General features: G+C 41.0%; 1 protein-coding gene across 3 annotated transcripts; it reads right to left on the bottom strand.

Annotated features, from left to right (window-relative positions):
- Positions 1–44439: 44439 nt before the first annotated feature.
- On the bottom strand, positions 44440–65170 carry HERPUD2 (HERPUD family member 2). Of its 3 annotated transcripts, XM_074900806.1 has the most exons (8): positions 64783–65170; positions 59071–59148; positions 55678–55791; positions 53441–53598; positions 47561–47683; positions 46920–47243; positions 45797–45911; positions 44440–45462 (listed from the first exon to the last, which is right to left on the bottom strand). In XM_074900806.1, exons 1-8 carry the CDS (start codon positions 64927–64929, stop codon positions 45301–45303), a joined length of 1221 nt encoding a protein of 406 aa, XP_074756907.1. In that variant the 5' UTR covers positions 64930–65170; the 3' UTR covers positions 44440–45300. The 3 variants fall into 3 exon arrangements, with proteins under 3 accessions (XP_074756907.1, XP_074756908.1, XP_074756910.1); XM_074900807.1 differs by lacking the exon at positions 59071–59148; XM_074900809.1 differs by lacking the exons at positions 55678–55791; positions 59071–59148.
- Positions 65171–72089: the final 6919 nt, after the last annotated feature.

Raw genomic sequence — 72089 nt, 5'->3', positions numbered from 1 at the left:
CAGATTCATCTCTCTTACTGAGGTCACTGGAAGTATGTTTGTGCATTAAGGTCACCTACATATGTTTTTGTGTGTCCCCTTGTATACCTAAGACCATGTAAATGGATAGGTGTGTGCATGTAGCAGACATTTAATAAAATGAAAGTTTTCATATACCCATTAATGCAGCCTCACTGTGTAGTAAGGAAGATTTTTTTTTTCAAGATTTTCCAAACAAAACATTAGTTCTAGATATCTTTCTATTCTGTTTTTTGAGGTAGGAAATGCTAATCAGTCACATCATCTACCTGACATCTCCAAACCTACTCACAAAGCAGTGTTCTGCTGAAACTGAACAAGAATGGGATGCTTAACCAAATCATATTTTTCAGTAGCTTTTTTAACATAGGCCTGAATCAAAGTTTGTTTTCTTATTTCCCCAATATCCTTAGGCTTTTCCCTCATAGAAACCTCTAAAATATATATGCAGGGACATGTGAGGCACAGATCTGTATTTTCAGACCCATGCCACCAAAACCTCAAATGCAGCAATGCTTTTGTTTAGGTGGAAAATCAGCTCGCTGTCATCATGCCGCTTGCTTTATACCCGGATATACATGACCAAAAATCATGTCAGATAACCCTACAGGCCCCACATCCCTGAGAGATGGGAATTTACCCCATCCACCTGTGTGCAACAGAGCTACAACTCCAGCTGAATCTTCAGCATCTTCCAACATGACCAGGATAGAACTGGGGTCAGAAAGCACTGAGGAAACCTGGACTCTGTGTACCTTGAAAATCTTTAGGTATTGCTTTCTACTTATCTTTATCTGTCCGGGCACTCCCATTTTCTTCTTTTCTCTCAGACAGAGCTAATTAAAACTCTCTCCTTTCCATAGGTCTTCTTTTTTTCATAACCTTCTTTTCTTCTGGTCCCTCTAAGTCAGCAGACTCCTGCAATCAGCAAATCCTTCATTATCCTTAACCCTCCAATCACAGCAGTCATTCCTCACCTGCCCTCTCCTGCCACCGCTCCCTCTTCCACCTCCACCCTGTGTAGCACTGTGCTGCTACAGAATCAACTTTGCTCCCAAACCAAAACCTTGGCATCAGATATTTTTGGAATATGAAGGGATGAAAAGGCATTTCTCCAGATTCTGCAACTCCTACTCCTCTTTTTTCCAATGATCCCAAGCCTAGCACTCCAGTTGTTGACAGATAAAACATACATGCTTTACCAATCAGTTTGTCACACACAGGGACTGGCACCAACCCCCATCACAAAAACCAAGTTTCTGACGCCAAGCTGTCTCATGAGAGAGTTACTTCTATTGCTTACACTGCAGCACAAGAGAGAAATTTGGAATAAGCAAGCTAACAGTAGGATTTTACTGTTGGTAGATTTATCCTTTTCACAAGTCAGCAATAACAAGGAATGAGGCATAACAACATAAGCATGGTTTCAGAGATGTTAAAATCACACGCTTGTCAGTTTTAACTTCCTTATCTCTTGGATGCCTTCCTGCTAAGAGGAGGAACGATTCTGCATCTTGGCCAATAAAAGTGGCAATGTTTTGCTTTGGATTATACCAGCTCAGAAGACAGTTTCCAACATGTCCTTCCACTTGCTAAACTAGCATGGACACCCTTAGCATGCATACTGAATTAAAGATGAGAGAGAGAGAGAGAGAGATATATCAGGGAGTAGAAACAAAAGGGAAAAAAAAAAAAAAAAAAAAACCAACACAAAAAAACAAACCTTGAGAAAGTTACTTAGTGAATGGAAAAATTTTAGAAGCAATTCTTGTTTGACAATCCAGTCACAAGAAGCTAAATTGTTTTGAATGGGCATTTTGGAAGGAGTAAATAGAGTTTTGAGAGGCTTCCTCAAATTTCTGGAGCCAGAAAGAAATCCACTATGTCTTTATTTTTTCTTGGCATAACTGAATATTCCAAGGGATCTCAGTTTTCCAGTGCTATAGAAGCGCTTGCACTTTCTTGAATAGCCTGTAATAGCAGTCACACTTTACAAAGCGTACACACTCTGAACCCAACAGATGTGTTTTCATGATGATTGGTTCTTGTTATTTCAGTCTCTGTGCCCCAGCTTTCCTCCAAGGACCACTGCGGGAACCAGCCCAGAACAAGTGCTACAGCGTGAGACCCTCTCTAGCCAGAGGCTCTTGTGTCAGCACCAGGAAAGACTCAGCTTTCATCAGCTCAAAGTGAGGATCGCTTCTTGCTTTGGTTCTGTATTTCAGAAAAAAACAGGCCGTTTCATGGTAACTTCATTAAAACACAAAACAACCAAGATTTTAAGTGCTGGAAGGACTTGCCTGCAAGCACGCTGAACCAGCACCACCAAACACAGGGTTTCCTGGCAAGTCAACACACCTCAGCCTTGACGCCCAAATACAAGCACCCACCTCTGAGCTCAGTTTTCACGTATTAGGAATTCTTCATTCGGAGATGGCTGTGTTTTCTTTTCTGGGGTGGGTTATTTTAAGCCCATGTCAGATGCTGTCAGTCACCAGCCTAAGAGAACTGCTCGGACCCCTGGCTTCACTCTTGGTGTCCCACAAGGAACTTCACAAGCAGTCCACTGCCGTATTGGCATATGGCTATCACCACTCCGCTCCCCAGACGTCTTAGAATAATAAACTGGTAATTGAACGGCGAGTTCAGTGCTGCTGTTTGCAGAGAGCCATGACCGCTGAATGATTACCACAGCAGGCAGTGCTACGGAGGTGTTGAAAGAGTCTATTAGTCTGCTTAGTCTAAGGCAGTATGGAGTGTTAATGCAAGCTCTCTGCAAACAAATACCCTGTGCAGACAACACAAGAAGAGGAGCAACTGGGGGGGGTGTTTTCTCTGTGGGGGTTTCATCAGAGAAGTGTCATGCTTGAACATGTAGAAATGCACAAAACTAGGCGACCAGGGCTGGAAATGCAGGCAGGGAAGGAGTTCTCCTTGCACCCTGGTTGTAGCTCTTGTGGTGGGGGAAAGGCAAGGCAAGAGGAAGACTGCTGCTGCTTGCAGGTAAGGAGTCACACCCATCCCGTAACACGATGTGCCCCTGAGACTCATTCCCTGGGACTTAAAATGACCCATTAGATACCAAAGAGCACAGGTCACTCTCAGGAAGAGACAAAGATCACCGTGTTTGGAAATCAGAGGAATAAGCAGGTCTGGCCTATGTTGACACTCTCCACCAACACCCCTGTGGGATGCCCACTCAGCCCCCTGCCCCAGTGACCATGAGGCTTGTGAAGCCATTCCCAGCCAGCGGAGCTGCAAGCCCCAACCCCAACAGCCATCCTCACCCCAAGGTGACTTGCAGCATTGCGTGGTGCTTCTATGAGTTGGTAGTTCATGGCCCATCCTCAGGACAGCACATGCTCTGAGCAGCTCCTGGTGGGACCGCAACACATGGCATGAGGCAGAGGGACACGATTCATAGCTCACTCTCTCAACAAACAGGGCTAAAATAAGGTGTTTGCTGTTGATAGGATGTATTGTTTTATGTCATGGATGACTCTTGACTAATTGTGACTTGGAAGAATCATGGGTTCCTTTGAACAGCCAAAACAGCTGCCTAGTGCAGAGCAAGTCTCCTGCCACAGAAAAATCCTTACAGATAACTTTCATCCTTCCAGAAGTACCTAACCTTCAAACAGTATTTCATAAAACATAGCTAAAACTATTTAAAATGTTTAACACTAAGAGATGTTTTGCTATATATCCAGGGTTGGTGCCTTCAAGTAGATTCTCTCTCACCTCTTAATTTTTCTCATCAGGAGGCTGATCTGATATCATTTGAAAGTTTGGGATTGACCTTGTTTGTGTTTATCAGCTCTCCTGTTACCATGGCTCTGGAAAAGAGTTCAGGTCACCTTGCTCCCAGTTGTTTTGACAACAAGGCAGCAAACAGCGCTTTGGAAAAAGAGGCTTTAAAGTAAAGCCTTATAAACCAGAAAACAGAAAAAGGTATCCTTGGGATCAGAAAGAAGAGATTCAGTAAAATCACATCTGTCACCTCAGGTTAAGATTTTAATTGGGTACTTAAAGAAAGAGGAAATCTGGTTTTGTGAAATCTGGAGTCAAACTCTGCCCATTTCAGTCCAGTATCCCTCCATGCAGAGAAAGCTGTGTAACCCAGTCCAAGCCCGATTTGACAAAATTACAGCATTTGACCCTCATTATTTCTCCCACCGCTTCTCCTCGGCTTCTTAAGTGCCGTCCATGGGAGTCAGCAAAGAGGCACCAATTTTCACTGTATGAAAACCTGGCCCTTGAGACATAATGGAGAGGCAAATAAAGGTCAGTGCTGCTCAGTGACTTTTCCAAGCCAGAGGGAATAGCAGCTTCCCCCTACTCCCAGGGCCAGCCATGCCAGCAGGGAGGCTGAGCAGCAAGCAGCCGGGGGATGCCTGGGGATGGTGGTCCCTGCTCGAGGCTGGAGCTGCCTGCGAGGACACAGCATCATCTCTACACTTCTTTGGAGGACAAACCAGCATGGGAGAATCCAATTTCCCAGTGCAAGATGCTCAGACACTGCTCCTGAGCACCGGATCCTTTTTTCCTTTCCCCCCTCCCCTCGAGATTAGAGGGAAAGGATGCCTTGGTGCAGCCTGATGCAGAAGCCCCCACACAATGGGTGCCAGGGGCAGCAGGCGTCTCAGAGCTGGACCAGCTTCCTGCAGACTGGTGTATCTGCTGTGGCCCTCCAGGCACAGGCAAGGCACGGCGCTTCTCAAAACAACCATCTGAAAATGCTACTACTGCAATTAGAAATGCCCCTCGCCTCTCCAACTGGAGAAATCCCTCTCTGCCAAAATTCAGCCAAGGCCCTGCACTCAGGGGTCCTTTCTCCCCAGCCAGCCCCCTCTGCTGCCGTCAACCTGCGTTACGGTCTGGCAGATCTAGAGGGCAGGATTTAATGCGTTGCCTTGTGATTCTGCCCGCTGAGGATGTCCAGTGGCATAAGCTCATCATATGACTGCATGCTGTGCACATTGGGGTAACCATGTGGAAGAGCTAATTACAAGGCAGGAAATTAGAGCACAAGCTTGGAGGAAGCAATCTTTCAGCACGCAGCAAAGCCAATCACACAGTCTTTAGCAACTGTGCCTTAAGTAGCAAGAAAACTGGCTGTCGAAGGCAGACCAGGCTTAAGTATCTCTCTTCCTCTCTCTGTTTCCTCTCAACTTCTGCTGTTGCTGTAGCACAGCTCAGTGGAAGTCTAAGCAATATTGTCCAAGAGAGATGGAAACCTCCCTTCATTAACAGTTCAGCAGGACACTTAAGCATGTGCTTAAATTTAGGCATATGGATAATCTTGCTGACTTCAACAGGATGGCTTGCATGCTTTTTATTAGTCGCATGAAGGAGAACCTTGCTGAGTCAGATCCAGAAGGTTCATACTTTCTCCCAGATCAAAGGCAGCACACCAGCTCCTACAGCAGAACCCACATGGCTGTAGTTTATTTGCTTTACACTGACTATATTTGAGTGGGATGAAGCACAGTCTGCAAGCCAAATTAAGCTCCATCCCTCTTGTGTTTTGTTGTGACTTTTTTCTTTTTGAGCATGTCAGCAGAACAAGTTGATTTTTGACAGTGCAAAGATTTGCAGATAAAACACTAGGATGGTTTGCAAGTTGCCGTTGTGCTAAAATACAGAAAAGAAAATCTGCAATAGGGCTAAGATGTTAAGTGAGTTGGAATGATGTTTTCATTGGCACCAAGACACCTCTGTGTCCCCCCCAAGATTTAACAAGATGGAAGAACTAACTGCCAGACAGCTATTCATTTTGACTTGGGAATCTGCATTTACTACTACTGTTTGCTTTGAAATCTCTATGCCAGCAGGACAGAATAGTCTTTGAAATATCTACCCCCAAGCCTGCCCGCCTCCCCATCCAAATTATGTCCAAACAGTGCAAGCATCACCCTTCCTAGCTGACAGAGAAACTCGGGAAATAATGTCACGGTCACATGAAAATAGGCTCGAGCATAGATGGCTGCAAATAATAAAAGCTTGCTTTTGGCCTGCTAACTTTGCAAACACCACTCTAGGTCAAGGGGTAAAAACATGGAGAGCTGTCAGATCACATTGGGATCTCAGTGGATCAGCTGTGACTTGATGAGAGGATCAAAGCACTCACAGCCTGCCTACCACTGAGCTGGGCAGCAAATATGCACAGCGTGACTTAACAGCACAAATCTCTAGGAAAGGCAGACTAGCAACTACAAGCAGTGCACAGGCAAGATCTGATATTCCAGGAGGCATACAAGGAACCTGAAAGCTGAGAGGTGTCACAAGGACAGAGGTAGTGCTTGGGAAGTGATCCTTTGGTCTCCAGCATCAGCCAGGTGGCTACATCCACACCAGACCTCTGGAGACTGAGGAACAGAAGTCAGGTGAGGACAGTAAAACAGCTAGAGACACAGATGTGCTCTGTGAAGTGTGCTGGCAGCACTCTCCCATGCAGAAACACATGCTTATATACGCATATATGTAACATTCCTTATATTAAATTCTCATGCTTTTTTGTGCGGGTTGAAAAATAGACAGTAGTTGGGTACAACTGACATCGCAGAACATTTATGAGACATAAATGATGGTCTTGCTCAGAAATGTGATTAATTAAGAAGAAATCCCTTGTGGGCTTCCTGCCATCTCAGCAATTCCCAGTTGAAATTGCTTTATTTAACATGCACCAGCCTTTGCATCAGGCTTTCTTACAATGCGTACCACAAAGCAAAACTCAAACTCAGGAGCCAAACTGCTTTATTTCCAATGAATGTGCCATCTACTCAGCAACCAAAAAGCCTTAAATGCTTCAAACCAGACCCGAGATCACTGTCAGCTGAAGACAGCAGATTAATACTGTGAGAGCATGAACTGTAGCAGAGCACAGGCTTATGTCAGTGCTTGCTTGCTCACTCCACCACCAGTGCCAGAAGCATTGCAGAATCCAGCTAATCCCTAAACATAACCAGAAGTAAGAGCCACATGACATATTTTGGACAAAATATCAACACAGATCAGGTTTGTCAAGTAAAAAGTTGTTGCACTGGAAGGTCACTTTTTCAGTGCTATTTCACTTTAACCTTTATCACCCTTGTTCACACAGATCAACCAAATAACCAGAACCAGGGAAAATTTTCCACTAACACACCCATAAATGTCTCTTTCCTCTGAAGCAATGGAAAACTTTTAAGGCACTTAGATGCCATGATGATGGGCATGGCATTAAAAAAATGTAGATAGATAAGATAAGGCAGGGGATTGTCTGGCAGAAGTCAGCAGCTGTAATTTGACAGGATGATAATTTCCCTTGTGAATGCTGGGATAGGGGCAATGTGGCTCTCACATCTTCCATTAGCAGGGCAACAAATAGAAAATACTCTCTAAGAGTTCTGTAAAAATTGCCCTGTCTCTCTAGTCGATGTCTAGAGCCACCAGGAGTGTCAAATACTCCACTCTTAAATGGGAGGCTAAGGAGTGAAAGGGACAGCATCAAGTGCTGACAGCTCATCAGAGCTCAGACGCTAAGTGAAAGCGAGATCAGTGCTTGGATTAGGACACTGTGGTAAAAACACAGCGTCAAGGAAAAGACAAGATCATTAAGCACAAATTTTACAGACAGGTAAAGCAAAAAGGAATTTTGCTTGTGCATCAGCTTCCTTTCCTCTAGCTGTGAAGACTCAGAGGAAAGAAAAATCATTGTAAAGTCACCCCTCAAAAACAATTAACTGTCTGCTACATCAAAGGAACACAGTGCTGCAAGGAACATGAGGCAACACTAACATATGGGAATAAAGCACAAGTGCAAGGAAAGTAAGGCAATGTTTTTAAGAAACATTTGGAAGAAACACCATTTCCCACCTCACGTATCACATACGTCCCTCAAAAAAGCCTTCTACTTCCATGCAACGCATGGCTGCATTACCATGAGATAAATTTCACCATTTAAAAATGCACACATGCTTTAAATGTTTTTTAATAATTCCAGCAGAGCTTGTTTTTATCTTGCAGGTGTGATGCCCAGAAGTCCCTTCAAGTTTAGTCAGCCATGAGCAAGGGAGCAAATTTGGATAAACTGTAGAGGCCTTATTATAATTTGCTGCTATTGTAATTAATAAATGATGCTACGAACATCACTGCAAATTGTTACCTAATTCATGCACAATCTTTTCTCCATGTATTTCAGAAACCAAAACCTAATTTTTACTACAAGGTTTCTTTACTCACTGAAGGAGTGTCAACTCTGTCATCACAGCCAGGGTCTGTGCAGGAATGTAATTCAGGCAACTAAAACCAGGATACGCTCATCCCTCAATACCAAAGTTTGAGTATAAAGGAATAACTTTCCTACAGCTCATGCACACAGAACAAGAAACATATTTTTATTTGTCTTTTCTATGTAACTGGTGGGTAAGGCATTTTCTATAGAAAGTTTACAAAAACATAGAGGTTTGGTTTGTTTTAATGGTCTTGAACAAGTTTCAAGTGGGATTTCTAGAGCTCAAGCACACAGGGTTAACCATGAGCTCTGGCCTCCTCATTACCTTACCATAACACATGCAAATGTGCACACATCGCAAGCCTTGGCAGCTTCTATAGCCATTAATCATTTTTTTCCAAGCTTTTCTCCTTTGCTTCATTGTTGGGTACAAGGAAGAGTCCTGGCTCCCTGCAGCAGGGACCGTTTCTGCTCATTTCTCTGGTGCTATTATTCTCAGTAAAAAAATGTTTAGCAAGATGAAAAAAAAAAAAAATGTTAGCAAGACGTTTTGGCTTATACTGTCTTGACACAACAATGTTTTGTAGTCTCCTATGCCCGCACCGAGCCACTGAAATGGGGAGTGGGGAAGTCCCAGTCATTCTGATACCCTGGGAAGTACCATGGTACTTCAACCAAGCTTCACCCAGCATCTGCACCCATCTCTCCATCTAAGGCAGCCATATGCATAGAGAGAAATAGCAAAAAGTTGTCGACCTGAAGGGTCTATAAATAAAGTTATTGCACAGAACTGCCCCCCCCAGCTGGTATCAGCAGCCTAGTGCACAACAATAGATGTCGTTTGAAGCTCCAGATTTTTTCTGCAAAATAAATGTAGATATAAAATAAAAATCCTTCCATGACAAAACTGAGGAAGAGTTTACAGTGGAAGCAGAGTGGAATATAACAAGAAAGCAGCTAGAGGTTTTATTTATTTGTAGGCATACATATTTATATACATATACATGCAAGCACTTTATGTTAGCAAAAGGTTTTACTATAGGAAAAAAGAATTCCTATTTTACTGGGGTAGAAAGGTCAAGGTATTTTAAATTAATTTTTCCACAATTTGTGTCTGACAGAAACTGATGCTGTCTAGGTAAGTACTGCTATCTTGGGATGAGCTCAGGGCCAGCAAAACAAGGTGATAAGGAAGGGACATCATCTCAAAACCAATAAATCTCATTCCCAGATGGCATTTTTATCTAAGAGTGCCAAAAGAAGCTAGACAGGAAATTTGTGGACCTATATCATGGTAAACTCATTAAGAGTAAGTGAGTTTGAAAGACTAAAAAGCAAGTTAATCTGGTGCCTCTGATTAAAAAAGGACCTCAGCACTTCAGCTCCATCAGCCTAATGTTTACAATGTATAAAATAATTTAATCCACCAGAGCATTAGTCCTGTGAATATCTACAAAGGAGATAACATAACTAGCTTGCATTTCAAAGAGGACCCCAAGCAATGTGCTAAAACCGATGAGTGCAGCAGCACAAGCATTGAGGCTTCCCTGAATGAACTGAGAGGGTCCCGGCTCAGAGGGTTTCAGAATAACCCCAAGTTCAGTTTTAAGGCAAAAACATGAAAGCAGGGGCAAGGGGGCAGCATTAAAGGAACTTTTCTCTAAAGTAGCCTGGTCCTCCTCCTGTGTTTCAAGAGATGGGACCTGGAGTGCAGACTGTCTCACTCATAGTAACTGACCAAAACACCACCAGGAATCTACACAGAACAGAAGATCCCTGGTGCAGCGGGCTGTAGCCATGATGTCCATTTGTCCCAGGCCACCAGGGAGGGAAGCTGCCCCCCTGGCATGCAATGAGGCACTTGCTTCTGCCCAGAAGCACAAGGGAGTTTTTGCATAGTTTGGCCCCAGCTATCTCTACCTGAGTTTTGCAGCTGTGAAGACAGTATAGTAATATCCCCCTCCCTCCCAAGAGGGTCAACACAAGATACTCCAAGCACTCAAATGCTACTGTAATAGGATCAGCCAAAACCAGATCTGAGTCTTCCTAGTCCCAGAGGCAGCTACAGCCCAGGTCTAGCAGCAGCAAAGAAATGCTTTGGCTACATCACATCCACACACCAGATATCTGTTTGCAGCTAGGTCAGCTTTTGGACCGCCTTCAGCTCTAAAACTGGTGACACTAGAGTACGGTCATCACCCTGCTCTCCTCCCACCACTCAGCTCAAACAACATCAGTTTTTGAGATGGGACTAGTCAGATCACCAAAGTTAGAGATGAGCACACCACAGCCACAGGCTGTACCACTGAAACAGATCAGACACTAGGAACTCACTCTTTGACTCTCATAGAAAGATAACAAAGTTTTTAAATTTACTGGTATCATTGGACAGATTCAAGCATTCATGGTAACCACCTATCAGATTCGTAACACTGGGTTTCCTTAGAAGTGGGAGAGGGTAAATATTTACTTTGCTATATTTTTTGAAGACAACAAAATTTCCATGTACTTTAGCAATTGTAGCCATAAAGTATTTGTACAAGAAAGAACATATTGTTGGCAGAGGAAGCGTATTTTGTTCTTAAAACTAATATTTAACTAATGCTCAGAAATGCATTTATGTAATCTATGCTCTGTTACGCTGATGTATTAATAATGAAATTGTAGCTCTCCAAGAAAGTAATGAACATTAACAATGGAAGTGGAAATCAGAATCCTATAATGCAAGAAATACTGCTTGGTCAGCTGGACACAGAAGGTGCATCAGTAATTTGAGTAAGAACATGAAAGGACCATAACTATAATGACTCCCATTGCATTTGCATAGTTAGTGCCTTTCAGCCAGAGAGTGCTCTCCAGACCTTATAAACTGCTAGCCCAGGAGGTGCCAAGCCGTTGCAGAAGGATGCTGAGCACCGCTAGCTTTTGAGGGACCTCTCTAGTGAGTTAATCAGGTAGGTTCTGTAAGGCTTGTTGTTGGGACATAGCGGTAAATCTTCCTCCCAAAAAGCACTAGTCCTTTTGGCTCCTGTGAAGCACCCTCACCACGGACAGGCTCATTCCTACTCTGGGTACATGTGTGTTACTATGTCTTTGATGCTGGCCCATTCAGGGAGAACAGAGGTATTTTTTTCACACAGATGCTTGTTCCCGCACATTGTTCCCATCAGCACATTCATGATAAGGACCACAGAAATGTCTCCATTGTGCCTCTGCTCCAGGGTGACCACAGGCTCAAGGGCTGCACTTCCACTGGGGTGTGCCATGGTATCCCTTCAGGCACCTGGTCCCCTCATTGTCCAGACTGAGAATTTTGCAGGTGAGGCAGCAGCTCTGGCTTCTGGAATGTTCCTAGGTTTTCTTACCATAAAAAGCAGGGAGGAGAGGGGATCTTCACTCTGACACAAGCCTGGCTCCAGCAGCTACCAACATGGAAGGAGCTGGCAGCCTTAAGGCAGTCAGAGTGAATCATGTATTTTATAAAAATTTACACATACAGGTAGAAATCCATTTTTTAAAAAACTTATAATTTGTGCCCAGTTGTAATGTTGCATATAGCCTTATAGGCTAGGCAGCTTTTTAGTGTTTGATAGAATAAGAGACTGGAAGTGTTAGCCAAATAAAGGTATGTTGTAATTGCATCCTTCCCCTGTTTGCTTGAAGGCAATATGGGCTCATGAATAACTATAGTTTGATAAACATCAACATTCTATCAACTGTTACTGACCAGGTACTCAAATCATGAAAACCAAATATAGATATTACTAATTTCCTGCTGCAAGAGGTGAGTGGACTTTCTTTGTCCTGGATCAATAACCAGCTGAGGCACCTTTAAAAACATTAGTGCTAAATGAATCTTCCCATGCTACACATTATGTCTTGAGGACAGTTTTCTGGTAGTCTGGAGTTTACTAAAGGTTGGGGTCCCTCCCCCCCAACAGATTTCAATTTTCTTTGATTTTCCATGCATGAGTGGCCAGACTGAATGAGCAGATCTGTTATCAGCTGCAAGGAGTCTGGGCTTACAACTGTTGACTGATAACTCTCTGCAAAACACCCACCCAGCGCACCAGGTCTTGCTTCCCTTTGCTTATCCTCCTCAGGGATCCCAGACTGAAGTTTTGCTTGAAGGAGCCTCCACCCTGGCACTCGCTCCTCTCAGTCGCTTCCCCACACCTGTGTGACAGACCTGGGGTTCAATGATAAACCAAGCACTGGGCTGCAGTGCTGGATTTTGCCAGATGAAGACACAGAAGAGTGTTGTGTCCTAGGGTAAAACTATAATATATCATTTGCCAGCAAACAAGTATCCATGATTTTGATTCTTGTGCCTTTTTTAGCAAGAACAGCGGATACGTGCAACTAAAAGCAAACAAGGATACAGTTTAGACTGCTAATATCTCTAGCAGAAGCGCAGTGTGTTTCAGATGTACATCCTATGATTCCTCCAAGACAACCCGTCGCCCTGGTGGTTTGATTTCCCAGTTTCAAAAGGCAGTATTTCCAGAACAAAGAGCAACCCAGCAATTCTCTGGGAGAAAGTGCAGTGGTAGGAAGCATCTTGCGCACATGCACAAACCAAACCATTTGTTTTGTGTCAGGGGAATAATTGTCAGCCAAGACCCTAGAGATGGCAAAATTGAATTGTCTGTTCTGCATATACTAATGGAAGCTCAATGTTAAGTTAAATAATGCCCCGAGATGATGTGAGGTTGAAAAGCAAGTTGTTAACACGGAGAGGGGCTGGGGGTGCTTTTCCATTTGGAACATGCTTTTGCATTTTTTTTCCAGACTTGGAGGATTAGGGTGATAAAGGGATAGGATTTGCTAGGAGTATTTTAGCTGACTAATGCATGGAAACAATGCAGATTGCTCGCATCATCTTTGCAGATTAATCACCAAGGCGCTATTTTTTTTTTTTTTTTAAATTTGCCTACGGGTGGGAACTGTGCTGGTAAAGAAAATGAGATGAAATCTTTTCCCAGACTGAAGTTATCTACATAAACTTTATACTCCATTTTACATAGAAAAAATAAGGGTAAAATCCTCAACTGGCTTTTGCCATACTTGAAAATTTGGTATTTCAGTGCAATTATTTTAACTACTTACATTAGTAAAGTGACAGTGAAAACTGAGGTTGTAAAATTGCACAACGTATCTTTCCTTCTAGACAGACAGCAAATCTTAGAATGACTATGCATGTATTTCAGAATATTTCTTTGAAAACCAGAAGTTAAGGTGGTAAGCCTAGGGAATTACGATATTTTAAACAAAGTTTAAATTAAGTATTACAGATAGAGAATTTCCACCATAAAAAATAATTTCATCGTGATCTTACTGAATCCAGTAAGAGTTTCATAATATTCAGTAGGAATGGAAGAAATCATTTAGCAAGAACTTCCATACAGTTCCCCTGTATACATTTGATTGTCTTTGATCAGTGGGTTAGAAATGATGATTTGCACTTTGTTTCTCCTCAGTTTCAGGTATCGACTTTGAAGCACAAGGACGCAGCTGCTGTGTTGGAGATGGCAATATTCTTATTCATAAGGAAATAAAATCCACACTGATTTGTGTGCAATGTTTGCACTGGATTGTGTAAAACTAAAAGGTGGTCAATCTTGTATAAACCTATTCATCCTGCATCTAGCACAGGCGAGAATTATTTCTTTATTTATTTTTAACTGTTGCTCCACAAGGGATCAGCTCTACCACATGCTGTTGCATGGATGAGGCAGGATGAGCAGGGACCCAGAATGTGGTGGGCATGGGCTGAGAAATGGGGACAGCCACTTCCCAAACTGCAGCCAGGGCTCCTCGCCACCCAGTCTCTGTCATGCTGCTCTGAAGATCACGCCTTGAGGAAAGCTTCCCCGCTGGTTTAGCAGCATTTCTTGGGCCACTCTCCCACCATAAATCCCCAACTGGCTTGTCAGGAAGAGGAAGTCAACCGGAGTCAGAGGAAAAATGAGAGCCTTGGACCACCTACCCTGGGATCAGCAATGCCTGCAAGATCCAGGGAGATGTACGCTGCTGAGACCCTACACAGGCACTGATATCAGTGAGAAAGTTTTCTGATTTATAGTCTTCATTCCCATACTGGAGCTTGGCCAATGGCCATCATGTCTGAGACCTTTTCTTCCAGCCAGGTGTTCATTTCACAGCTCTCCTGTACTCCAAGAGCTTTCTAGTTTAGGTTGACAACACTGACTGTGCATTTTTTGTCTCTTTATAGATAAGGCTTTTCACTCCAGCAATATTTACATCATGATCTTCTTGCTTTTCCATTTACAGCCTCGTGCTTAATTCTTTCATAACATCTGCAAGGCATTGACATCCAGAGCTTTGCATAGGAAAGGCCTCTTGTGATGCATTTGTCTCTTGGGCACTGTCCTGCTCCACTTAATTTCAATGGGGCCTTTGCTGGTAACATTAGCTATAGACTACCAGAGAGCCTCGGACTGCAAGTGTTTAACACATCACAGCCCAGAGGGTAGCTTCTCTTCATTCACTCTTAAGCCAGTGACAATTTTTGTGAACAAAAATGCTCCCTCTGCAGAGGCTGCTCCAGTTTCCACTATTACATGCAGATTTGTGAGAAATTCCCAGCTGCCCACCACCAGCGCTGGAAGTAACATCCATTTTGGGGTGGTCGCTGAACACCAGGTAACATATACTCAGAGTGGGAAGGGTACTTGTTTTAGCTTTCCTCTAACCCCTGCCCCCAACTAGAAGAGTTGTAAGTGGCAAACGCACCCAATGGGCTACACTCAAGCCAGAAGCAACATCACATGTACCAAGTGAACACCACTAACGATAAGATATCCATTATACTCAACCTCACAATGCTATGGTCAGACACCATAAGTGATGGACCTAAAAGCAGTTACCCTTGCCTTGCCTCATATGCAGGGCCTGTTTCCTTCTTGCCTTGACCATTGTTTAATCGAGTCAATCTTTGCAAAGTAATTTTTCCGTTTTACACATGCATACTCCATAGGTATAAATTAAAACATGCAGGGCTGGGAAGTCAAACCTCTCCGTTTTTTCTGGTTCCTAGGATATCTTTTCTTCATGCCTCAAATTCTCCAAACCCCTCCCTAGTCTCCTCTTCATCCATCTTGCAGGTGCTGTGTAATGACAGCTGGACAGCCATCACAGGCATTTTTCACAGCCATGGTCAGCACCGCTCCTAAACTTTTCCAGAGGGAATTACTGATGAGGTTGCAAGTCCTTTTCAAGAAGACCAAGAAATACAATAGCCTTCTTTGCATCCTCCAGCCATGAGGAACCTCTTTGGTAAGAGCCCAAACACAGGGGGGTCTGCAGTTCTTGAGAAAGCCTTAAAGTCTTCAGTCAGAAAGTTCAAGACAGCAATGGTGTTTCCAAAGGGAAGTGCAAGCACATAGATGGCTAATGTGCCTTTTAGGGCCTTTGTGGCATTACTACCCCACAAAAAAGAAGTCACAGATCACTCAGTATTTCTGTTCCTTGAAAACTCTGAGATTTTTGAGAGTGTTCTTCCTCTGGTGCAAAAACTAACCACTTTGACGTATGTCAAAGGAAGATACTGCCTATTTTTCATCTAAAGAACATTTCAAGTTTGATTTCCCCACGATGGAATATCTTGCCACAACACCTGGAGCTCCCAGACCCCTCATGAAATCTTGAGACTCCCCAGCTACCTGCACACAATCCCCCCAAGTCAGAGGGTATTTACAGTAGCCCCTGCCCCAGAGCGGGCACCCCACAAGCAAGCCTCTCCATGCCTTAGTGGGAACAGAGGTCTCGAACAGCAGTTTGTCTGAGCTAGAGAGTCCATAGCAGTTTTGGTATGGCAAATAGTCCTGCCTAAAGGATAAAGGGGCCTGTGGCTTTCTGACCTCCTGGAGAAGTTTCAAGAGCAGAGCACAGAGGTGTTCGTGTCCTGCTAATTCAGGGCCACAGAAGGTAAGTTCTGCTACAGGATGGCGTCTGTTCCACCCCAGACAGAATCAGTGCCCAAGGGCTCATCATTTACTAGAGTAACAGAAAATGGGGTCTTAAAGCTGCTTGCCCAGGAGAACAAACTTTCTGCTTTGGGAGGCACAGACTGCATTTCTGCAGCCTCACTGAGGTGTAAAAGGACTCAGAAGGCATCTCTGCCTTTCTTCCTTTGTGCCTCAAGGCTTTCCCCTCACCAGCAGGAATTTGTCCCAGAGCTGCACCTGCAGCACAGCTACCATCTCTCAGGGCTGCTTTCAGCCAGGCTTGCACCCCACCGGCACTATCAAGGAGGTAATTACTTTCTTTGTGGTAGCAGATTGGATGATGGGAAACCTTGGTGTCTGTTAAAGATATGTCAGGGCAGGGGAAATTTAGACAATGCCTGATTGCCCAGTGCATTGAGGCTTAAGTGACGCTGTCGGCCACATATTATTTTAATTCTGGGGAAACTAGGAGACTTTTCAGCAAGCCATTTCATGACACATTTGGGGGCCACTTTTTAATCCTATTTTTGACCCCAGTGGCAGGACAGAGAGACTGAGTACCAGCCTCCTGTAGCAGAAGCAAAAACCATGTGTCCTATTCCCCAAACATAGCACTGAACTTTTCCCCTAGACCTCCATGGATCAGTCAAATGGAATAAACAAATAAGGATCTTTTAGCTGACTAACTGGAAAGTATTTTTCCTCTTAATAGAAATATGCTGAGCAAGTACTGGGGAGATAGGGGGAGACTTTCCAGAGCAAACTCTATGCACTTATTTCATCTTTTGTTTGACATAGACAGGCAATTTAAAAGAAACCCATTGCAGAGCAACATATGACAGAAGAGCTTCATCCTCAGCCTGTCATTGATCTCAGCTGTCTATCTTTGCAACTTTGTCATCAGTCACAGTGACCATGTCACAGGCACAAACATCATTAGACTTGGTTCAACCTTCATCCTGCTTCATAACCTGCTCTACACTAATGTTTTCCTCCTGATAATTCAACTATATTATTCTTTAGGCCACTAAAGGTATATTATTACATGCTCAGAGTACTAACCTCACAGCATCTACAAATCCAATGAGACTTTGCTACAGGATGCCAACTGCTTTCAAGAGCCAAGAACTCACACAGGAACACTTGCTTCAGACAACACAAAGACCAATGTTATGCTTACCTAAGTACTGGGGAATAAATGGTTTTAAGCAGGAAGAAGGCGTTGGGAAGATGTTTTTCTTGCACATGCCACCAAGTCATGCATCTCCCAGCACAGACAGGCTGCAAAGCAGCAAGGACTGGTGTGCCCAACAAAGAGACCATATTACCCAAACTTCTGTGTCATGCCGAGCACACACTTTGCACACCCCTGAGAGCTTTGTATGTGCCTTGGACATAAAGGCATTTTGACACACTCTTCGATATTATTTTTACAATGTCACATCACCCTCATGAGCTCTTGACATTTTACAGTGGATCCTGCTGAAATCAGTGTCTTCACACACATGCTATACACAGTGTGGGACCTCTGCCACAATCCTGCAAAGCTATTTAAAAGGTACAGGGGATAAAGCCTTGCAAATGTACTGGTTGTCACTACAGCTTTAGAAGGAAGAAAACTGCTTCAGATACCAGTGAATTCTTGATGAAAGAGCTAACAGCCTGCAGGAAAACATCACCTCAGCTGTGCTTGATCCTTTATCTTAAATGCCTGGTACCTACTTGTAGGCATAAAGTCAAAGGAGAACAACTTGGTATATTCAAAAATAAGACCAGTTCTCTAGTTAAATCACAACAATATAAAAAAAAAATGGAAACAAACTTCAAAGGAAGGAAGGAAAACATAGCCCAGAAGTAAATATGTTCTGTGAAAGTTGCCACAAAATGCCAAGTTATATCTTACAAAGCACTAACCAGAAATCTTTAAACCTTCAGACGCCAGCTTATCCAACACACTACTCTGCTCTTCTCAACTCAGGATATGTGAGGATACTTAAGGAATGCAACCCAGATGGTTATGCTTTTTTCAAATTTAAGACTTTCTGAAACACTAAACCGGTAAGATGAGTAGAGTTTTTCAGCCACCAGACACCAGTCTGTTAACTACAATGCAGATAGGTTTGGCTGGCTGAGCTGGGAAAAGGGGAGAGCAACCCATTGTGCTAATGAATACTGAAATAAAATATTCAGCAGGTAGTTGTACTTGTCAGTGTTTTTTTTCTTTTGTGCTTGACTTCTAAATTGGATCGCAGTCCTCCATCTTCCCATCCAGGGAAGATATTTTTCCCAAGTTAATTTCAGTAAGGTAACTTCTGTTGCAGCTCCTGACTCATGCAGTCCACAGCAGAACCACAACATACATCAGCTATTGGGGAAAGTGTGTTGCCAGAGGACTGCCAAGAAGGTGGTTAATATGAAAGTCGAATTCCAACACATTGCCTGGGTCTGACTTGTTTCTGGGCTCACAGATGTGGACAAGCCAGTGAAAATAATTACTGTCGTTATTCCTTGGCAACCACTTCCCCATCTATATCATTTGGTATATTTCTGTATTTTACATATCTGCAGATAGCTTAAAAGGTATTACTGGTGTTTGGACAAGTGGAAATAAACCAGATGCCTTGGCTTGGCACCAGCTTCAAGTTTTTCCCCCAAACTGCCCATTTCTAGGAAAGGTTGTGACCAAAAGAATGGTGGTGATTTTACTGGGACAAGCACAAGACAAGTGGACTGCATTCTGAAATACAGAAACTCTCTTAGGACAGCATTCTCTACAGATTAAAGCTGTCTAGCAGCTCACATCAGTGCCACTTTCAATCCATTTCTCTGTCAGGTTTGAACCATGAGCACAGGAGCAGGAATAACTCTGAGCACAGAGTCTCTCCCTTTTCCTTCATCTCTCAGAGGCTCCTCTCCAGCACAGTCCTTCCTGACTGAGGCATGCTGGAGCCAGGCTCTCTTCAGAGCCCAGTTACTGCCTTGCATGGCAAAGACAGACACATCCAGACACATCATGTCTGAGTGTGTACGGCTTTGGACTGGGAGTCCAGAACCCTGCTTGTTAGTGCTAAATTGATCTTACAGGTACTGAGCACCATGGATGTCCACACTGCTGTGCTATCCTGCAGTTTTCCTTCCTGCCTTCCATCTGTGCCCTCTACTCCTCCAAAAAGCTCTTGAGGAATCACAGTTCCTGCTAGAGGCTCTAGATGCTCTGGTAATGCAAAAAATTAGTAAACCACAGAAAAGGTTGAGGACTTTTTCTCCATTACCTCTATTGCTGCACTTTGGGGAAGGAAAGCCCTTATCCTGCTAGGCAAGTAACCCTCAGCAAGGTAAGGTGTTCACTCAGAATACAAAGTCCTAACGTGTAGTTACTGCATGAGGGTTTTTTGCAAAGGCTAAACCCCACACTTTTTCTTTTTCACAACAAATCGCAGTAATAACCTTGGAAAATACTGAATTGGCATTTCTAGAGCCTCTTGGCTGTCCCATTTTGCTCTAGAAGAGCGATCTTCTTGGCACTGCCCTACAAAAACATAGTATGTGTTGCATCACACATTTAATAGCTAGAAGAACAACATTTATACTATTTTATATGAATGAGACATGAAGAAAAATAAAGTGTCTTATGGATAACTCAACAAGCTATTCATCTAACTGGGCCTTAATTTATTTGATCTATAATAACAAAATATTTCCTGCTTTAATTTAATTCCTTAAATTCACCAGATGACAGGAGAATATTGTAAGCAGAAATTCTGTACTAGAAACCACATTCCAGTGGTATTGAGAAATCACTTTCTTGTGGTGGAACTAGAAGCCTGCTCTTGGAGATGCAAGGATTTCTTTTTCTATGCAATAGTTTTCAGCGTGGTAGAGATGTAGTGTACATTACAGAACAGACCTTATTTTGGATGCCGGAGAACCTCATGAGTAGTAAATCTTTTTTCTTAAGCAATTAAATTTCTGGCTTTAATCTTTCATTCTCTTGATAGAAGTGGTTTCTTGGATCAGGCTGAAAGCCAGAAAATAATCTCCAAAACAAAGGTTCCCCCCAGCTCTAAACTACATTTAATATTTCTCTTTCACTGCAATCATCCCTGCTGGTTTGGTTTGGGGTTTTTTTAAATCTTTATTTTCTTTCTTTACTGTATTGTAAGAGACCAACTCACAGCTGGGGAAAAGTGAGCAAGTTTCAGGACACACTGTTTTAGAGACCTGAAGCATCTGTACACCCCAAATCTTGCCCTTTTTATTATTCACCAGGAAAAGTACTAAAGCTGGGAGAGACAGTCACAAAATGCCAAACAGATAGTCACAAAAAGCACAAATGCCTTTCTCTCGCCTTCAGAATCTCAATTACAACAACACTAATCTAGAAGTCCACATCTATCACTACTTCTCCCATCTAGTTTCTCCTTTCATATTCAGGGGGAGAAACCCACTGAATGCTGGCATACCAGCTGATCCCTTCTATCTGTAAATGAAAGATTACTAAATAAATGAGAGGCTGCCAGAGCAATAATAACTTTAGGAACTAGAGGTCCTGAGACATTTTACTTAAGCAGTTAAATGAACTAAAAAGCATTTGTTCAGTAAGACACCGTTGATTCCTCTTAAACCTACACTTTCTGCTCTGTAGCCACATTGTCTGCTGGTGTGGCTTCTGATAAAGATATGCATTACCCTTGCCCCTTCCCGGGAGTGTTCGTTCCATTAGGAGCTCTCCGACAGACATCATCCAGGGCCATACTTCAAACTAACACAGAGACTGGATTGGATTGAGACACACATCAAACTGTGAACCTGAAACCTCCTGCCAGACAGCTTTGTGTGTCAAGTAGTGCATTCCGCATCAGCACAGGCATCTCCGCATATCAACATGTTAAAGACTTGCCCTTTCTGATTACGGGTATTGACTCTTCAGAACTTCAGAGACAGTAGTGAGGTTTAATGCAGGTCCTCAAAGGACTCAAATCCCTACTGGGTGTTGAAAAGGGAATGTTACACATGCACACCAATATAAAATGCTTTACATATTCCAACAATGTCTTGCACAAAAGAAATACTCCTTAATTAAAAGAGTTCTCCCTTTGTTACAATTCTAGAAACGTCTAGAACATTATGGGACTTGGCATTTGGAAAAAAGTTTTCATTAAAAACCCAAAAACCCAACCAGTGTTGTGAGATACAACTGCTCTCAGACGACATGACAATTTTCAGCTTTTTAGACTTCAATATGTGGCATCTACCCCTTAATAGATTTTTTTTTTTTTTCAGGTTTGATCGAGTGAACTGCTGAGCTGTTCTTTTTCCTTCTGCTTCCATATTACAATAAAGTCAGCATGATTCCACAGACCTTTAAGCTCTTGTTTGAACCTTTAACCCTTGGGATGTTACAGCAAGATGCCCAGGATTATATAGTCCACATAAACTATCTGCATTTCCTCTTTATGGCCCCTTGTTCAACTGCACAAAATATGAGACCATATACCAAGCAGTATCATACATGGACAAGATCAACAGTCTTGCACCCTCTGTGGGCTAACAAAAATCCTGTAACACATTTCAAAACAGTTGTAGACAAAAAGGCTACTTCTCTGATGTTCTTCCTAGACTCTCCAGCAGCAGTTCTGCATCCACATCTTTCTCTTCCAAGCACCAATTAATGCAAAATGTTTTCATAAACGAAAACAGCTAGGAAGATGCTGAAGTAATTTCCTAAATCAGAGCCAGACAATATGCCATGATACTTGTTTAAAGTCAGTGAAGGTACCTGTTAGCACTGTTGTCTGGATATGTTACTGAAGGAGGTGATAGGATTAGATCAGTAGCCTTAATTTATCAATAGGAACAGCCTATTGACTTCAGAAAGCTCAGCCACTGACAGAAGATAATTGTTGTATTTGCTTAATGATTTCAAGAAAATAAATGTCCCTCTTTGGTTCTCTAGAATTTGAGAAACTGAGCAAGCATCTGTAGCCATTCATTAGATCAACTCTTTGTCCAAGACACACACCACCTTTCATGTTGCTGTGATCCTACAAACAGGAGCCAGAGACACAATGTAGTATTCAAGTTATCGATTTGCTTCACACAGAAGATGCCAAAAGGACAGTCAGAACTGGAGACCATGTGTGTTTTAAGGGAAGCATGGCTCCAAATAGGTCAAATAAGTAACCAGATGGTAATACAATTGTGTGAGATTATATTAAAGTCTACAGCTACTCATTTTATTACATTTTGCTGTAAGCCACTGAACCAACGATCTATGTAGATTGAAGTTTATTTGGTTAAGATTCAAAACACACAGAAAATGAACATTTCAGTGCTATCTTTGGCTTTTGTACTTAGGGCAGAGTTCAAGACACTCTAGGCTAGATTTCAAAGCTATTGAGTCTGTAGGAAGTAGTAGGTACCTAAACACCCTGAAAACCCAAGGCAGGGCTACTCCAGTGTTAAATGCTAGCTTAAACATAGACTCTTCCTACACGTCCCTAAAAGAACTGTTGTGTTTTTACAGAAGCAGATGCTCTCTCAGGGAACTGCTATGGTGTGCCCCCCTGCAAGTTTCAAGCCTAAAACATGCCCATACTATACTTGGCTAGGAAGTGCATTCATTCCTGTAGAGGAGCTCCACAAAAATCACCAGACAGCCCAAATCTAGATTTCTGATACTTCAAATCCAAAGGTTTCAGCCTAAACAGCTAGAGTATTTAATGGCTAGAACACATGGCCCATTTCAATACGGCTTGAAGCTTAAAGCAAAAGAGAAGCTAGCAGTAACTGACTTCCCATGGCTTCCCACACAGCTATTTCTTCTTGTGATATGAGGTTCATCTTGGCAAGTCTCTGCACACGACATGAGAAAGTACATCAGCTAGCCACCGCCTAGAACAGATCATGGTCTGCCATGGCACTTGCCTTCAGCCCAGCACCCATGAAAGCAGAGCCATTCTGCAAGCTATTCTGCCTGCATGGTCTTGCCAGAAGGCACTGGGACAAAGTTTCTGTTCTCATTTGTCCAAATCTCATTTTCTGCTATCTGTAAGAAGCTGGGAGACATAGTTCATGCCAGGATTAGACCACCCTTATTCTGCAACACCACACTTCCCATCTCACAGTGAGTTCTGGGTGTAAGTGCCACAGAACAAGTGACAACTCCCAAGCATCTCAACAGCCTGCTCTGCTTTAACAGCAAGAGGCTGCTAACTGCTCTGCAAATACCCACTGCTTGATGCAAACAACATATGTATGTTTAGTTTCATTGAAACAGTCAAAAGTGACTCTCCAACTGATGCAGTAAACACTGCTGCATACTTGCAATGGTCTCCTAATTTGTCGCACTCCTTCTATATGAGAGCATTACTACTTGCTCTGCCAAAGCCCTAACAAAATCCACTGGAGGTAAGAATCTAGTAAAATCACTTGGAATAGATTTACTAGAGTGATACTTTGGCTTTTTAGTGCAGTGTATTCCCCAGATAAATTTGCAAAGAAGTATTATTCCTTTTCCATTTCCAGCCATCTTGCTTGTAGCTGCACTTGTGCATTAGTCACCCCAGAAGGATTTGTCTCCAAGAAGGGTCAGTTCTCTGAAATCCTAAGCAAGCCATCTGGTTAGATCCATAAACTTTCTAGAAGCCCTAATGAGAGAAAACGCACAGGTGCTGATGGGAAACATCTCAGTCAATCCACTGAACTTGATGGGGCACAGACAAACCGATAAGAGGTGCTCAGCCACCCGTGTGGTCAAAGAACCAGCTGCATGCCAGTATCATACTGGGCTCTGCTGTATTCTGGCTACCACAGGCATTACATGGATTTACTCAGGAAATGCTTGCTTCAGGCAATGTCATCGCAGGGAAAGAAACTGTTGGACAAGATATGGTAAGACAGTGATTAAAGAGCAAAAGCTTTTCTGTGATCATTTTTATTCTCCTCAGACAGAACATAAAGTTAAATCTTATTTACAAGGAGGCCTCCATTTTATTCCCCTCAATCTTCACAGTCTCTCTTACCCTCTAAAATCCACATACACACCATTAGGCAATAAGCTCAAGGATATCAAAGAGCAGGCAACTAACATTAACAACTGACTCAGCTTTCCCTTTCTTTCAGCATGTATTTGCGGTCTTCTTGAGGAGACTTTAGAAGAGAAACAGAAGAATCTGAATAAGTACCAATGAGCAAAAAATAATACACACCTAAAAGAGAAAAACAGAGTTGGATGTGACTGCAGAACCTATATTCAACCTGTATTCAAAGCCTTGCCATTCCCAGGCACTTTCATTCACTTCCAGCAAGTAGAATGGCAGTAGTCAGTTGTCGACTTCTGTATGTGTGTCTCCTAGTTACTCTTGACTCTGTATGTTTTTCTCATAAGTCATTATGTCAAACGCCAGGACTTCGGCAGTTCACTATTCCAGACCTCAAGAACCATGTTCAAGTCAGAGTAGCTTTTATAAAGCAATACAAGATTATTTTCTTCTTTAAGGGTACCATCTAGAGTTTGGAAGTGGTTTTGCTGTCCATCAGTCAACAAGATAGTCTAAAATTGATACTAAAAAGTGGAAAGTAGCTACTGGAAGTTATTTGCCATGATAAGACCCAGCAACTCCTCTGTCATCTCCATTCTAACAAGGCAGCAATAATTCTGACATAGTCTGAAAAAATAAAAATCTCTGCTCATTCATATTGGAAGCTTTGTTTTCCAATAAAATGGACTAGATGCCATAGTAATGTTTTTACCAAAACCAGTGAAAAGCACTGCAGGAGTTTCAGGAAGGCGTTATGCATTGTAATGAAAATATTTTGTCACGTTTTCCAATCATCCTGTTGCTTTTGTTCACACAGAGCCAGTTATTAGCAAGTATCCCGTTCATCTGAAGAAGATAATTTCCAGCCCCAAAGGCTTTGCCTGAAACACAAGCAATCAGAAATTGTTGCTGTTCCAAATAAAAGCTATAACGGTGCACAAATTATTGCTTTCTAGCTGGCATAGATGGAATACTGTTTAAGAAAGAAAGACTAAAGAACACACTTAGCAAATCCGCAAGCATGCACATTCCACATACACACAGAAATAAACCAAGCATCTCTAATGTCCTCTCTCATCACTCAAGAGGGAGATGTGAAAACTTCACTCACAATATTTGCCACAACAAGAAGAGCGTTCACCTTCTGCTCCTGATGGGTGGTGATTTACAAGCCCAGAGTGACGGTCTTGTTACCGCACACGGAGACAGGCTCCCCATTTAGACTTGTGCCAGGCTGAGCGTCAGGACCCTAAGAGGGCTCTCAGTTCCCTGCACAATGGGAGGTCAAAAACCAAACCAAACAGAGGCTGTTCCTGGCAAGATACCACTGAACTGCATGGAGGAAACTGGTTAAAAATATATAAATTAATTGAGAGGGCACACAGTGTTTTCAAACCAGCATTTTAAATATGTTGTTCCTTCTTGTTCTGTCAACCTGAAACAAAAGTACATGCAGAGCAACACTCTGCAAACAGCCCCAGGCTTCATAAGTTACCCAAACCCTGTCACCAGGACCATCAAAATGAAAGTCCTGGGAATAAGAGCTAGGCGAGAGTTGTGCAGCACAAGTCCTGCTCCAGTTGTCTGATGGTTTAACGACAACAAGAAGCAAATATAAGCAAGTCTTCCGAACCCTGATGTTGTGCACAGAACAGCACTACTAGCAAAATGCTTACACTTCCGTTTCAGGGAGGCAAGGACTTTATACACACAACCATTGAAAAGAACAACATGTCTCTGGAAAGGACTATTGCCAAGGTAAAACCTTTTCACAGAGATCAGTCCTTGATTCTCCTTTCCCCCCAACAGAGAAGTCAGCCAACTGTTTGGTGTGAAAACAAATTCTCCCAGTGTGGCCACAAGCTGAGCTAACACAAGAAACATTTCCTCTTGCCCAACTTCTGCAGATGATGGGACTTGGTCCCAGGGCATTGTATTTAGTTTCAGTCTAGAGCTGCAGATCAGCCCGAGGTTGGGAATCCCACCCACGCCCTGGTATGAAGGAAACAGTGTTGAAAGGAAAGCATTTTTGAGGACTAAACATTTAGCTGTTTAGGGTATAAACCATGTAAAGGAATTTAGCCAGAAGTATGTATTCAGCTAGGGGAATAACATACAACTTCTCTCAGTATATTGTAATTGGTTTTGTTAACAAAGTTTAAAGAAGAGGAACAATTTGGTGGCGTTTCAAAAAGAGGCAGCCTGTATTTTAATAGAGCAATTTAGACTCAATGAAGTGCTTTTGCATTTATTTACCTTTGTCTTGGTGCAAAACTCAAATCCATCTAGGCAGCTATCCTTCTGGGTAGCAGTTTTGCTGTGAAACAGCAAACAATGGTGCAGGCACACACACACACGCACAAACTCATGCTGAACTTACAAAACAGTCACAAGATTTTGGGTAGATACGAGCCATCTTCAAAGATGTATGGTTTAATGCTACTGCTTCAGAACTTAAAAACGGGACCCCGTTCTTCAGTGCCCAGATAAGATAGCCCACATTGAACATCTGGTACCTCCATGGTGTTGCAATGCAGACACACAGTTATCCTTAGGGCCATGCAGTCACACACAGTCAGATCCTCTCTCACAGTATGATCACTCCCGCAAAGTCAGAACAGCATACAGAATATTTTTGCACATGCCCCAATATTGGGCCAGTGGGTGGCAGGGGAAGAAATGCAAAAAAACATCCCAAAACACCCAACTGTCCTTTATGTGGCCTTTTCACTTGAGAAGTAAAACCCACGATAAGTTTGAAGATTTACATCAACCTTGCAAGGCTTTCTAGGGACTTCAGAGCACCATGGCCATAACACAAAAAGCATCCAGATGATATAAACCCAAAACCTGAGGAGTATTAGGTGCCTAATGGGTTACCAAAGAGTGTCTGCATTATGCCTACACTGCAATCACTACCATAAGCACAGTTCGGTGCACAGGTATTCTAATACAAAATTCAGGATTTCAGCATTTAGTCTTGGCTGAACTCTGACTTAAATTCTAGGTAGGCAGCTTACAGTTCAAGTACAGCTATAGTGTACTTCAAATACAGCAGCTGCTACAGTCTAAGAAAAATACAGATGGGCCTCCATTTCCAGTTTCCTTGGAGCTTTGAAGTCCAGTTTTGAGATCCAACTGGGAAAAAAATTGGCTCTGAGAAGGTGGATTATTTGTGAGGACTAAACATTTAGCTGCTAAGTCTATGTGCTAAACTAGGAGAAGAACATCCAACATTAGGAAGCAACATCTGTATAGGTACTTATCTGTAAAGCATTAAAACACCTATGAGGAATATTCAAACTTTTTGAGAATCAGGCAACAAAATCCATAGTCCTTCCCATGTGTTAATTCAGCTAAACAAGCAGAAAAAGTAATTAAGGGCTGGAGGAAAAATAAAGGAACTTGTACTTTCATTAAATCTAATCACTTTTTTTCCCCTCTCCCCTTCAAACGTGTGAGATTTCTGCTCTCAGTATCCTGGGACATACAATGGGAGAAATGAGACAAATCATTTCACATCTGTAAAATTATGCCACTGTACCCAGCACCCACATACAGAGACTCACTGAACGAAATTAAGGGGCCCTGTTCGTGCTGGTATTTGCAGGCAAAAGTCTTCATCACTCATTCTCCTGGCACCAACCAGGACCCTAGTTTTCAGAAATTTATTATTCCTGTTCCCAGTACAGTGTTTCACTGATGTATTTAAACAGCCTCCAGTTCAAAAAAAGAAAAAAAAAAAAAAAGCAGACACATGCTTATCACTGCCTGGGTGTGATGTCAAACTAACACCAGCCAGCTCTGAGGGAAGGTCCAAGCCTGTAAAAGCTGAGTGGAAAGAGGGAGGGAACCATGCAACTAGTCCAGCACAGGCAACAAAACTCCCAGGAGAGGAGGCATCCAAAACAGAGCTCGCTCAAGGCATTTTTTTAGCAGCCAGCTATGTGGAACCAAATTGAATTGCCTCCAACACAGCTTTGTCAGCTGTCCCTTCCCATGTTGGCTCTGCACAAAGTTTGAATGCCTGAAGTATTTTCTAGTTACTCAAGGCACTGAGATGGAATGGAAGCTAGACATCCAGGTGCCTTCAAGAAGTCTTAGCAAGTGACTTCAGACTTAGGATTTCTTAGATTACATTTCTTTTAGCTTCATACTTCCTTGCTCAGCCTCAAAGTTGTTTAGTCACACATTATTTCTACCCTCTTCCTCCTCACTAAAACTTTTACTCTGCTTTCTCCTATCAGTCTCCCTGAAGGCAAAGCAGCTTTCCACTTACTCTTTATCCCCAAATGACTTGCCTTGCAGTCTTAACAATCTGCCCAAATCAAAAGAACTGTATCCACAAAAAAATTAGCACCTAGTTATCTCCACCCATCCTTTTCTACACAGACCTCCCTCACCCTACAGCATTTTACTGCTGACTCAGGGAGTTTCAACACTCTCAAAACTTGTATTTACCAACACAGCCCTCAAGGATCTTCCTAGCCATCCACCATTTACATTCACACAACACTAACTCAGAACAAACTGACCCAACAGCCTCATACAAACTTAACATTAAACCCTCACCAACTACACAAGCCTCCCAGCCTTTCTACAGGTTCTTGCTGGGCCTGTGCTAATTCATATCAGCTGTAGCTTGGAACAAGCTTTCTCCCAGCTGATCCTGTATATCAAGTCAGCTCATCCTGAGATAGCAGAGCTTAGTAGATGCCATTATTTTTTTTGACTGTTTCTTCCTCTGGAAAAAAACCCACATGGTGTCACCTTTCTAAGGGTTCTTCCCTGGTTTGTTGGGAAAAAAGGTCTGGGACCCTTAAAGGAACCAAAGAAAGCACCAATTCCTGCTCTAGGACTATGTGACGTGTCTCCTTACTGTACTGTGGGAGAAACTACTCTTTCTCCTTACAAAAAACAGAGGAAAGACCCCGAAGTCTCTCTTCTTCCCAAAAGAAGGGGTTGACTTCTTAAATACTCAAAGGTGAGGACATATCAAAATCCATCCCAAATGAGGAAAACAATTAAATCCACACAAAAAGAAGGTATTCATTCTCACTGAAGTCAACAGGATCAAAGTGTGCAAGTTTTTCTGAAGCAGACTAATGGGCTGACTGAGCCCAGAAACACAAACCTTTGCATACCTGGTGGTAAAGTTTGGATCTGTGTTTGTAAATTGTAGTACCCAGATTCAACAAGGTTGTTGTCCAGCTGTTAACGCACTGCTCTAATAAACTGAAGAAGGGTTTTGAAATTCACTTGGATAAAAATTGGGCCAAAGGACATTGTCAGAAGTGTTGCTTAGTAAGGATCCGGATGACTGAGATTTAATAATGGATGATTAGAAAAGCATTGCTGCACTTCAACAGTTTGAACAGTACCACTACAATCTCAGGAAGAGTAATTCAAGTTTGTGCTAACCAGTACCAAAGGAAAACCATTTCCATGAGTTAAGGATCAACCAGTCAACTTTCATGTACAGGATTAAGCTTTACATTTGCCACAGTGAACAATGAATGATAAAGGAACTGCTCTGTGATAGGATCACTGTACTGAGAAGTTACTTTTCACCTCTGTTTTTTAAATTACTGTGTTTATCCAAGGTCACTCGTGGGAAAAATTAATGGTTAGTCAAACACCTATTACTGAGTTGCAAAAATAATAGGGAACTTTTTAAAAGGAGAAAAATGAGAGTACCGAATTGACTTGAATTTATTTGACTTCAATTTTCTCCTCATCTGGGAAAATAAATGAATATTTACATACTGTAAAGTCAAGTGTCTAGCCACCAAAATAATGTCATCAAAAAGTCATCAGGAAAAAAGGTCTTATTATTTGGATAGATTTTTTCCTTCTGTGGTTCTTTCTTCTCACAGTCTAAATAAACACTCAGGCTGCAGCCACATTTTGTCTGTTGGAAGTTTGCGAGGTTGTGAGCTCCAGAGTTTAAAGTGCAAAAGTTTTCCTCTTGGTGGGCAGCAAGAGCAGGGTCCCAGGGAATCGAGGGAGAGGCTTTACAGCCTCCAGTCACCAATTCAGACTGATTAAGATGAGACACCATGGGAAGACATTTCCAAATCTTCCCAGCTGCAGCCAAAGGAAAACAAGCAGTCTTAAGTACGTTACAAGAAGGAGCAGAGATGTCCACCCTTACATGATATACACTGTAAAACATGGCATAACAGCATCCAAGGAAACACCACCTGAAGTCCTAAAGCTGAGACATCTCAAGCTCTTTGCTGGAGATCAATTCGCTACCAGTATAATGTGTTTGCCTACACATGCTTTAAGAGGCCATGTTACTTTATAAAGCCTCTATCTGCAAGGTATTGAAGGTTCTCCCTATCTTTACATTGCAGTGGCAATCAGAGGCACTCCACACTTCAGAAAGATTGACCTGTGATGACTCCAGCCCTCCCAGAAAGCAGCTGCACACCCAGCTTCATAGGTGCAGTGACCACCAAAGGGGAGGTGCAGAAGGGCCCGGGAGAGCTGCAGGGCTGCGACTTCCCAGCCTGGCTGGGCTGCAGCTCCAAGATGCCCAGGACATCACCTGGGAGATGCCAGTGGCAAGCCACAGCTTTAGCAAACCAGTGACAGCTGCCAGTTTTTCTTCTGATTCAGGACTGACCCAGGTGATACCACTCATTCCAACCAAAACCTTGCTGTGGCCCAGCTTAGTTTTCAGGTGAGCCAGAGCTTGGGAGCTGTTGTGGATTTTCATGTAAGACAGTGCTTGGGGACTGTAGGAAAATGGCAATTGTCTTATTGAAACTTCTTAATTAGCAAATTTCAATAGGATTCTTCCCTCCCAGTGTCAGCTAGATATAAATGTTGTGAAACAAACCCTTCCAGACATCAAAGCAAGAGAGTGATTGTTTCTGGGTGTCAGGCCGAGCCTGAAACTGGATCCAGACCAGTACTTGGAGACATGCTTTTTCATTTTTAAGAGCCATTGCCCAATGTGATTTCCCAAGGTCCCAAGCCTTGGTCCATATGAGCTTTATCCCCCACATTCCTCCCAGTGGCCAGTTCATTGTTTGTGAGCGTCCCCAGTAAAGCTGTTGTAAATAATTTACACAACCCTCAGCCAACCGAGGCAGAGACGGTACCACCATGGCCACGTGAACATCTCGAGCTATAGCCGGCTTACTTCACATGTGATGCAAAATGAAAAATAAAGCCCTGAGCATTCCAGTCATACCAAGTGTGCTCCCGACAGCGCTTTTAAACAAATCTCCACTGTTCGACGGACAGAGCAGAACTGGAGTCTGTCTGCTTCAATTTAAATCTGTCCCTGAATGATGTCCATGAGTTAACAGGGAGAATTATAAGGGGAGGAACAAATAAACATTACAAAAAGAAAAAGAAAACCAGACTTTTTAAACACTCAGATGCCTGGAGAGTTCCCAGGCTAAGCATCCACATGTTAAAGAAAAAAAAACATCTTCTCAACATCTCAACAGCATACAAGTGTTAGCAGCTCTGAGGCTGCGTAACCTATCTGAGAATCAGGTATAGATTTGCCAGCGGGGCAGAGAAGGGTAATCCCTGCCTTGTTCCCATGAGCGGTGCCTTGCAGGACACATGGTCTTAGGCCATACTACAGGGCTGTCTGTGGGCACACAACCACCCCATGCAGGCTGGGGTACAGGTTGTCCTCTCCAGGGAAGGGGGAAGCCATTCAGGAAAGCGCTTCTGTCAATATGGGCAATACACTTGATGGGATGGTCAAGTGCAGAGAGCTTTAGCTACTGCACATGAAGGAGAGGTCTGGCCACTACTGGTCTTTAGGACTATTTCGGCCTTTGCTTTCTACTGCAGCAAGGGAAAGAGTTACTGAACTTTGGTTTGGATGTACTTCAGCCAAAGCCTTTCTGGTTTTAGGGCAATGGCCACATGATTCTTTGTGCCCACACTTACATTACTGCAGGACAAGCAGAAATGCCATGTAACCCCACCACTCTGCTACGTGAGACATTAGGAGCTCAAGTTTGGAAACATGGACGAGGAGCCACCGATCACAGCCTGGTGTTAATGTACAGTGCTGAAACACGGCAAGTCCCCAACGAATGACAGTAGGTCACTTAAATGGTGTCTAACCTGTCCTGCAAAAAGCCATCTAGATTCCCATTTGGCCCAGATCTTGTATTTATGTGGTTCAAATTTATGTCCATGTTTAATGCAGGAATGTTAGAGCTTGAGTGTTATTTGTGTTTGTACTTCTAATAGCTATCTAGAAAATAATAGACAAAGCCAATAAAAAGAAAAGCTTTCCTCTGTCTCTCTCCTGAAACTCTTCTTCAGCTTAACCCAATTTTCCAAGTCACTTAGAGGCCTTTAAATAAAATGAAATCCTAACGATGTCGCTGCCATGAATAATTAATTGGACCAGTACAATCTCTCAAACAAAATCCATTCTCATTAGATTAGAGGTTTTCTCAAGACACACGAGTTCATTATGGCATTTTTACATCCTTCTTGTCTCTTATGTTTCTTTGTCTTTCCTTATCTATGTCTTTTCTTATTTGTGTCTGAGACCCAGGACTCCATCACCTCGGTAGCCTCCAAAACAACATGCCAATGCCCAGGGAGGAGAGCTCCTGTACAACCAAACACATGGTGGCAGGACTGTGAGAGCCCTATCTGTAGCTTATGGGCCCAGTGGGGTGGGCGGTTCACTGGACACTCGTCTTGCCGAAGTCCAAGAACTCCTTTTGACAGGTTTACCCTCTGCTAAAATCTCTAACCTTGAACAGCTTAAGGAGCATGGTTCAGGTTTTGTGCAAAATCTTTGTTAAAGCCATTCTCAGTGTTTTAAGTTATAGGCGGTTAAAGAGTATTAGCATACTGATATTAATAACCAGTCTCTTTTTTTTTTTTTTTTTTTACCCAGCTTTGTGTTCAGATTAATAAGGAGAACAGGTTAGTTAAGGATAGAGGGTCAAGTCCATTGCACATAGGAATTGATTTGTCTACCACTGTTTTGGTAGGAAAAACTTCCAAAACACTCAGAGCTGCATTTATGCAGACACCAAATAAACTATTTTAACATATAATAGGAGTCATTCACAGTATCCTTAATAGACTTTGCCACAAGAAATAAAACTTCTGTCCAGACACGACCCAGTTTAAAATGCTGGCATCTAATAAAGTCTTTTCTTGAGCCTCTGACAGTCCTGGCCCATCCAGTGGATTTTCTTCTTTTGAAAGTGACAATAGTGTAAGGAATGAGAGCTCCCTGAAGTCCCCAAAGCAAGTACTATTAGTCTTTTGGAAGATACATAAAAATAAAACCCAGATCTCTGAGTGTCTTCAGGAATGTAATTTGATTTTTCAGAGGTGAGCATTACTTTTGGTGCTGAGGACAGATTCCAAGTCTGGTAATTATACTTCACCTCTTACATGTGCCCTGTGACTTCAGTGGGAGATGGCACTGCCGTGCCACTTTGGATGCTTCCTCACAAACTGCAAACCCTGCAAGCACACACTGGTAACAGGGTGCTGGATCAAAGAAGTGAAAGGGACCTCTGCCCTTCCACGGGATTTTCTCAAGCACCATCTTATACATCCTTCAGTCTTCATCCCTGTCACTCTTCCTGGGAAGATACTATTATACTTCTACGGTTAGGAATCCTCTTTCTTGGCCCAATTTTACTTCTTGGAGCTTATGATCCATTCCTCTTTAGGCCAGTTTTGTCCTTTACACTAAAGAGCTATTCTTCCTGACAGAGTTTATCCCCTTGATGTATTCATAGGCAACATTTGTAATTTCTCAACTTCTTTAAATCTTCTTATGATTTAAATTCTTCTGATCATCAAAGTGTCCCTTCCCTCCATTCCCCTCCACTTTGGCAATTATCTGTGATAAAATGGGGGACTGGAACTGTACACAGCATTGCACATTAACACCTTGAACAGTGGAGTTAATAAATCCTTCTCTCCTGTCAATACCTCATTTGAGGTACCCTAAGACATCAGGATCATAGGTACATTTTTCCTGGTTACTTTGCCCCTGTGACTCCTTGTGAAGCTCTGAACATCCAACAAGCCCAGCATACTTCCTTTGCTGTTTCCAAGTGCTATGCTCTTGGTTTGTAAGAGTAATTCTTGTTATTAGACACTAATTTCTTCACCTAGCTCTTTGCACTGCTGTCTTTCATCAGCCCAGTCCTCCCTGAAGCACATCACCATCCTCTTTGTGTTGCTGGTGCCTCATAACTTTATGTCAGTGTTGAATTTCATTGGGACTCCAAAGCCTGGCCACAGACGTGCTCTGGCTAGGAGGACTGTAACCACAACATATAACCTACCACTGGAAGAGCCCAAGGGAAAGGGACGTTACCCCATTAACATCTGACTGCCCATGTTAATCCATACTTGAAAACACTGCTCGTTTTTATGCAAGATCATTAGTTGAGCTATTCAATGTGAATTTTTCTCCTCAAGGCTATGTTTAAAACATGTCTCTAGCCCTGTAATCCCCCTGTCAGCAAAGCTTCCTGTTATCTCTTCTTTATCTAGCTTTTGTATTCATCCCTATCTTACTCATCTAAACTAATAAATTCTCTCAAAGGACCATAAAATCTGCTCTGCCAGACATGACGTTTCATGTTCCAGTTGTCTCTGCAGCACTTCCTTATAAAGCTTTAGTCTTTATTCAAAGTCAGGAGAGGTTCTACACTTTTGATGTCAGCAGCTCCAAGGCTCCTCTAAAGCCAGGTTCTTGAGCTCATTAGTCCCCCTTGCTCTGCTCATTACTACTGTCAAAGTTTGCTTTCCTGAAATAAAGCACCTTAGTTTTCTTTAACTGCATTTCAATTTAAAGGAATTTTACTGGCATTCAGTCAATCCAAGCAGTTTGGTTTGGGTTTGATAATCAATTCTTTGGTATTTTGCTGCTGACCATAAATGAGTCTGCAGTACTGATGACTCCTATTAGACCAATGACTGATGAAGAAATCTGCCAGTTACTAGACACAAGACTACCTGGATCTTACTAATCCTAGCTACTGCTTTCCCTACCTAGATCCTCCAGATCAAATTTAATTATAGAAACCCACCCATTTCTAAATCTAAGCCTGGGTATCTGCAAACAAGACTCCCAACACTAGACTAGTAGATTTAAAAAAAAATTTTTTACCATCCTTCCCAAAAATACTTCTTCTTAAGTGGGTCTGTTTGACCAGCGTTATCCCTCTATGCTTCTTTGTCATCTGTCATGATGTGAACACAGAATTATCAATACCTTTAGATTTATTAATCTTTCCTGAATAGTGCACCTCTTTAAACACCTGATTTTCTTTTATGATCTCTGTTCCCAAAATGTATTTGCAGTGCCACTGAGATCGTTTGCCAGGAATTCATATGACTCTATTGCAGTGTTAATTACATGTTTGTGTTAATACCCTGATGGCCTTGACACTACAATTGTATTTTTAAAGAACTGAAATGTTTGTATAATTATACATTATACTGCATAGACATTTGCCCTGCTTCTTAACTGAGATAGACTTTTTCTAATAACCTGTGTCACTCCTCTGACACTGCTCTCATCAAAATTAGTACTTAGAAGCTTACATCTGCCAGCCCTGGTACTATTTACCTACCATTGTACTCCCTGTATCTCATTTTCTCCTCGTTGCACACAAACACCACCAGGCTTCTCAGGTCCTGCAATGTTACCCATTGGTAACAGACTGTCAACCAGCTACCACAGTGTATATACACCCTCAGGCCACCAGCAAGCCAATACTGTCTTGCTCTGCTTCTTCATCTCTGCAGCCACAAGGACTCCTCCCATAGGTTTGGCATCTAGCCACCTTCCTTCTTCAGACCGCCTCCACCGTTATCTCAGAAGCCATCTTTTGTTCTGTTGCTTTGCTTTTAAAAAATGAAGTGCGACATCCTCACACCAACTTCATGGCTCTGGCTGCTGGGTTCCCGTGCTCTCTACTGGTTTATCTTTTGCAGAGGTCAGCTCTGTATCTTCACTGAAACCCAGCAACTGATGGTTTGTTTACTGCAGTTTAAGGCAAAAAATCTCCCTCATGGTCTAGGACCCACAATTCCTCTCATACACATAAAAATCCCAACATTTTGCAGCAGGTTCTGCGAGTGTAAGTGAGCAGGCTATACTGAACTAAACAGCAGCTCCTCACATACACATGTAATTGAATGTGAGCGAGTGCATGCATGTCTATGTGACTATACAGAGTGAGTCAGTCTGTTATCCCTACAAGGAAGGTCACTATAGCTATTAAATTACAATGGCCAAAAACATTAGTGTAGCCATTAAAATCAAAATCAAATTGATTCTGGGGATGATCATTACCCACGTTTGCAATTACAGTTTTTCCTCTTAAAAATGGGAAATTCTACACAGACAGAAGGGCAGTGCAATAAACTCTAGAGTTTTCTGTTAAACTTAGAAAATCAAGATAATTCACCCTTAATTTCCTTGACCTAATTTCTTTGTCTTTTAGTATCACAAGGGCCAGAGGATATTAAGTGGTATCATCTGTGAGGTGGATACCAAGGCAACGGGCTCTCAGCTAAAGGACAAAGTAAAATCTCATGGTACTTCTATGGAGTCAACAAAGCTCTCTGAAACCTGTTTTAATGATGCTACTTGTACTCTCAAATATCTGATTTAAAAACTTATTTATATTTGTGATCTTATTATTCTTTGTACTGTTGGGACACTGCAGACCCTCAGCCATGTGAAATTATACCATGTGAAGTGAAAGACCCTCCCCAGGAAATGCAGAAACAGAGTTCAACTCGATATCTTATGGGAAGTGCTTTCACAACCTCCATCTCAATTAGTGGCTTTTCATATTGCCAAATACTTCACAATAGCCCTGATACAATTTAGAATCATGGGCAAGCCCAGTTTTTGAGCCGACACAGAACTGCCAGGAGAGAAGAGAAAGGCAGAGGGAGAAGATTTTTCCAAGTGATCATTCAGTGCTCTCATGCAACTCAAAAGCCAACTACCAAACAGAGCTTTTCAGCAGCAGCTCTGAAAGCATGAAAGAGGCCAGGATCTTTATCCACATTAACAGAGAGGCTGCAAAAGCAGTATGAAGCACTGCACTAGCCAAAGAGAAGTCACCCTGGCTATGTACAGGGGAATGGACATGAAAGATAGATATTTCTATTTGGAAAAAAAACCCCACCCTATTATATAAAAAACCTACAGTTCCTTGCATAAGTTCTTCAACTTAGTTGATAAAAAAATCTGATATTATTTCCTTGCAATAAATACTAAAATTTTACCCACTTCTTTAACAGGTATCAGACATCTCAAAATGTTTACAAACACACAGCAAAGAGGAAGAGGACTTCCCAACAGTTTATCCTTACAACATATTCCCTGACCTTCGACATCCATTTTTCACCATCTTCATGCCACACCAGTCTCTCAGAAACAATGCAATGCCAGAACCAGAAAACTTTAACTGTAATTACCATAAAATATACCTCACTTTTTATATATGGAAGGTCCTTAAATTGCCATCACAAAAAGGAGAATGAAGTCAGTATGTAGAAGAATAGTGGAAAATGGGATCTATTTCCCATCAGAAGTCTCCTGAGTGCTTACAGTCACCTGTAAGAGGGCAGAAAAGAGATTCACTCTAGATATACAAATAATCCAAGGTAGAGAGAAACGGAAGGATATACAATACTACTTATTTCATATACGTGTAAAATTATGCACATCTGTAATAGCTCAGATGACCTTGGGGAAGTTATTTGTATAGTGAAGGCAGGCCCAAATCCACTCGGCTTATTAACAAGCTTCTTATGATGCACATACGCCAGATGAAGAAGAGGGTCAGCAGTTTTAGAGTTCTGCCTGTGTTTTACCCATATTTGTTTCCCTTGAAATTCAAACCCAAGATGCTGTCCAGACCAGTTTAATGCCTTAAAAATGTGCATTCCTAGTCCTGAATGGGACTTCGGAACAATAGTCATGGCCTCATGAGACAGAGTCTTTCACACCAACATCGTCTTAAGATATTGCTGCTGCTGAGTGGTGCTCTCGTGCCATGCCATGCTGCCCTGCTCCATTGCACCAGGTATCTGCTCATGTGCCCATGCCAGGAATCAGACCAGAGAACTGATTTAGCCTTTGCATACCCCATAAAAATGACAGCCTCTACGGGATTCAGTCCCTGCCTGGTGCTATGATGGAATAATGTCACTGGTATTACATATTACAGTACCGGATCTCTGCAGATACAGTCACCTCGCTTTGCAAAGGATCTCAAAAGTCCTTTATCAGAGGCCCCAGGAATTCCACCCCTCACTGGAAAAATGCAGTTGGCAAAACAGCATTAAGAAGGTATCGGTTGTGCTCCACCAACAGCAGCTGGGAAAACTTATTTAGATGACTTAAGACAAATGTTTGCTTCAGCAATTAAAAAAAATACTTGCTGTGAAGAAGCATACATCATAGCTATTTGCTAGGAAGACCCATGCTGTGTTTTGCATTAAAATTAATAGGTAGAAAGATTAATTTAAGACATATCAAGACCAGGTCAGGCAAAATCATCTTAATTATCAATGTTCGTGCTGTAACTGACGTTACACCCTATCCTTGTGGCCACAGGGGAAAAATTATTTTTAAAATCAGCAGTGTTGGAAAAGTAGCCTACAGCCCAATAAACTGATGATTCCACATTTCCCAGAGCCAGCTCTGTGTCACATAATCGGGGGGCTGTTTTTTTTCAGGCAGATGAAGACAGCAGGGTGCCTGACTTGTTACAGCAGCGCTTCACCAAGCAGCAGCGTTACCACATTCGTCTGGATGTGGGAATCGAGCGGCTGGGGAACAGGCAAGCTACAGGCACGGCTGCGTGGAGACGCTCTGGAGTATGAAGCCCTCGAGCCAGGAAAGGGATACAACAATGGGAGCCATTTCAGAGCTCCCTCGCAATGCTCCAGCCACTGATCTGAGGCAGGACTCCCACCTTGTAGGGGCGGCGGCGGGGTGAGCCTTCGTGTTCTCCCGTCTGCCGGGGGTACGGCGGGCGGGGCTGGGTGACTCGAGGCTTTTCGTGAGGGGAACGTACCCCGCCTGCCCTGACAGCACCGGCCCCCTCACGGAGGGGAACGCCGCGCCCGCCGCTACCAAAGGTGCTTGGTAAAAGTGGAAAAAACCATCTTTTTAAACACGTAACGGCCGCTCCGTGCCTCTACGACCGTCAGTGCCCCGCTGCAGCAGGACGAGCCCAGCGCGGGTTTTCCCTTCACAACCGGCAGCGCCACACCGGCACCGCCCGTACCCTCCCGCCAGCGGCTGCGGCGCTGTGACACGGCGGCCCACGGGCGGCCGTCCCGTGCGCCCTCCGGGGCCCGCCGTTTCCCCACGGAGCCCCCGCTGCCTCCCGGTGCCGCCGGCTGCCCGCGCGGGCGCGTGGCGGCGGCGGGCCTGGGTGGTGGCGCCATCTAGCGGCGCGATGGAGCAGTGCGCCGCCGCCCGCCCCGACCGTGTCCCGGCGGCACGGCCCCGAGGCGGAGGGGGGGGGGGGGTGTGGGTGTGTGTGGCTCCTCCCGAATTATCCCGTCACAGGTGACGTCTTTTCCTATTTTCTCTGTTACTCGTTCCCCTAACGGGCTCCGGTTAACGGGTCAGAGCACCAAGCGCTCATGGGGCGAGGAGCTGCTCCTGTATTTTTACAGCAGTGTATTTTCATGCTCCTGTATTTTTACAGCAGTGTATTTTCACGTCGCCGCGGTTATTTCATTACTACAGTTCAACCTTGGACCAGGTCACAACCAAAACACTTGAAGAAAGCCACCCAAACATGCTAACTTCAACACAATTCCAACCAGCAGTTAAGGTCTGCACAGTCTTTCTAAAGAGGTAAAGAAAGCATGCACACACACACACACACAAAACCCCCCCAGAGTTTAAAAATTAACAGACCCACAATTCCATTTACTTCCATCCCATAAACTCCTCAGGCCTAGATTCTCCTTCTGCAAAGCTGGGGGAAGAAAAAATGTCAAAAATTCATCCTACTTCTACACACATACACCACCCACCACTCTTGAGATTTAAACTGCAGTTGCAGCTGCCCTGGTATAAGCTCCCTACCCCAAAAATGACCAGTATTTTTGTAGTTTATTCCTAGGACAGCTAAAACTATGTGAGGAAAACCAGTTACCATCACCTAGCGTTTCATGAGAAGTCTGAATGAAATTTCAGAAACGTAATCCTTCTTTCCTTTCTGCTCCTCCCACAGCCTTCAAAAAATCTCAGGACCAGTTTTATTACAGAAGTGGCAACATAGCTATGGTGTGGTAAGGCCCACAAAGCATTGAATGCTGTGAATTTCACTGAATTAAATTAAAGTTTAAACAAAGAGATCAACAGAATAACCACACATCTTCAGCTTCACCATCCTAGGCCTTGACAACAATTCGAGCAGTGAAATCACATCAGTATCGCTGATAATCATTAAGGGGAAAAAAAATTATTTATTGTACAGCTTAACACATAAAACTCTAAAACAAGCACAAATGAATGCCTTGGTAAAGAAGAGGAAACTCTGTTCATGCAGCTTGAGCCTTCTTCCACTGAACACTGTGCTTGCCTCCATAAATTCTAAGAGAAAGAAACATGTTAGCCAAGCCCAGCGTTTTCATAGATAGTTCTTTCAGGTCCAGTATATGAGCTTCCCCTCCTCTCCAGCCAGTGCTACTGGGTAGACTGTCTTGCAAGTGAGTCTAAACTGCTAAGCATTCACAGTGGTCACCACAGTTTCTTTCAAAAGCAAGAGCTTGCCTAGACAGCTGTAAGTGAATAAATCCAGCTGAGAGCAAGAATCTGCCTCCCAACATGACAGCAGCTGAACAGACACTCGAGACCTAGCACTCCTGCAGAGCCACTGCCACACAGAATGGCTGAATCCCCCTTTTTTGGGGGTGGGAATCATGATGAAACATTTATTGCCGTGTACTGTCTTGTTACTCAGATGAACAGCAGACAAGGTCTGTGAGTGATAAAGTAACTAACTCCCAGTTTGCATCACTCTAGCTATACTCACACAGTGATCTGAAGGCGGAGTACATCACCCACACGAAGCCACGCTGGCGTTAATGCAGTTAACTTGAACATTGGTGGCACCAAAGCTTCCCCAGCACAAGTAACACAGTGTCACCCTGGATGGTTTGTCAGCCAGTTTACACCACAGTAAATTCTGGCCGCAACCTAATTCACAAGGGTGCACCCAGCTAGGCCACAGCTGTATCTCTGATTACCCACCTACACCTATCTAGAAAAAACAGGTCAGAGTTCACAACCACTGTGCTGCTGTAAATTCTGAACTGCTTCCTTGCCATAGCAAAGGCTGCTAAAAAACAGACTCACACTAGAAAAAGTTTAGGTTGTACAAGAAACAAGCAGCAGAAATACAGTTAGTCACACCGTATGACGGAATAAGGTGATTTTGCATCACCTGTTACTACTAGAAACCTCACACACAATCTTTTTCCTTCTGCTGCAGCAATCGTAACAAGGCAGAGGAATATGTCTGAGACAGAAGCAACCTTTTCCTGAAGTACCATGTGATAATTTCTCTACAAGTTACCTAAATTTAAGGGCAACAGGGAGCAACTGGAAAACCAATGCTACCTGCCAAGGTCTCCAAACTAGACAGCAGCACAAGGAAGAGCTTGCAAGCTCACAAGTCAACAAGAGAAAAAGGATCCCTCTGACCACGACTTTGAACCCAGGAACTCTCCAGTTTGAGTTCATGTTACACTTGTTTGTTAAACCAACAGTGGCATTGCTAAACACAAGGTCATGGTGGTCAAGGAGTCAATGCAGATGCATGTATAGATATATATCAGTTGCAAAGTCTTTTTCAGAGTAACCACAATATTGAGAAATCATGCAAAAGAGCAAAAAAGTGTTGCTCTTCTCGTAGACCTGCTTCATCAGCACTGCTGATAACATCTGTCTCTTCACAGCAAGTATGGCTGAACATGCTTCAGTCTTGTGTCTGTTTCTGGTGTGACTGTCTCTGCCTTAACATACTGTGAAGCTGCTGCATATGCTGGCATAGACCTGCTATTAGATACACAAACTTCCTCTAAATGTAGGGTGTCTGTCATTTCATGTCTTCCTGTAAGGTAAAGAATGAATTTCAATCACTTCCTGTATTCAAAGTTGTGTGATGCACAGGTATGTTACAGAACCATTAATACTAGGGCAATTAATCCCCATGCCTTTTCACAGCATCATCTAGGTTGGAAAAGACCTTGAAGATCACCTAGTCCACTCCTGTTCCATCTCATGTTACAGATTTGCTACATTTCAGCATCTCGCTTTGCTTACAGCCATGTACTACATAACTGTGTTTTGCTTTATGCTATAAAAGCACTGTTGTGCTATAAAGTAGAACAGTTCCTACAACAAGGCTAAGAAAAATCAACTCTTTTCCTAGGATTTTAATCTCTCTTCTATCATCACCTGTTACATATTTCATGCTGTTCAGTTCTATGCCCAAATTGCTCAAACCCAGAAAACAAAGACCTGATCTAACTAATTTTCATCAAGCTCCTTCCTTTCCTGAAAAGAAAAAAAAAAATGCACCTCTCCTACCTCAATCTGTTCTTCGATGCTTGCTTCATATTTATTCACGATCACACCTTCTCCTATATTTGTTCCTTCCACTGGCTTTGCTCTACCTCCAACTCTTTCACTACTTTTTGGTAATGCTTCGTATCTCATTCTTATTTCTTTTTCCCCAGTAACCATCTCTTTGCTTTTCTTTCTTGGATCTTGGTACAGCTCTGAAATCTGGGAGGTTCAACGACCCTAAAACGTTCCTGTGGAAGTCTGGCCTCTTTGACTCATTGCTCCAGCTCTATGATCTGGTTAGAACCCTCAGAACACATCCCTCAACATCTAGCCAACTGCCAGGATCTCCTATTTCATTATTTCAACCTTGTGTATCCTATAAACAAATTTCTTCTTGTCTGAATAGGAACAAGCCGTTACAATTCTATGCTTTTTAACCAATCATGGCTAACAGTGTAAGAGCAACTTTCTTAATCTAGTCTGCTAACAGCTGAGAGCTACCACCAATTGCTTCCTATAGCATGGAAAACAAACAGAAACCTAAACAACGACAACAACAGCAATAAGCAACTAACAGCTGTTAGTACCTGGATTACCAGAAGGTTTTAGTTGCACAGGTTACAGATACACTAACCCCAGGACAAAAGGAAAAGTATACTTTTGGGAAGATTGGGAGGGAGAACACATAGGTCAAGTAGTTGAAAACTCTTCAATGCATTCCAGAAATAAATCTTACGACATCCAGGACTACCATCACTCTGTTGTTCTTAAAAAAATGTAAGTTTTTGTAATAGTTCTTAAATATGAGTCAAATTAGATCCATCCACCAAATTAGAAGGGTAAAACTTCTTGGACAACATCTATGCATTTTATGTTTATGCAGTAAAGAACCTAAACTGAGAGCAGCTATCCACAGTAACACAGGAGTAAAACCTCATAATTAAACATGATTTATTCATCATTGCTGCCTATACAGCAAATAATTGATGCTTGTAAGACATTTATATTTCTCCTCTTCTCACAGATGTCAATAAGAACTATTTTGTAATTCAAAAAACATTCTATTTAAGCTGTTTAAATTAAAACCATTGTTCAAATTTATTTTTTCCAACTGAGGGTCAACTTTCAATAAGGTCTAGAAATCTTGACACGCTTCAGAGTATAAACCCAAAGAAAATGTGTTGTAAAACTTCACTGCATAGCTTGAGCAGTTCGACGTGAGCAAGTAAAACCAGAGCCCTATTTCTCACTTGTTCAGACCTATTTAAAAGCTTTGCCCTGTACGTGAAAATGAGGAGGTAGGATAGGCTTTCTGTTGATTGTAGTATAAAAATGGCTGCAAAGATTCTGTTAAGTTAGGTATCAGATAACTTCAGAATTAGGAACAAAACCAAATGTAACTTATTGGCTAAGATTAAAATCTAAAGAAAGCAACCGAAAACCTGACAGTAGCACCGTGCTATTATCTCATGTACAATTTTCCTTTTCTCAGTTTTAATTAGGTTAATTAAGTTTGAGAATACAGATATCCCACTGTTGGGATCATACCTGTGAATGTGTATGCACTGCTACAAACACACCACTTTAGTCAATATCGGTAATGCCACCATGATAACTTTATTCCACTCTCAAATCAATCATATCCTCAACCTTAATGATGCACTATTTAGTTGTTTGCATTCAAATATGCATATAAACATCCAAAAGAGTTACCATAACAGTTTTTATTAAAAAACCTAATGTACATGATTTTCCCCAGTACAGCTATATTTTTTTCTTAAAAAGTACTGTATGTATCAAACATTTAAAGTTTATCCCATCACTGTCAATTGTCTTTGAAGAGCTGTCAAACATCTCCAACTTTCATGAACTTCAGTAAAGCCTCAAGAAAAAGCTTTCAGCTTTCTAAATGTATGAGAAAAGGCTTAGTATTTAGTGGCATGAAGACAATATGCCATTAACAAGTAACCCTTGTGTTTACAGTATTCTTTCAGGAATGATATAAACTCCAAATCCCAAGTGATAATTCATAAACTGCATAAAACTAACAAAAGATACATTAAAGTTATTCAGATGAATAGATAGCATTTGGAGAGGTCTGTCAACATTCATATTTTTAACAGCTCTTTAAAGAGGTAATGGTGCAGATTAAGACCAAGCTTTTTGCCTCAGTATAATACACATTTGAAATTAAAATAAAACATGGAAGACCAATATCTTTACATTTTATTCTTCAGAAAAAGAAGAATCTTAAAGAAAGCATTTAGTAGTCCACTTGTGCTTAAAATACTCAATGCATGAGAAAGCCAAAAGAAAAAAAAATACACAGTTTTGTACACCATGGTCAAAGAGATACTGTTATAAATTTTCAGAAATTGCACTGTATTTAAAACACTCTCTAGAATCTGCTCCACTTCTACATATGGCTACTGAGGCTGACACAGTTCCTGTTCCATTTTAATTGCCAACCTGTGGAGGCCCTTCAGGGATGAGCGATGTGAAGAAAGTTGTGATAAATGACCAAGCAGAAGCCATGAATCCAGGCTGCTGCTCTGTATTGGCATCTTCAGCTGCATCTTCTCCGCTGTCTTCATCAATCCCATCATCCATAAGTCGTTCCTTTAAAAACAGAAATTGAAGCAATTCATCTGCCTCCTTTCAGAGCTCCAAGGTAAGGTAACCAGCAGTATCTTCCTACATTATGCAACTTCTCTCACAACAACCTCCTGAAGAATAACTAGCATGACAAAATTCTGTCACTGAAGTAGAGACAATCAGTAATTGCCAGACTGGAAGAATACAGAATTTAAGCACAAGCAAAGCACTGAGGACAATGCTGAAAGCTTTCTGGTTAAAGTGACTACGTTTCATGAAAACTGACTTTCTGTCGAGGCATTACAGCACAGTTTACAATATAACACACAGGAGTCTCAAAAGACATGTCTGTTCTTACCATCTCTTCAAGATCAGGATTATTTACATGTTGCCCATCATGGTTCACTTCCACGTTATTGGCTGCCTGTTGTTGGCCTCCCTCTTGCCTAAAGGGGAACCATCCAGCTTGGTGCCTATATAAGAAAATGGGACAGTTGAAAACCTCTCAGAAAACAGGAAGGTTTTTTTGCTACAGCTAACTATTGCAGTAAATTCTTGAAGTAATTTCAAATGAATGAAACTACATGTATTTTTCTGCAAGTCTTACTTCTAGATCAAATTTTCCGTGGAAAAAAGAATTTAGCTTCAGCTAAGGCTTGAACCACATTAACACTGTAAATTAAATAAGCCTTTCCTATGTTTTTAAGGTCTATATTCTGATTCCAACGATCATATCAGCATGAGAAACAGCAGTCCTTGTGATGACTGAGACCACAATGTAAGAAAACTGTCAATTAATTATATCAGTCCAAAATATCAACCATTACTGCTGTTTTCCACTTCTGTTTACATCACTAAGGTATTTTCATATATAAAGGGAAGTGATAGCAACAGTACTGATATTTCTTAATAAAACAAAGCATGCACTTAGGTGTTCATGATGCATTGTAAAACGATTTTTAAGTCCCTGCAATTCTACCAGATCTAGTACCCACCATTACAGCAGGACTACCTTAACTCTGCCTAAGAGAGTTTACTGCACAAATGCATATGTTATTTTTGAAATATAAACGAGCCTAGCTCGGCAATCTTCCCTTTGCATCCAAGCAGTGTGTTAAGCATATGCAAGTATACTCCTGACCTATTTGAACTTCCCTCCCCTCACTCCCACTTTCTAAATTTCCATCCCAAAATTATACATTTTGACAATACTAATCTGTTAATATCAACAACATTTAAGAGCACTGTGTTTCAGGTAAGTGGTATCCAACTTACTGTAAAAATGTTTTGATAATTATTTTTCATACCAGCTTCTCTACCTGCCTTTTTTTTTTCTTTAAACATACATGCGCCACCCCCCCACTGTAAAGGAGCAGTGCCTAAACTTTTACATTTGGGTAATTTTTCAGTTTAAATGGATTCCACACTAGCACCATACTCCACATATCAGATCTGCAGCTGTACTCAACTGTTGTACTCACAAATAAACCAGCAGCATGGCTCCCATTACCATGACAAATCGACTGAAGGAAGAATAGAAGTATACAATGCTCAGAAGAATTGCTGCTCTAGAGAATGTGTACATCCAGTCCAGCCAGTCCCGGTTGAAGTCCTCCTCATTCACTACTGGGCCACCCTGGGCATTCATCTGAACATTTGGGTTTACAGGCCTGTTCTCCTGGACAGCTACATTTGGCACTGCTGCGGGCTCATTTGCAGGAGCATGTTCTGAATTTACAGCCTGGGAAACTGCAGATGTCACTGGCTCAGTGCTGGAAGTCACCTGGGCTGAAACAGCAGCTTGGCTAAAAATTTAAATGTAAAAATGGTTTGTCAAAAAACACGCACCAACATTTTTAAGCCTATTCTTGTATTCTTATCTACACTAATAAAAACAAAGTTTCAGATGTAATACATGTCAAAAACCCCTGCATTTTCCCTTCAATCTTTACTAATACATTAATTCCAATCCAAACCTGGATTTTATGATTTGCCAGACAAAACTTAGTGTAAACAGCACAGCCAAAATAAACACATTTTGATCCTGCAAGCAATATCTGAATTTTTAATACCCCCCTTTCATTAGTGCAACTCAGTATTACCTAAGATAATTCAGACTTACTATTGCATGTAGTACTGACGTGCATACATTTGTTGCCACCAGATCATCTGTAAGGGACTGAATGCAGGATACACAGAAAATCCAGCAGGAACACCTTGACCTGGAAATTGGTTGCCTATAGTGCTAGAAAAGGATTTAAAGAAAAATATTCAGTTCTAAATTGCCACATTTATAAAGTGCACTAATTAAAACAAAGTAAGATTTTTTTCCTTTCATTTGTCCCTCTACAATAATGCACTGAAATAACACTGAAACATGTAGTGAGATCATCCAACACATTTCAGAAAAGCATTGTATTTTCTTACAATAAATTAATAGGTAAAGTTATTTCTATAGAAAGAGGATTTAGTTTTGTACTTTGAAGTCTGTCCTTAGCTGCATCTCTTGAGACAAAACCATGTTGAAAATTTTTCAAAATTGTGTGTAACTGCAGAAATTCTTCCATATAATTCCTGTAAGTTCAGAGGCCACCCTTAAAGGTGCTGCAGGAGCTGTAAAGGGATAATTTAATATCTTCTCTTTTAGAAGCAATACCTGAAATACTACTGTGATCAAAGACATGAAGAAACAAACATGGTCAAAGACAACAAACTAATCTTTCAGATACAGCTTCTGAAGACTGCAACTAAGAACAATGTAAATTACTTACTTTCCCCCCCTCAATATTTTGAGCATAAGTGATTCTCCTTCCTATGGGCTTTTAACTACAGTTCACATGCAAGAGATATTATAAAGCTCCTAAACACGAGTTTTAGGTTTGGTTTTGTCTGCTTTTAAACTTCTTAGCCTCTCTTACCTCCTAGAGCATATAGCATGTTTTGGCAAGATTTCCAACTCTTTCCCCAAAGATTTTGATGTAGTGAACTGTAGTAAACCAGGACATCTTTCTGGACAGCATGAGAGTATAAAGCATGAAGCAAAGTTTATTCAGACTGCAGGTAGCAAAAGCTGAAACTGCTGTAATTGTACTGCAGACTACACCTGTTCCCTAAGTAAGGCACTCCCTGCAAAGATATCACCAAGAGATTTCATTAGTCTACCAGGCATTCAGATATACAAGACATGCCCAGAAAGGAAGATGGGAGGAAGACATTAAATTTTTTTTTCCATGTTACACATGAATAAGTCACTCACTGTAATTCTGGACAAGAGTCTGCCATGCAATTCCATGACCTCTGCTAAAACTGTTTATTACATTTGTATTTAGTCATAACCTGTTTCGACAATGGTTTGGGGAAAGAAAACAAAAGAAGAAAGCAAAAGCTACTTTCTTGATACCACATACAAACTGAGAAAATCATAGGCAATACTCTAGGTTTCTTTTGAAAATTGCAAGGGTGAACTGGCAGCCCTGCTGATGCTACTTATTTATGCACAATTAACATGTTGGAACAGCAAAGCTGTCAAACTGCTACTGAAAAACATCAATCATGCTTTTATGTTCATGGCTACAAGCTTTAAGAATGTGTTTTTCTGTCCTCTGAACTGGCAGACACTGAGAAATAAGATCCTCCAAAACTCATAAAACACTCACTCTCATAAAACATTTGACCCTCAAAATGTAAAGATGATTCAATTATTCTATATGGGTGACATAAAAGTACTACGTTGTGACAAATCACTAAGCAACATCTCAATTTCAAGCAGGCAGACTATCACATGGGGATGCAAACAGGCAGGACCACTCACTGTTCAACCACACCTATTTCTCCAACTCAGTCACCAATAAGCAGTGCTACCCAAATCACTTGAGTGAATCCTGCAGGAATTCACCAACTCTTTTTTTCAGTTACAAATTTTAGGGTGGTTCTTCTTTAACATTGCTAGGTTGGGCTCAACAAAAGCTGAGAGGCCTTAGGCTGATAGCTCTCCCTCACAGATATGTCTTTTAGAAATATTACAGGATTTGAGCCTCTATTTTCTTCCAAAATCTTTCAAAATTTGCTTTCTTGATGTCTTAAAGCTTAATAGTAGATTATTATTATTAAGATTATTAAATAAGATAAACCACAAAAAAATTCAATTATGTTCTTTCCTTTCCCATTCAAATATTTTGGTTTGGTTTTTTGGGGTTTTTTCCCCCCTTTTTTCCAAATGGCTTTTCTAGGACATGACTTTTTGAGAAGCAAGACTTAACTTGTCAAGATCTGACTCCATTAATAAGAAGTAGACATCAATATTAAAGAACCAGCTTCTGGCTTAGAATGCCAACTAACACAGCAGTATTTTGTTTGCTCATCAAAAACCAGAATGAGACAGATGTTGTCAATTATACAGCTATTACAGCTGCCAGGGTATTAAGTTAGCTTATGAAACTCAGGAACAACTCTAAACACAGTGTAATGCATTTCAAGAAAAAGAACCTCTCCAGAGGAAGAGGATCTTCTCAGCAAAGCAAGCTGGCTTGCTGCTAGAAGAAAAAGTAAAGTATCATACGCTTCCTCAACTTTTTTGCAAAAGGAGGAGAAAGAGGCAGAAAGCAGAGTCTTTCAAAAGAGTGGCAGCAACAGCACAAGAGCAGAGAAGCAAATTGGATCGGCACAGGCATTCCAAGAATGGAGATAAAAGCAGAGCAGACAGTAGAACAGGTAAGCCAGAAAAAAGCTTTTAAGGTTCAAATGGTAGAGGTAGCTTCAGAATATGCTCAAATGAAAGAGGCATGGTACTCCTTAAATAGCTAGAAAGTTCAGAATTCCTTCTTTTGGTCTATGGAAGCCACCTAAAATGAACTAACCAGGATTCAATTTGAGGGTAAGGTCAGACTAGTTCACTACTGCCATCATGAAAGTACTGCTCATTACTAGTGGAAAAATAATGACTTTTTATTCAAACTTAAAAGCTCAAGCTCCTGTCATCTGCATGACTAACAATAACTGCATTTGTTTAATGACTTTGATCCACAAAGACATATCATTCTGTGTTCATCTCACATAAGCCTGGGGATATCAACTTTCAAGTGATATTTCAATATCCTCCACTACGTTATTTGCTACTTAAAAAAAAAATTTCAGTGAGCAGAGACTACTGATGAAGCAAGATATTTGTGGTAGAACATACTGCGTGCTGTCAGTCTGTCATTTTGTTGTTCGCTTTCAAGCATTACTATGTACACAATACGAAAACATTTCACTAGATGGGCTGCCCACGCCTGACAAATAATCTCACTTCCTTGATGTTTCTTGTCTGTTCACTGCTTCCAAGTACTCTCCAATCTGAAACACAAGCCATCTTAGGACTGAGCCCATCTGTTCTGTTTGTACCTGCATAGCACAGCAGGGCCCAGATCCATGAGTAAGTCCACAGGAGCAGACAACGCTGTGCTTGCTCTCCACAGCAAAAGACTAACTTGGTAGATACATAAGCTACATAAACTACTTGCCCAGTCCCACCTCAACTCTAGATTTTTGGAGAACACCATTTATAAAACTCAAAAGCAGCATAGAAGTTTTAAATTGCCTTCTGTGTAATATTTTAACAAATCAGAACTAGCTGTTTTTCCAAAGGGTATTCAACTTGCACGCTGAATCTTTGTGCCAGGAACTGAAAACCATGAAACCCATCATTTAATCACCTAACATTCACATTACTTATTTATACAAATTACTTTCATTAGTAGAATGTTGCAAAATGCTCAAGAAAACTGACCCTCACATAAATTTTCCAACATTTGGAGACCCTTCCCCACCAGTAGAGCCTACAGTTCATCACACAGCTAAAATAAATGCGTTTGGTCATGAAACAGTGAGAAAAGTCCACAAGGCGATGCAAATTTCAGGTACGAATCTTTATTGTTCCTAAAAAGGCTCAGTCTATGTATAAATTACATTAAAGCTACATTTCATTGCCCTAAATAACATTTAAGAGAGCACCTAAAAAGCAGAGGACATTTCTTATTGCTGGAATACAAGTAACAGTGCCCTGAAGCAAAAACAGATGCATCTGAGATTACTGAAAGCATTAAAAAGGGGTTTTCAAGAACACAGCAGACTACAGCAGGCACTGGCACAGTCTATTTGGAGTTAAGCAGAGCCAGTACCCAGAAGTCCACAAAGATCTACCTTAAGTGTTTCATTAAATTACTTTTACAAAAAAGGCCTAAGATTTAGGGTTCATTTATTCTGGTATTTCTGTTTAGATCAGGAATGCACGTCTGAAGCACATCTCCAGTCACTTCCTCTTACTAGTTTTGTTCGCACCACAGAATGCTCTTGGATCACCATCCGGATTCCTTTTGGATTACACTAAATTGGAAGATGTGATTTAGGTGCACTGCTAATGGACCTAAGCCACAAACAGGCACCTATTCCAGGTGACCAAACCAGAGACAGTTCTAGTTAGACAGAAAACCCTGAAATATATATATGCAGTGTTGATGTCAGGTTCTCAGTACCTCCTTCAGTCACAGATCCACTTCCCTCAATCCACATAACTTGTCAATACAGACATAGACTTAGTATTTTTACTTATTTTTAAGTTACTCTTTCAAACACAGTACTGTCTTCCAAACTGATGGTTCCCATTGTATTTTCATTGAATTACTTCAGCTACAAGACTGAACAATGGTTCTGTTGCCTTTTGAAGTCTGCAGCCTATTCAGTTCACCAGGCATACTGACAAAAAGCTCACTGTCAGAGTATGTTTATGTGAAAAGTCCATTAGAAACACATTAAAACTTCTTACAGTTTAGTAATTTACACAACACACAATAAATTCCTTCCAGAATTAATTTACACTACACCAAACAGTTTTGACACCTAGCGTCACCTAGCTTTGTCATGAAGGCAACTAGAACCACTTCTGCAAAGATGCATGTGGTCAGAATAACTTAAGTGCTCCATTTATTGCATAGGCAATTTCTTCCCAGCAGACAGTAAATTTCAGACAAAAAATAAAATGGACTTGAAGGAATTCAGGATGAAAACTAGTAAGACTAGTAAAGTCTAGGTTAACTCTGAGGACATGTAAATTGAACTGAAACTAAATAAATTTTCAACAATTCTTGACATCTGTTCTTTCCAGTGACAGAAACAATGAAACAACTGTACTGTTAGCAGGTTCATATGGTTTTTTGTTTCAACATTCTCTAAAAAAAAAAAATCTCTAGAATCTATACAGTACTGGGAAAATGCTTGTCAGAAAGAAACCTTCACAGTGTTCCCTGAGGAAATGACAGCTATCATCTCAGAATGCCCTATCCTCCCTCCATTTTCCCCTTGAAAGAAAATTTTAAAAAGGGAGTGTAAGAAGCTGCAAAGGTCACATTGGTTAAAAAAAAAAAATCCTAAAGCTGCTTTTTAAGTGCAAAAAAAGGACAGAATTGTCAAAGTTACATAACAACAGATCTGATCTAGAAATGTACACTGGTTGCATTTCATTAGTATGTTTGAAAATACTTAAAAATTCTGTTGTAGATACACACTTACATGTACTCAAAATGCCCACATACTTCTACAGTTGAATCCAGTATGGGTAAGAGTTACACCTTTTATACGTCAAAAACTAAGAACCGTCATATTCTGCTAAGAATTTAGTGTTGATGGACTAGAAAAAGCAACCAAAGCAATAATTTAATCAGTTACATTACTAACCACATCCACCAGATGCACATTACAGCTGCACTTAACAGAAAGTTGAAGGCAGAAAGCATGAAAAAAAAAAAAAAATACAGCCTGAAGGGGAGCACCAAGAACACTTACTCTTTGCTTGACTCCCGACTAAAAACATCAGTGTTCATATGAAAGATATTTGTAATGTGACTTATGCTTCAAGGTGAACTAGCCAAATAATTTTGCGGACTGTGAAAGAAGCATAATTGTAACTGAACAGTTAAAGTACTTTAAAGAGCATCAAAAATCTGAGGATTACTTCAATCTCACTTACCCTTGCATTACATAAGGGAACTGGTGGCTTGGTATGGGATTGCTTTGTGCTTGTGGAAGATTACGATGCCTCACTCCATCTGCACTAGGGTTCAAAGATGTAGATGAAGCTTCTTGGTTTGTGGGTGAGGCAGCAGTTGATCCAGAATGGTCTAAATTCTTAAAAATAAATGAAATTGAGGTTGGGGATCTTTTTGCCACAGTTACAAGATTTACTACTGTGTCTTTAAAAACCCAGCTATTTCCTTTAATATTTTGTCACAAGTTTTATTAAGAATATAAGCACCAGTCATGTCTTCTGGATTTTATTGGTTCTGGCAAGCCTTTGGTAAAAACAGAAATCTGAAATGGCTCTTAGATGCACATATTAAAAAAAAAAAAAAAAAAGAGTGAAGTTTTCAGAAAGACTCAACACTTGATAGGTCCCAGAGAAAGCCACAAATCACTGGGAATCAAAAGATTTAAAGAGCTGAACCACACTACAGCTTAATCAAAAGAATATTTAACAGCAACAAAAACTCTAGTGGCTATCATTAACAGAAGTAACTACAACCTCAGGACACAACATTATATTCAGAGACAACAGTGCCTGCAGCAGCTTAAAATACCATTTCTCTATCCTTGTCTCAGCTTCCCCTTCTATTCATCATCCTCTTTACCAGCTGCCAATCCAAACTGCTGTGCTCACTGCTGGGAGGGGGCAGGGGGCGGGAATAGGGAAGAACCTAAGAACTACTTAGGCTCCCAGAAACACACCTAAAACTAGTGTGTCAGACCTTCAATGCTTTCCAAGATAGATACTTAACCCTGGATGTAGGACAACAGCTGGCTCTCCTAGATTATTTGTCACCATAACAAGGCTGCAATTTGGCCATTAAGATATATTATTTTAGTTGTAATAAATCCCCAGATCCTGTTGCTAAGCATTACTGTTATGTTTATTCAGTAGAAAATCCTCTTCAACTTTGACAACTCAGGAAGTGAGGAGGTGCAATTACTTAAAACATCCATATCACATTTGCCCTACAAAGGAAAACAAGAAAAATTTACCACTAGACAGTGGGGGGAGAATAAAAATAAAAAACAAATGGAAGAACAAAAGCCATTCAAGTTTTGGGTTTAGGCTGTTGCCTTCAAAGTATCAGGAACTTAACACTGTGCATACTGACTGCTTTAAGCAGTCATTGATACAGTCACTTAAATACAACATTTACAACTGATCTACATAGCAATAAAATAGTCACAAAGGAGGCTCCCCATGTCCTGCTTGCAAACAGATATAAATACAGCCTTTGAAATGACAATGTAACCACTGTCTGCTCTCTCCCATTGCTTAAACTGCTCATGTTTCTGACTGTCACACAGCAGTCGGAAACAGTACTCTATCAACAGAAAACTGAAGACAGACAGCTTATTACTGGAAGGGTATTGCCCATATGCTGATAAAAAACACACCACAGATAAGTACCTACAATGGTATTGTATACATTCCTTTCTGACTAACCTTCCAGGGTCACTTAGTGATACTGCCAACTCTGGAAAAAACCAAGAGAATTACAGTAACAACAACCAAGTCATCAACAGAAACACTGACTGCACTTCTGTTAAAAGAGAGTACAACCAAGAACACCCTCACTGTTGGAGGATGTGAAGAGGGAAAGGCTCAAAACACCCTAAACAAAAGTGTTCTGTGAACAGCTTAACTAATGAAATGTTAAGAACACTTTCTACTTCTCACTGTCTTACAGACACTACAACTACCTTGAAGCTACTACATTAAATACTGGCCAAATCCTGTCAGGCAGAATGAACACTGACCAAGATCCATCTACTGCACAAGGGCACTAATTTGACTGGTCTCTCTCCAGCAGTACAAATTTTCAAAATCAATCAGAACTTAGTTTTATATAAAAGAATCTAAACAGATTGCTCAATTTCTGCCAAAGATACAGGGAGAAAGGAAAATGTACTTTTCAAATAAGGAAAAAGTGATAAAGGTAAAATAGCTTAGAAAAAGTAGTGCTTTATCAACTAATAAACATAACTGTTGAAAAACTGTCATCTTTGTTTAAATAAAATGACACCCTTAAACAATCAAGTCCAACTGAACAAATTCATAATGCATGCTCTACTGTGACCACACTATTTTACAGTCAAATTTTTAAAATTAAAAGAAATTCCTGAAAAACTTCCTCAGTGTAGAAGAAATTCATGTCCTATGTATGAAAAACAACTCACTGAGCTACTGCTGGAGGTTGAAGTTCCGTGACCTTCTCTACTGGTGCTGGGTTTTGGAGAGCTTGGGGGTGTCCGGGAAGTACATACCAGATGAACCATATGATATTCATCTTGCTAAAAATTAAAGAAATTGAAGAGCTAAAGCAACAATATTTGAGAAATTTACAAGCAAAAACTGTCTTTAAAAATCCACTTTCAAAGCTGCATTTGCAATCAGAAAAGAAACATTATACAAAATGGAGAGACCATAAAGCAAAACTTGAGCCTAGCATAAGAGAAGCCTACTGTTTCCTAACCATATCTTCTTAGCAGCTGTCCACAGTAACATCTTGAACACGCACTTACCCACAGTTTTCCCTAGAACTGCAGTACAGCAGAACCAATGCAAGACCCACACAAAGAAACATGAAGTACATCACAAACTTTAACTTTTATTTTTGGAAAAATTTCAAACCCTTATATTTGCGTTGAGATGTAATGAAGAGTGTTATTCAATAAAGACATCAGGATGAGTGAAAAATACAGGATCTGGAAATCCACAAGCAGACCAAGATAAGAAAAAATGTACCAGCTACTGTTCCACCTCACTCCAGTCTAAAATTTGCTCAAGCCTAACCTGCAGACGACCAACTTGACAGGCCCCTGCAGATATTCCACACTAAGAGAATGCTATTTGAAGCACTAGATGGGACTTGAGTATTCCTAATATCTGTAAGTGAGGAAGGGAATGAGTGGCACCACTTGAAGTCATGTCAGCATGCAAATAATCAGCCTTCATGAATACGCTCTCCCTCCAACATGGATGACATAACTTCAGTCTGAAGCTATTTCACTGTACCAAATGAAAACACCCCACTATATCAGCATGTCTGAAGCTTATATGGCCATAGCAACAAGAACAGCTATGACTGTGTATTTAAATTGTACACTACAGCTTCCTCAGTAACCAAATTTTAAACAAGAAAAGCAACAAAAATACCCTCAGTCCTCTTCTGAAATCAGCGCAGTGCAGTCAAGCTGCAGTTTTTAATGAGATGACATTTAGAAATACTGGGTTTGGAGGTTTTTTTAAACTATTAAAAAAAGCGCTAAACCACATTTACTCATTTTTAAATTTTAATCTTTAGGAATAAAAAAATGGATAGCTGCTTTTATATGCCATTGTGCATTACTGCTAGCACAGTCGATCCATATCCATATTTATCTAAACTCCTCCACACGTACCAGTTTCCATCCCCCAGCACAATGCCTCACTATCACATTAAGTGTAATTTCTTACCCGGCAGTGATACTCAGCAATGATCAGAGAGCACTGAAGGCAGGTAGGTGATCAGCATTCTGACCATGTCAAAAGCCTTTAACCTAGCTAGTTACCTTCTTTCTAGATAAGAACTTATGCCACTCAAAGGCAAATGAAGGTAGTCATATTACTTGTAAGCTTACAGTGTACAGCTGTATTCAACGTGACAGTTTATTGTAATATATTTCTATTTATACGTAACATGTTGGACATCACTATGCTTGAAGAGTGCCACAACTTCCAGCCTCAAGGTGGCTTATATCAGTGAAATGACACTGCTCAGTATCACAAAGCTAAATTGAGAGATTTAGTAAACCCTCAGATAATGTTAGGAATTTATAGCTACTCAAGAAGGAATAATATGGCAGAGAACAAGACTGAATTTAAGAGTAATTGTACCTTCTTTCCAAAAGCTCTTAAAAGCTTGAGAACAAAAAAACTACTCTGCTCTGAATAAAAATTTTTAACTTTGTGCTTAAGACTATGCATATGTTTCTCAAGTCATTAAATCTCTAACTAAACCCAAGGCTTATAGCTACTAAAATGCCTTTTAAGTCAAATATAGCCTCTCTATAGTGAAGGAAGACATTAGTCAGGCAAAGCTTTTCCTCTAGCACATAAGCAAGGTTTGAAATTGTGTTTCCTAGAACTAGTCTGCTGTGAGCAGACCAAGTGAATTTAAGGGATTCAGACTTCATTTTGTCCTTAGCAAGCAAAACTAAGCTTTGGAGGTAAGTTATATAAGAATTTTCATGAACTTTTAAGTGATACAGGACATAAGACATATACTGGTTGGCAACAGTCCAGCTCCAATTTTCTCCTAAACCTAGACATAGTAGATTTCAATCATTTTTTGGTATGCAGTTAAATCCAATTTAATCAAATCTATTCAGAATGAAGATTATAAAGTAACAGAAGTATTAGTCTGTTCAAGCAATACTCAAGATTCCTGTACAGTGGTTTCTCCACACCTAATACTAAAGTTCAGTTGTCACTTTCACTCTATTCTCCTCTAGAGACTTTCCTTCATACTCCATACCCAATATTAAAATGCAATCTACCCACTCTTGCAGTCTGTACATTGATTTTTACCTCAATGTGTTACAAAAAAGTAGCAACACCCACATACTGTATTAGTTTACCTATTTCACAGGATCAAAAACTGTATAATTGTTTAATGACCTAAAGTATTTTCCAATATAGCTATTGATGCATCCTGATCTGTTTACAAGTTTAAAGACTACTCAACATAATGCATTATGTTTTCTGTTACCATCAAAAATTAACAAAGTTCTTGGTAATCTGCCCTAAAGATCATCTTACTTTACACATTTCTACAAATGCTACTAACTTACTGAAGTTCCTGTTACTTGGTAGCATCAATCCTAACTACTTGAACCAGTTTGAGAACGAAATGCATGTATTTCGAGATTTTCTACATGAGATATCATGTGTAGTCAGGATTTGGATTTAATTTAAATGTTGGCTGAAGGATCCAAAGTTAGATTAGTGAAATTATTTTTTGCAAGATGAACCAGCAGAATAAGAAATAAAACCCGCAAGAACCAACAAACTTTCAACCATCATCAGGAAAGGTTAGTAGCTGACAAATAAAACCAGGACAACAAGTAGCTTTCCCATCAAAGCCATTCAAGAATTTAGAATTCTGTTTTTGCATATATTTATATTACCCTCAATTTCCTTACACAAGTGCCATTTTTAATGTAAGTTCTTGGGTTTAAGTATGTACAAGAAATGAAATGATGTCCCAAACCAACCCGTCTGTTAAATGATTCCATTTATGTCATAGCAGGAACCATCCAAACAAGTGACTCCACACTATGTATCACTTGTTGGAAAGCAAGTAGGCTATGGAAGTCCCACACTGGTTGGAAACATGCCTCAATCCACAAGTATCGCAATCCTACATACAAAGGATACGTGAAAATACATTTTCCAGAACATATTGACATTATATGGTTACATCTCTCAATACAACAATGAAAATTTGAAGCTAAACATCAGAAATCTAAATTCCTATTCCCAAAAGGGGGTTTTGATTAAATATCACATGGTGTTGATATAAAGCTTACTTTTCTGAGAACATCTTTCAGCTGCAGGTGATCAGGAAGCAGTCTGCCAGAATACACCAGTCTCTGATCCTTTGTAGACTAGGAGATGGGACAAAGAAAGGAATTTAGCTTTTTCCCGCCGTACAGATATACAGCTGGAGATAACATTTGCAGATCAGAAAATCCCTTTTAATTCCAACCATCAACAGACAGCCTTAAAAACATACCAGAGACTTCAAAAGTCCAACTCACAAATTAATTCTGAAAAAGAATTCTGCTATTAGGCCCTCAGCAAGAGTGCCGTAACAATTAACAACACCTAACTGGCAAACACTACTCAAGAAAACTATCAGGTATATTCAAAAACTCCTTTCTTTTAAAGAAGATTTGCTCTTTACCCTGCTCCCATTCCTAGACACTTGCTGAAAAAGTAGATGGGCAAAGAAAAAAACCAAAAAAACCCCAAAAATAGTTAGTAGAATGATGGAATGCTAATTAAAATATGCAAAGGGCCCAAATTTCAACCTTTTTTAAAAAAAATATTTTTATTATTAGTCCCTGTACCAATGCCCACACCCCATCATACCTCTAAAAAAAAAAAAAAAAAAATCACAAAAGGAAACAAGGAGGGAAGCATTAAAGAGCATGAAGAAGCAGCAAAAGGATTTTTCTTTTAAGGTAGCTTTTCTGCTTGTTCTTGCCTGTTCTTGCACTTCCAGAGTTTAAAATACTTTAGTAATGCAAACAAAGTTTTGATTATTTTTAAATAAATTATATGCTATGCATAAGGTAATAACTTTTAACTATTCTACAGGGAAAAGACGGCAACAAAATTCTTTCAAAAAGGAAACTATCTGGGGTACCTATCTACAGTAAGATGCCCAGTACACTTTAGCAGCAGGCAGTTTACTTGGTTAAACAAAAGAAACAAAACCCCAACCCCACTCAATTCACTTTATGCTGCTGGAATGAGATTTAAATAGTCCTAGTACTAGTGGGTAACCAACATGCTGTAACTATGTGAATAAACAGCTCCCTTTTTTGTTTTTGAAAAAAGCTCCTAAATATTCACTCATTTTGAAAGAATTTTTAAAGAGAATACAACAGTTACGTCAGTTCAGTTTAACTACTGCTTGCATCCTAAATTAATACAACAGTGTTTATCACTTGAAAGAAAGCACTGGCACAAGCAAATGCTAAATGAAGAAATCCAGCCTAAGCTCAGTGGAACTGACATGAATTATCAGCGTGAACTATCTGAAGAATTTCCCCATCATGCAAACATCTAGTCTTCTAACACCTCTCTTCTTTCTCTCCCAGCCTTCCATTGCCCACTCTGCACTTATTCATGCTAATACTAAGACACAAATAACTGAGATCCAGATCTCTGTGATTAGAAAAACCTTTGATGGAAGTTTTGAGATTTTTTCTTGCAATAGCCTTTTACATATTTCCAATAGCTTAGCAGAACATAGAAGAGTTGTAGAACTTTTTTTCCCTGAAAAAAATCTGGTCATTTCACTAGAAAAAAAATTATAGATACTCAAAACAAATAATTATAAAAAGTACACATTAAATCTGAGAAGCTTTTGCTTTAACTTTTTTCCTCAAATTCATACTAGTCATTCATACTTAAATACATCTTTAAAAAAATGAATGCATACATAACCTGCCACATATAGTGCAGAACTTCTGTTGAAGAATCATTTTCTCTATTGTTCTTCCTTTTGCTGTATTTTTAATTAGTGACATAACATACTATTTTTGTAAGTCTCGCAACACAGGGAATTAGTTATTTGCAGCTCCAACGGACAAAATACTACAATGAATTCAACATCAGTGCTGTACTATTTCTATTTACGTTTAAAACAACAAAAAATGCTTATGTCTCCCATATCACAACAAGGTCTTTTGAACTATACCATTTTGGTTGCTCCTTTCAAACAGGAACAGGCTGCTAGCAGAATACAAGCTTACTTGCTTTTTGTACTTGGGAAAGGCCGCCTTAGAAAAACTAGAATCTACAGCATGCATCAAGATTACAGAAAATTTTGATTTCCTGTAAATTAGGAACCTGTTGCTTTAGAATGACAGTGGAGCCAGAAGAAAAGTCTCAGAAACCTTGTTTCTGGGTCCTGAGATAGATTATCTGAAGATTAATTAGAACAGATAAGTAGTTAAACAAAACACACAAAACAAGAAAAACACCAAACTCCAAATCTTTGTATCATCGAACATGGTAACTAAGTGCTGTTTTTCCTTTCCCGCTCATAATACAGCTTTCTACGTGTCAAATTCAGATTCTTCTCTTCAGTAACCTATACATAAACCTCCCCTCAACCCCATCTAATTAAGTACCTTCTCAAACACGATACAAGTAGCACAATTTTTTTTAATACGAACACATCACAGAGAAGAAACTTCTAAATTAAAATGACCCCTCAAAGCTGACTACTACATAGCCTTCAGTAATGCATTCCAGCTCCCTACAAAACCACAAAACAAAAGGTTACACATAATATGATTAACAGTACTCCATGTAAGTCAAACACATTAATGAGGGAAGATGAGGCCTTAAACCCCATACCCCTCCTGACGTAACTGCGTGCTACAGGATTATCACCTGCAATTCTCAGGGTGAAAGTCATCCTGGAATTCTGAAACGTGGGAGTTTTTTAAATGCAGATGGAAGAAGAGGGGATAAACATGAAAGCACAATAATTCACATATGTGCAAAAGTAAATGGACAAGGCATTCAGCTCATCCTCTGCCAGATGAGGTTCACTACCATACCTCCTGCTTCGAGGAACAGCATGCTCACTGCTAGCTCAAACACTGAACTGTGATGGGAAAACACTTAGAATATATATGGAATTAGATTAGCCCCATTTTCAGAAGCAAACACATAGCATCAGATAAAACAATTCTAGAAACTAAAGTTTAGAGTGAAATGGAAGACAGTTTTCAGATCATAATCCAAAATTTATATATTTAAAATATGCATTCAACAGCTAGTGGGTTGTTTTTCTTCCATTTTTCAGGCACGACTCCTTCTGCAAATGTCCAAGTTAGCTATGCCCAGCACATTACCAAAACCACCAAACCTAAGCTCATGCAGTAACTTCCTTTAAAAAACAGAGACAACCTCTGAGCTACTCTGTTTTGTCTAGAAGACATTCATTATTTTGGTCACTCAGCCTCTCTCCCATTCTTCCATAGGAAATAAAAGAAGTCCAACCAACCACATCTGGTTAGAACTATGAGCAAAGTATACACTAGATGACAGATACTACAGGAAACGAGAAACAGCAGTTTTAAATTAATGGTTATGGGTGTAATCGATGCAGTGGTTAATGCACTGAATGCAAGATCTGCCAGATTGAGACATACATGTTTTCTTTTCTTAACTAAAGATTTCATTTGGGGACACCACAGCTGCAGTACTCTAGCGATGAAAAATTGGTTCAGTCAGGGGAAAAGAATACTGATGAATGTGAACCTTAGTAGAGATGCACAAACTAAGTTAATACTGTTTTAAGCCCATTTAGCTTAATCAATGACTTAAAGTTGGTATACTGAACTACAGTAACAACTAAACCAATTTCAATCTGCCCATACTTAAGTATATATTTAGCTAAATTGTTTACGCAAATGAATCTGGAAAAATCACAAACAACACTGCCTCAAGGCCTAACTTACTGTTTGTCTATTTTAACCACCTCATTTTCTAAAGATATACTCTTAATAAACTGTAAATTTAATGACAACATTTACAGTTACCATCATTTTACCAACTAATTTACAGATGCATATAGAATGAGGTACAAGTCAATTGAAAACTTGAAAGACTATGTGAGAGCAACTGATTTCTATTTTACACCCTTAATTTCAAGAACACTGCAATACCTGTATAGTGCATCTGTGTTCTGATACACTCTTCTTCTTAAAATAGCATTGTAGTAGAAGTTATTTCTAGGACCTATCATATTCAGAGAATGTAGAAATCTGATCGACAAGGTTTTGACACTGATCTGGTTTAAAAAGAAAAAAAAAAAAGGGGGGGGGAAGGTCCTAAGAGCACAAAGTTTTAAAGAAATTTGAAAAAAGCAGTAACACTCTACACCAAAGCATATCAATCCAAAAATACACTTATTCAACTTTACTATACATAGAAGGTATCTTATTAAACACCCTTCTCCTCTCCCACATTATTACTCAATTCAAAAGGTTCTGTGAAATAAAAATACTGTGTTCAGTTAATAGTTTAATTCCAAGTACAATAAATCAAATTAAATTAGAATTACTGAGATAATTTTCACTACAGACACTCCCCATTCTTTAGCCCAGAACAGTTTTGGGGATTCTGAACTAGTCATTCAATAATGATAGGCATGTTGAGGAATCAATTTTCTACAGAAGAAAGATGTTCCAGGAAACCGAAATTTAATATTATACTACTGGTTAAAACCTACAGTGCAACATAAAAACCTCTTGTTCGTTAAGGATTCTCCACAGAAGCCCAATTTAGTAAGATCACAGGATGAGTCAGAAAACTAGTGTTTAAACACAAATACGTCACAGGCGAGATTCTAGTGAGAAGGAAGAAGCAGCAATAGCTAAAGTCGTATATTTGTTTCCTTCACAGCAGACAGGATCTCTCAGCAGAGTTACTTGCAACAGTAACTAAATCCAAACACTCTCAAATACTGCTTAAGAGATCTCCATGTACCGGTGACAGCCTAACTGCTGACTGCTTTTCTTCTTTCTCCAAAAGGTAGAAACCCCTTTGAGACACAAAGCTACTATTTTACCTCCTCCCTGCCAAAAAAAAAACAATGCCAATAATTGTTCTATTGAACTAGGTGAATACTAATAATTTACAATATAAATGCAACTTTTGTCTGATGTTTTTACAGCAAGGTCTAGGCCCCACACGCTGCTGCAGTGTGGAGGCAAAGTCACTGCCTTTACACAGTTTTCTGGAACAAGTTTTCAGACATCCTGTTCTGTAGGACTGCCATTCTAAACAGGTACAGCATTATCTTTCAATGATTGTCTGTATGGCTTTTCATAGCCTCTTTTTAACTGCCAGATGTAGAACTAAAAGAATCTGCAAATCAACCATGTTTTCCTCAGGGAACTAAGACAGTTATGTTTCAAAATAAAGTTTCAATTGTCATACAAGTTTGTAGAACATCCAAGAGCAGCGTTTTCAGCACAATCTCAAGAAATGGCTTTTCAAAAGGGGCAAAAAAAAAAAAAAAAAGAGAGATAATTCTGGAAGTTGTTCAATTGCATATTTCAAATAATATTATGAATAAAGACCTATCTGCTCCACACTTCAGCAAATTCACTGGAGCGTGGTAACTTCAGGATGTCGCTTATATTGTAATTAGACAGAACTCTTACACTGACAGAAATTAGTCTTAAATTCAGTTGAGAGGTATTTAAATTCCAGTTCCTAAAAAAAGTTAAATGGAGCACTGATGAGCGTCTTCAGTGATACCACCTTTCAGGATGCTACAGTGGGACCTTCAACCATAAAAAAGAGCAGCTACTTATACCGTTAACTTCCCTGAAAGCCAGAGCCAACCATTGCCTGTGCACCGGTAGCAGTGGGACTCCTGTTTATTTTGCAGAACACCTAAGGAAAGTCTTGACCGACTGTCCACAAGTTACCGCGATGCCAGTCTTACCGACAAGGTGAAGAAAAAGGGCTGGCCACCAACTCACCGGCTTACTGGGGTACACTTTAGAGAGGTGAGATTTTAGCTTGCCCACAGTCCAGTCCAGAAAGCATTTAATGGTCTGGTCGGTGTATTTCTGGTTGGGGGCCTTGATGATGAGGGTCACCGGGTGATCCACGACGCTTTGGTCCATGCTGCTCGCCGGCTCTGCCCTACCCGCTCCCTGAGGAGACGAAGCCGCTCGAACCTCTGGGCGCTCCGGGGGCGGGTTCAGCGGCCGGGGGCGAACTTCCCGGGGCAGCCGGGGGAGCCCATCCCCGTGCTGGCTGGCGCTCACACCGCGGGCGGGGCGGCGGCGGCGGCGGCACCGGCCGAGGTCTGCCCGCCGAGCGGGGGGGGAGCGAGCAGAGAGAGGGGCGGCTTAACACGTCACACACACGAACACCCCCCCCTCACCCCCCCACACACCCCCCCCCTCGGTAACCACAGCGACGGGGGCTCGCCAACGGACCCGCCCTCACTCCCCGCCACCTCCCCCGGCCCGCCGGCCGGCCAGGCCTCCCCCCCACACCGCTGCGCCCGCACGCACGGAGAAGGAAAGCAGACGAGGCAGCCCGGTACCGGGAACGCGCCCGCCCAACTCGCACCGCCTCGACCCTCCGGCCCCGCTGTCGTTTGCGTAAAATGGAGACCGGAAGCGCAGACGCGTCCCTCCCCCCCCCCCTCCCGCGCCTCCGCATGCGCCGCCGGGGGGCGCGCGCGGGCCGGGTTGGCGGGGCGGGGCGGGGCGCGCGCTGCGCTCCGCCTGCGGGCGGGCCGGGGGAGGATGGCGGCGGGGGGCCGTGAGGCGGTGGCGGCGCTGCCGCAGGGAGCTGCAGGGCTCCGCCGGCGTTTTGCCGAAGGCGCAGGAAAGGAAGGGAGGGGAAAACTGTGTTGGCGGGGCAGGACTCGGGGCTTGGGGGCGGTGTTTGTCAGCGGGGCGCTGTGTGGGCGGGAGCGAGAAGCGGCTCCTCGGGCTCACCAGGCTCCGGGCTTGTGGCCGCAGAGGGAGGCCCGTGGTACGAGATGTGGGGTGTCCACCGGCTTCTTGTGTCGAGATGTGGGCTCACAAGACGGCCTTAAGACTGGAAAGGTTAAATACTTCTTAGCAACAGAATTAAAGCTTTACTGTTGTGTGTCTCGCCTCCGTCACCGTGGTGGGGGAGCACCTCAGTGTATTTATCCCCAATGTCCTTGTGAGTTCGTAGGAAGGGATTTGCCTTATGTCACACAAGAGACCTGTCTAAAATCGCAAAACAAGTTTCTGAAGTCCCAGGTTAGCATTGTAAGCTAATTATCTGATGTGATTTTTCAGTTGCTGAGAAAAAAATCTTTTAAAAGATAACCTTCGAGGTCGATGGATAAAATGACAATGAATAAAGGAAAAGTTACATTCATGATATTTCCACTAAAGATCTCTGCAGTGAAAGTTGGCCTCATTAACTCGATAAAAAATACTAAACTGCGTATAAAAAATAGTCTCTTGAACCATCAAACAGTGTTTTTCTATTTCCTTCAGAGTTTGAATGCTGTATGTAACTACAGAACACATAAGAGTTTCAGACAGGTTTGATTTTTCAAGTAGATAGTATCCCTTTAATGCCAAAGAATTGGACCTTTCATTAAGCTCTGCAGTGTGAACAAGAGGCACGTATATAGAGGAGAGGATGGTAAGGAACTCTAGCTTCTGAAGGGAAACATAAAAAAAACAGCCTAAAGGAATATCGTTAGAACCCAGGACCTAATTCTTCCTTTTAAATAAAGGAATAGAGAGAACGGGTAATGTGAGAGTTTGCAAAAACAGAGAAAATAGTCTTAATTTTCATGGGTTTTGCCTTCTCTTTATTTTCCTCTACAAACACTCCTTCACAGACCTTGTGTTTGAGATGGAGCATGGGACCTCGGTGTTTCTACAGCACCCGTTGTCCTTGGGGTGGCTTATCAAATTGTAAACGTGGACAACTGGTACTTGACAACACCTTCAGATGTAACACTTGACATATTCATATCGGTTTCCCAGCCACCCCCATTGTTATATAAGCACAATTATTTGCACTTGAAATTCTGAACATGCTGTCACTACCAGGGCATGTAACTTGGAATTCCCAGGAATTTCCAAGAATAGAATAGAATTTCCAAGCGCTAGGCAAATATTTGTACATAGGGTGATGCATCGAAATGGATCAGCTAGATGGGCACTTGCAAGGATTAATACACAAAAATCAAGGCAAATGTTAAGTTTTAAACTGTATTTAGGATGGTTGCAATGTTATTGTTTGACAGTCTGGTGGCCTACATACACATAGTGTTTCTGTAACACACCCATTAGCTACTGTACAAAACTCCAGACTTGGGATGACCAAGAAATCTCCTGAGTCACAACCTGAGAACAGTACAATCTCTTCTGTGGTGTCATTTTAGAAGCTGTGTGTTGTGCCATCTCTGTGAGCAGATCTCTGTACTGTGCAGAGGCCCTCGGGGGTCAGAATTATACTTGCAACAATCTCATTTTAGGACTAAAGCTTGAAACCTGGTAAAAATAGTTTGACATTAATTTACATTCCAGAAAACATTTTATGAATACACACTGTGAAGTCTCATAAAGTTTCACACCAAAAGGCCATTTGATACTTTAGCATGCAAGAAATTATGTTGTTATTTCTTAATACTTGTCTGACTTGACATACCTTGATAAATACACAGTAATCTTTTTTCATACTTGTATTGTCTGTGACATCTCTGTAGTTCAGAGGAAAGATTATGGCAAATCATCTTTAAGAATGCCAAAACTTTATTAATTTTTTTAAGTAAAAAAATTCATGCGTTAAAATGCTATGAAAGACTGACGGATCATCTTCTGACTCTTGAAATGTCTAAACCAGATACCTGACCTGAGAGCTGAGGCTTCTTATACAGCCATTAGACTATGCAAGGGAAAATTCAGGGCATGTATCATACTACATCTCTAGGTTCTTAACTAATATAGGCACAGAACATACATTGTATGATTATGCTGATAGCCATTTATCAAGTTGGAATAGATCAAAATCTCAAGTTGTTGCCTGTAAAATATCTCTGTTTCTTGACTTTATTTATTTATTTATTTATTTTCTGATAGGATAGCAAGTGTACAGCCTAATAACTCTGGATCACCTTTTTCTTTCATTCTTCTGCACAAACCAGCAGGACTCGGCCTAGGCGCTGTAACACCAAGTAAAATCATAGCACTTAGAAGCTGGGTTGTAAGGAACATATTCAGCCTCTTCTGCTATTTATACTAATAGTTAGGGTCATGTGAAATTACTGACCTGTATGTGGGATGACAACCAGAAAGAATTTGTATGCTCAGACACGTGTTTTCTCCAAGACTTTTTAAAACTCTGCCTTACCATGAAAAGATGACAAAGGATTCCCACATTCCTTCTTCAGAACAAACGACTTAGAGAAAATCGATACTTCAGCCCCTGCCAGGATTTTCTGTTCTAAATCACTGAATCTACATTTCATCTAATGATCTGGCAAACTTGATGTAGAAGGACGAAAGAGTGGGTTTGTGCTGTTTGTGCTCCCTTCAGTTGTATACACGAAGCCAGAGAGGTTTATTCCTTAAGAAAACTAAGGGAAAGGTCATGTTCACATGGGTCTGTCTTCTCACTCTAGAAGTGTATATCATCTCTTCAGTACTAGAAATTTTGCTAACTCCCAACAGTACTGTAGGAATTTCCATAATAGATTTCCATGAAGAAAAATGGCTCTGGAATTCTTTTTGTTGCCATATTAGCAACACTGACAAACAGGTTTGACTACATGTCTTTCCTCAAGAGCTATACAGTTTGTCAGTCCTGCTATTTCTGTAAGCAAACGAGCTGAAATGCATATATATTTAAATCTAATAATGGGCTTCTCAGTTGTTTGTCAGAACTTATATGCTGATGGTTTCTATATGTACCAGCTGATCCTCCCCCTAACTTTGAGCCCAGTGGCCAATTTCCATCAAACTTCACAAGGGGTAGCAATATGGAAGTGGACTTCTAATGAATTCAGCTGGGCTCTGCAGTTTCACCAGCTGACTTCTGGAGTAGAAACCTGCAAGACCAATATCTGGTTTCTGACAGGAGTGTGAAGATGGTTTTATTGACAAATCCTGAAAACACTCATAACTGGGTGCAATTTTACTAGCAGTGGTAATCCAGTTGGCGACATATGTCTAAAGAATAACTTCCTGAAATGGCTAAATGAAAATGTGATTCATCTGCAGATATTTTTGCCCTGATAATAGTTTCAAGACTGAAGAGGAGTAGCAGTTACCCATAAATTTTCCTCTTACATGTGAGGTGCTTCAAAAGAGACATACAGGTAAGAGAATGTCTTGGTGTCTTATGTTTCAAGGAAAATCAAACTAAATAAACTGATTAAACAGCTGCAGGGGTAGAGAAGTTTTAGGTGAGTGGTAGCTTTCTGGGGCAGGACTTGAATGGACCCTTCTTTATCCTGTAAAAATACAGTACAAGAGCTAAACTGCCACATTACACGGTCTTAGATCAGATCTCTGATTTGATCTCAGACATGGACTATGGTTGTATAGAGTAGCTTTTTTGCTTACAGATTTAGCACGGAGTTTTAGCTGGAAATTTTTTTGTGTGCTATTATTTCTTCCTAAGCATGGGCTCAAAGTAGGCCTATTTTTTCAATAATTTCTCATCAATTTTAAACATTATGAGAATTATCAAACACATTGTTAAAATGTCTATAAATTGTTTTGTTGTGGAATGCTAAAGAAACACAATTTCAAATATAGAATTTAAACAAAATTGCTAAAATGGCCATGGGAAATTAGCAAAACCAGGTACCATCATGATTTTTTTTTTTTTTTAGAAGAGCATTTGTCTTTGTAAAAAAAACCTATTTACATTTAGAAAATTCCTTGTCTTTTAAAATTTCAAATAATTCTAAGATTCTACCAAGAAAAGTTGGAGACATATCACCATTGCTACAAAGGAAGATCTCTTTTTCAGGGCAGTGAATAAAAGAAAATCTAATAGTTTTTTACTAACTAATATAATCGATTTTTAACTTTCAAAAAGCCTTTGACCTTCCTGCCCACAAGAGGCTACTAAGGAGGTCAGTGCTGTGATCCAACTTCTGCTTTCATCCATAACATTCTTTGTTCATGTGATGCCCCAATAACATTAAAGGATACAGCAATCTTCCCACATGAACGAAACTGCAGTCAGTTCCTACACAGACACAGGTAGGGTAATATATGATAAAGTGACACTGAGACCTGAAATAGTATTCCTCACTCTAAATGTTTCCTTTTGTTTTCTGTTACTTGCTTGAGTTTATAAGCCCATTGGAGCAGGGATCCTTCTCCACAAGGCCTAGCTGCAGACTGAACAACTAGTCTGTTGTGCTTTACAGACATGTATGAAATAAGGCAGGTGCAGAACTGTCTGCAGAATCAGGAATTGTTCATGCATTACATCGTGGCACAGTCTGTTCTGGGTCCCATAACCGTAGAAATAATGTCCTAAAGTATCTCATAATTTGAGAACAAAGTGATATTTAATGAAACTAAGAGGAAACAAAGTTAAAACCAATGCAATCCTTTTTCCTAGCTCTTTTTACAATAGCATAAAATTAGTCCATGGAACTTGCTATCTCAAGATACTGCCAAGCCTGTGTTGGGGGCTGTGTCAGGAAGGATTTGGCTAGGGAAGGGCACAGCTTACAGGGGGAACGGAGTAACTTCTCCCCCACCTAAGAACTACCCAAGTGCAGTCTGAAAAGATTCCTGTTTCATTCTCTGTAGCATACAAGATAAATTGAGGCATTGCCTTTAAGGGTACCATCCCTTCTGCCTCCAGAAAGCGGTTATGAACTCATCTGCCTCAATGGCAATGTAAAATCTACTGTCATTGGAAAGATTGCTTCTTCTTATAGTCTAAATTTTTCCCTGACTGTGTTCAGAATTAAAAATTTAGGGAAGAAAACAAGCAACTTCATGGTAGCCAGAATTTTTCATGCTCAGAGGAAAAGTTCTTTTGAAATCTGATAGGTTGCTGATTTACATTACAAGGGCTCTGTCAGATATTTTAAAAGTGTTTTATCTTATCTTGTGTAAAGTTTATGCCAGCATCTCTAATTTCAGCTCAGGACAACACAGGCAGAAATGCAGATACAGACTTCTCCTGGCATATACTCAGATAACTAGCACCTGTGCAGTAAGCGTGACATCCTCCAGATACTTCAGATTTATATTCATTTGAAGTGCAGTTGATCTGTGTATGTGCACTGGCCAGTTACCAGGACAGCCATCATTTGATCTATAGTATTGCACATCCACACAGGCTGCTAGCTATCCAGAAATCCCAGACATGAGGCCAAATTCCTGGTTTTCTGTTTGAACAAAATTTAGGGGGTGAGGGCAAGAAAAGACATGCGTGGAAAGAATTAAGATATGTAAGTCAATATCCAGCTTTTTATTACAGAAAGGATTGCTCTTCCACTAACCACTACAGTGCTGCTTGTCTCGGAGTGCCTCCCCACCTCCCAGGATGCAGCATGAGGAAATGGCAAGGGCAGAGCAGAGCAGCACTGCTTGCTCCAAGCCTTTGCCACGCTCTGGGCACGGCATGGCCCAGTACCACTGCCCTCTTCCAGTGGCATCTGAGACACGAGGGATGGAGTTAGGAGTGGGGTTATGGTAGAAGTGTCTGGGTGGGAAGAGGGTAGGGGGAGCACAGTGATGAAAGGGCTTGTAATTAGCAAGGCATCTCCTCCCCGCTTGCAACTGTGGTGTAGCCATTTCTCCTGCCAGTATCCTTCCTAGTGCTGCCCCCAGCATTTCTCTCTCCCCCCACTACCACGCACCCAGTGTGTCAATGCTACACAGGTTGAAAATAGCCACATAAATAATTCACAAATTGGGAGAGCATGCAAGGCCGAGAATGTGCCTTTGTCAGGGGGAAGAGGAAAAACTTTTAAAACTGCCAGTCTAATGATTATGAAATGCTTAATCTTTTCTCAGCCTCTGTTTCATAGCTTTACATATATGGCTCATTATTATTTATAACAAATGAACAAATGCTTGCTAAGTATTGTCCAGTCCATAGAAAATAAACCATTGCTCGTCAGAAGAATTTATGATTTTTGAAGTTCCAGTCTTACAGGTTTGCAAATGTCACTGCACATGACTGGGGACTTACAGACTCTAATAACATTACACATGAGCAATCACAGGAAACTCAATGTGTCCACTCGTGTGCATAAGTATTTACAGAAGCAAGCTCCAATTGCTCTGGAAATCCATAT

Source organism: Athene noctua, chromosome 2 (assembly GCF_965140245.1).
Source record: "Athene noctua chromosome 2, bAthNoc1.hap1.1, whole genome shotgun sequence".
NCBI classification, from domain to species: domain Eukaryota; kingdom Metazoa; phylum Chordata; class Aves; order Strigiformes; family Strigidae; genus Athene; species Athene noctua.
This window is presented reverse-complemented; position numbering and strand designations above follow the sequence as displayed.

Bases quoted from the DNA above. Each gene is read 5' to 3' on its own strand.
- HERPUD2 (XM_074900806.1), bottom strand. From the start codon at position 64,929: ATGGACCAAAGCGTCGTGGATCACCCGGTGACCCTCATCATCAAGGCC. The intron at 47,244-47,560 runs GTAAGTCTGAAT...TTAAATTTTTAG, and splicing joins CGTCAGTACTACATGCAATA to CCAAGCTGCTGTTTCAGCCC. The intron at 45,912-46,919 runs GTGAGTACAACA...TTTCTTATATAG, and splicing joins GCCATGCTGCTGGTTTATTT to GCACCAAGCTGGATGGTTCC.